Below are 72,089 nucleotides of genomic sequence, written 5' to 3'. Positions count from 1 at the left end.
GCTCCTAGTACAATCACCTTTATCCCTTCTTGTTTCGTTGCAACCTTGCTCGAAGACCCTTTCTCAACTGTCACAGCTGGCTCAACACTCTTTTTTCTCGGCTTGAGCACCAACTTCTCACCTGCTGATTGTTCATCTTTCTTGACTCCTCTAGACCGAATCATCATGATGGTCTGTGATTGCTTCTTGGGCTCTCCCTCCGCATGTACTATTTCGATCATATTTGCCTCCTGGTGGGCTGGCATTGGATTCCTGTTAATATTGGGTGCCTCAGGAGATTGAACTTCAATTCTATTGGTATCAATAAGCTCCTGTATCACACTTTTCAAGTTCCAGCACTTCTCTGTATCATGACCCGGAGTACCAGAATAATACTCACAGCTGACAATATAGTCAAGACTCTTTGGAGGAGGATTTGGCAGTTTGGACTATATCGGCCTTAGCATATCTAGCTGTTTTAGCTTGTGGAACAGACTAGTGTATGATTCTCCCAATGGAGTAAAGGTTTTCTTTTTCTGCAACCTTTCACCCTTGAATGCTTGACTAGGACAGAAACTTGGTCCGGGAGTATTTTGGTAGGCTCGTAGATGTGGATAAGTATTTTGTAGGACGGGAGCATGTCATTGAGTGTAGGCAGGAGGTTGGTTGTATGCTTGTGCATGGTGGACGGAAAAATGAGGTTCTGGTGGGGAATAGTAGTGTTGGGGTGGATTGTAGTGATAAGTTTGTTGGTGGGGTCGAGGTTGATTGTAGTGGTAAGGTGAACCTCTGGATTCAGACCAAGTTCCTAAATCAACCATTGCTGCTTCCTCTCTCTTCTTTTTCCCAATCCCTCCTATGCCGCCCTGAATAGCCTGAGTAGTCGCTTTGATAGCCGAATAGCTCATGATTTTATTCAACTTGAGGCCCTCTTCTACCATTCCCCCCATCTTTACCACTTCGTTGAATGACTTTCCCACAACTGAGACCAAATGGACATAGTAAGTAGGTTCCAAAGCCTGTAGGAAGTAATCTACCATCTCACTTTCCTTCATTGGGGGATCTACTCTTGCTGATTACTCCTTCCATTGGAAACCATATTCTCTGAAGCTTTCACTGTGCTTATTTTCCAGTTTAGTCAAGGACAGTCGATCTGGAATGATCTCAAGATTGTATTGGAAGTGACAAGCAAATGCTTGTGCCATATCATCCCATGTGTACCATCTTCCATGGTCTTGGCGGGTATACCATTCCAATGTTGATCCACTCAAACTCTGACTAAAGTAAGCCATTAACAATTCATCTTTTCCTCCCGCTCCCCTCATCTTGCTGCAAAAACCCCTCAATTGGGCTACTGGATTACCGTGCCCGTTGTATAGATTGAACTTGGGCATCTTGAAACCTTCCGGTAATTACACATTCGGGAACAGACATAGGTCCTTGTAGGCCACACTGACTTGCCCTCACAACCCCTGCATGTCTTGAATGATTGTTCTAAGCTTTTAACTTTCCTGAACATCTCCTCCTATTCGGTATTTTTGACTGGTTTATCAGCTTCTATCGGGAAATCAAAGTGAGGAGTATAGGAATGAGTTTCTGGAGCTTTGAAAGTGGGCTCTAAGGGGTAGTATTGGTTGTCCTGGGCCTGGAACATAGGCTCGCTAGGAGATTTATGGAGTGTAGCTGGTGGAGGTGCTATGAAAACAAGAGTTACTGATGGAGGAGGGTATAGAATTGGTTTAGGGGGTGGAGATAGTGGTGTATGAGAAGTGGTGCCCCAGTAGTGTTGGTAAATGGGAAAGCTCGGGGATAGATCGGTGGCAGGATGATCTTGAGTTTGAGCCAGTGGTGGAGTGAAGGTAGGGTTAGCCGAGTAAGTGGATGGCAGTTGTCCTTTAGCCCAGGCCTGATACATTTCGGCCATTTGGTGTTTCAATTTGTACATCTCTTCTTTCATGGCGTTAACGTCCAACTCTTCTCCTTCAATGACACTGGTGTCTACATCTGGGATAGACATGATTATTTCTCCTTTGGATCTAGTTTGGTATGGGTGGGTTGCCAGTATGCTTAGGTGAACTAACTGCTTGAATTTTGGAACAACAACCAAACTTGTTAGTGATTAGAGTTTTAACAAATAAGCAACCACACATAGGAATGCAATGCACCTAGGCAATTAGTCATTTCTATCATGTATTTGCTCGGTTGCTTGTGTCCTCCCGGCTTTTCCTGACCTTTCCCTTTTATTGTTACTCATGCCTATCTTTTATTCCCCTCCCTTGTTTTTTTTCGTTTTATTCTTTTCTTTTGGTTGTGGTCGAATTCTATGAAGATTGCCTACGTATCATGATCCCGCATGAATCAGACCGAGCGTAGTTCTGGGGTACAAGTAACAAAACCCTTCTTTTTTGGATGTTCGAATTTTCACGAAAAGCAACTATTTTGATTATAACGACTCAAACTAACGGACTTTGATGAAAGGAAAAACAAGACAACATATTACAACAGAAGAAAATACAGGTTTGAAAACAAACTGATAGACTCCAATAGAAAGAAAATACAAACTCAAGTGAAAATCACGAATACATCAGTGCCTCAACTATTCCTGGGGTCCGCGGGACATCATTTTGTCTCGCCTTGGGCCGACGTGCTAAATCCCCTTGGAGGTGGTAGAGACTTTCCATTATCCAGTGGACAAAGGTCATCACAGTGGCGAAAAACATAGATCTAGTCATATTCTCACAACTACTGCACTTCATTGTGATGTAGTCGGCGATCTTTCTGACTCTCTCTCTTATGACACCCTTTTCTTGCAACAAACGCCCAATCTGCCGTGCCCTGGCTTCCAGAGTTTGTTCGGCTGCTTGATTTTGTTCTTGAAGTTGTTGCAAATCTCTTTCCAAATGTTTTCTTTCAACCTTGAATTCTTTCGCCTGTTTGATCATTTTGTCCTCAATGGTGACAACCCTTTTCTTTAACCCCACAACCTCATTGTCGTATCTTTATTTTAATTATTTAACCAAGCGTGCTCGTTCTTTCACAATTTTAGCCAATTGCTTTCGAGACCTGGCTAGTTCACCTTCTGCTTTGTTCAGATCAAAACTATATTCACCCACTTTTTGCCTCAGGTTATATATGAGATTTTCATCTTTGGCACTTCTGACAGGATTTTCTGCCGCTATTTTCATTTTCTGAATCTGGGATCGAAGGGCCTTATTTTCTTTAGCTAGCCTTTTCTTTTCACCCTCTTCCACTGCTGCTTGTAAGCCATTCTCTAATTGAAGGTCTTTGACTTGCTTTTCCAGCTTTCCTATTGTGGCCCTGTACTCATTTTCTTTGGCCAACCAAGCCCACGGTTCTTGCGATGCCTCGACAAATCCCTGAATGTGCTGTTTTTTGGCCGGTCTTTCTAGTTCGGCCCTTGCAGTGTTCTTCTTTCTATACCAGGCAAGATAGGTAGGTGAGACCTCGCCTCTAGATAGGTCCCGCACTCGAGTGTTCGCCAAAATACTGGCACTCGTTCTAAATAGAACGAACTGTTTCTTCGTGAAATTGGCCGTTGGAGCTAATCTCAACCGTGTAAATACTGAGATCTTCATCTGGATGCATCACCTGACACCTTCCCAATTGTTTCATCACTCGGTAGGGAGCATAAGGTTGAATACCTCGAAGACCCATTAGGAGGAAGTAAGGACCAGTGGCGGGTATATACACAATTTCTTCAACAGGAAGCCAACCTAGTGTCCATTCTATTTGTCCCATAGTGATGGCGCGAAGGTAGGCTACCCATTCTCCAAACCCCTCCGGTAACTTGAACCCTGAAATCCTTGTGTCGAACTCTTCAATGCAACTTTTCTCTGCAGACCCATAACTCATATATTAAGGGTGGTGACACAGGTGTTCGATCATCCACATTTGTAGTAGCAAATTGCATCTCTCGAAGAAATTTGCCCCGGCTTTACAAGCTGTAAGAGCTCGGTATATCTCAGATATTATCATAGGGGCAAGGGTGCTCTTGGCATTGGTAATTAAGACTTTGACGACTCCATCCGCCCGCAGATCGATATTCCCATATTTTCGGGGAAACACCACAAGGCCTAAGAAAGCTACCATGAAAGCGAAACGCCTATGTTCATCCCATTTTGCTTGGTTCCCTTTGCTACAAACCCCGTTTTCCAGATCGTTGAACCCTCCTCTATGCCCGTATCTCCGGTATATAAATTGTAGAGTGGAAAAACCACCCTCCAACTCGGAATATGGTACTTCCTTGCTTATTTTTAACAAATCCATGAATTTGTGAGAGTTAACGGCTCTTGGAGCGATCAGATACTTATGCCTCAGCCCTTCAGTACTTCCCATGTAACCTGCTATCTCTTCCAAGGTAGGTGTGAGTTCAAAATCTGAGAAATGCAAGACGTTGTGAGCTGGGTCCCAAAATGTGACCAACGCCTTTATGATGTCTCCCCTAGGCCTTATCTTCATCAACCCGGTGAGATCTCCCAAATGCAGATTGACCCTATCTTGCTCTGACTTGCCCAGATCTTCCCACCACATACGCAACTCCAAAGAGATTTTGTTCATAACTGTTGCCGGCAAATTCTGACTCGTGCTCATTTTGCATGTTTATTAGGGTGCTTAGGCAAAATTAAGACTTATTTGACTCAAAAATAAAATTAACACACATTTTTTTCAAAATAAGATAAAAACCCGGTTTTCAAAATACAGCCTTTCAGCATTTCGAGAACGAAGATTTTAAGGTTGTGTCGGCTAACTAGCCAAAACATTAAAAAATGACCAAAGGTGGATGTTCTTACAAAAGCAACCTTCCGGCGCCCTTTTGGGGATATTCGGCTATTTTTGACAAGAATAAAATTACTTTAATTATTTTCAAATGAAAAATAAAATTTTTGTTCTTTTTGGGAAATTTTGCAAAAAGAGCAGTTGGACCCGATGGTGTTTGCCTATGTATCCCACATCCGGTGAGAATCATACTGACATAGTTCGGGCAATTTTGACAAAACAAAAACCAACTTTGTTTTTTTGAAAACAATAAAAATTCTCTTTTTGTTTTTTTTCTTTTCAAATTTTCGGGAGAGTTTCGGTATATTCTGGGATATAGGTTTTCAAAACAGGTAGTTACCTCCCTTATCCCTCGCACTGCTATTTTCTTTTCCAAACTCTTTCCTTTTATCAAAAACCGGTCAGCATGCAAATCCGAAGCAAATAAATGCACAAGTAGCAAGTAAGATGCATCAGGATGGTCTTTTTCATTTTTGGTACACCTGTCCTAGACAGACCCAGCTCCTGTGTTGAGTCTCCAAAGTCAAAATGCATGTGATGCAGACAAACGTTCCTACTAGGGATCTGGCATGAGGTCTTGTTATACTAGGTTCAAAACCTAGGTTTATTTGTTCTAGACCTAGCTTACCCGAGCGGACAACTCGAGCCGAGGGAGGGCTGCGTACCAGTAACCAAAAGATCATCCGGCTTTGCAACTTGTCCGAACCTCATTCTATTTGGAATAGGACACTAACAGAAAGAAGTCACGCCAACGTGCACTCCTCAAGAGAGAGAAGAGAGGGATTTCGTAGCAGCTTATATATACAGTTAAGATAATATCAAAGCGGTAAAAAGCAACATTTAACACATTAGGCCCTAAATATGTAACAAAATCAAATAAAGCCAAATATAACAATTTATCTAAGCTCGAATTCTGAACCCTGAACCAGAGATTCTGGGTTCGTTTCCCCAGTAGAGTCGCTAGAGCTGTCACACCTCTTTTTTACCACACCCCCGTAAGGGGTATAGGGGAGTATTTTTTTTTTCAATTTAAGTGACGATCGAAACAGGATTATTTATTTAAAAAAATTAGAGTCACCACTTGGGATATTTTATGGCGTCCCAAGTCACCGGTTCGAATCCCGAATCGAGGAAAAGATTGACTCTGTATTATAGTCCGCGAACACAGAAATCCGGGTAAGGAATTCTGTTAACCCGGGAGAAGGTGTTAGGCATTCCCGAGTTCCGTGGTTCTAGCACGGTCGCTCAACTGTTATATTCGGCTTAACTCTCTGATTTTAAAATATTTCGAACCTATGTGCAATTTTAACTTTATAACCGCTTTTATTTATTTTTTAAAGAAAATTGCAACGTTATTAAAACACATCTCGAATCATGTCACATAAATGCATCCGTGGTTTTTGACATATTTGAACATCATTGAGATTTGAATTTGGGTCACATAAATGTGCCCGAGTTTAGGAAAGTAGATTATTAAAACACGCGCTTAAAGCAACTACGCTTTTGCACTTTGCGAGGGCCATGGAATTTCGCTAAATGGCACGCCTCGATTTCTAAGGATAAACAAAATTAATTGAGTGAGGGTCGTGCATTTGAAATTTGTTTGGCTTGGCGCGCTCTAATTTATTTTAACTTAAAGGTTTCTAAAATAATTTGTGAGGGTCATTCATTATAAGTTATCTAATTATGGCTCACCTCCTAATCATTTGAAATGATCTAACTTAAATAAAGAAGAAGCCCAAAAGAACTCAAAAAAAAAGGTATGTTAAAACTGAAGCCTAACATGAAATAAATAAAAAATGGTATGTTTCCCTTTGAGTCTAAACCCCATGACGTACTACAATTACAGAAACTCACGAATTGAAATAATTTGGGCCAGACTCGATAACAGGCCCAGTTTGTACACACGGGGCGAAAAAGTGGAGATTCAGGATCAAGACTTAACACCTTATTCCCATACCAGACCAACTCCTTTGCGTTCAGGCTTAATAGGGCCCAAATTTAAACATGGTAGCATCGGCAAGAAATGAGACGCAAGTTCGAATCCATAGACTAAACAGGAGATTAACCTTTCGCATTTCACATTCCCAATCATCAAACAAATGGACAAAAATATGGATCATGACTGTTGAAGCACTAAATAAATATGCACTTTACTGTTTTATCTTTCAAAAAGGCAAACTCATTTCCCCAACTTGCTGAATAACCCCCTAGGGCTAGTTCAAACAGTTCGAGCAAAAAGCGTTTGGGATTAACTGGCCATTATAAAGCCATAGTCCCAAAGATGACTCTGTCGAGCCTTGACATTACGAGTAGACACTAAACACATGAAATGACCAAGTAAAACACCCCTTAATTGAATTTCACAAACTGTAGCTACCAATAATCATCCCTTAAACACACATTTTTTCAATAGCCTACATGTTTAACTTATCACAATCAACTTGAGATTAACCCTTTATTTGCAAAGATGAAATAATAAGATAGCAGATGCAGCGAAACTCATACCCAAAAACACAAAAAATGTATAACTGTTTGATTAACACAATCCAACTGAATGTCCTTCCCAGTCCAATTAAACTACTATAACGAACTCTCAATCCCGCAACTAATTAAGTAGTAATTGTTACATCTAACTTCCTGTTAGCAACCTATTAGTTACAACCATCATATTAACCAGTCACTATATTAAACAAATACAAAATTATGGGATATGGAAACAATAGCACTAAACTGTTTCATACATGGCTTTAAATTCAGAAATGTGTATCTCGAGAGCAAAAATAAGAGAAAAGATGGGGATCAACACAATAGAATAGTATCAGCAAATAACAGCAACACCAGCTAGAACACAACCCCAACCAAGGAAGTTAAACCCACAAAATCGATCCTAAGTCCAATAGAACAGTAATTTTAACCCAGCTTGGCCCAAAACTTTCCAGAAATCAACCTCAAACCATGTTAAATCTATGTGAATCAAAAAACCCGCTTTAGAAATTCCAGGAGACCTCAAAGTTCAAGTTAAAACTTAATGAAATAGTAAAATCAGCCGTTGGTATTTTCTGGAATTTTTTCCTTAAATCTCTCTATATATGTCTATTTCAGTATTTTCAGAATCTCTCCTCCTATTTTGAGTCTGTTTTTCAGTGTGTCCCCTAGTTTCTATAAATAATTGTTCAACTTAGTGCATTCACCACTATCAATTCAACTTTTCATTTATTAATTGTCCACTTAACCTAGTTAGTGTAATTCTAACCGTACCACTATTTGAGAAGCTTCTTAATTAGGCGAACAATTTAAACTTATACTAATAAATTCTTATCAACATAATTAAACTTGAAGTTAAACCAAATTATTGAACTTAATCCTAATTATTCTGACTAAGTGATTAAACGAGATACGATTTCAAAGTCTTAAAACAAACTGATATCCCAATTATACAAACGAATCCACAAAATCAATCTAAAGAAACAAACAGTGGACAGAAATAATTTATACTAGAGGACTGATTGAATTTCAATTGAAATTGACCAGAAAAAGAAAAAGAGACAATAAAGACGAACATCAAAATAATACTAAAAAATATAAACATAGAAGCAGGACAGAAAACTCACTAGTCAGTATTAATTGAAGAAAACCTTCGATTCTTCAATTTTTAAACCAACTTTTGACTTTAACTGTGTGTTCTTATCAAGAACACACAGATAAAGTCAAAATTAGCTTAAAGTATCAACGAATCTTGACTCTGCAGTTTTGGGTTTAAAACTTAGATTCATTATTCGACAAGTTCTGGTTTGATTCGAGGGCAACGGATCGTGGATTAGGGAAGAGGGGAGTGATGTGGCTTCAGGGTGTTAATTTGGGGGTGCTTGGGTAAGTTAGGGTTCGAGGTCGGATCTTCGATCTGAAATTCGAAGGATTCTAGGGATGTTCGAGGGAAACTAGTCTAGGATTTGGAAAGAGGAGACGGAGGGGATTGTATGGTGTAATTTTGGGGTTGTTTGGTGGTTGTCCGCCGCCGTGGACGATTTCCGGCGGGCGAAAAGCGGCGGAGTAAGGCGGTGATTTGTTGGTCTCTGAAGATGGACGAGAGAGAGAGGAGGGTAGGGGGGTTCTAAGGGAAGGGTCTAATGGGTTAGGGTATACTAAAGGGGTAATTAAATTAGGGCCGTTGGATGATAAGAATCCAACGGTGATGATTGATCTTTTAACAAAACGGGGTCGTTTGGTGTAGCAACTGGGACGGACCGGGTTGGGGACGACGGGTCTGGGCTTGGGTCATGGGCGAGGTTAGGGACTGTTCGATCAAGTGAGATTGACGGTCCTAATCAAACTATACCAAACGACGTCGTTCGATATGGCCTGGGGATGGACCGAATTTTGACACGGGTTTGGGCTGAATCGGGCAGGTTTGGCTGGGTAATGGTTTGGGCTTCTTAAATTAAATTGAATTTGCCCAATTCCGATTTCCTTCTCTTTAATTCTTTTTCTTTTCTTTTTTCCCCTTTTTTCGAAAAATTAAAACTAAAATCCTAAATTAAATTATAAAACTAAATCATCCTATCAAAAGTACTAATTAATTCTAAATAATAATTATCCCAAATATTATTTACCAAATCAAAAAAAAGAAAATCACGAAATTTCGACATTAAATACTAAAAATGCAAAATACGTTTTTTTTTGAATTTTTCATTTTCGTAAAACAACAATTTACTTAATTAATCTAAAAAATGTAAAATTAAATTCTGAATGCAGATACTATATTTTTGTATTTTTAATGCATTAAACATGTACACAAACATATGCAAACAATCAGGAAAATAGCATAATAATTCCTAAAAATAACACATAATTAAAGAAAAGACCTAATTTTGGGAATTCTTTTGGAGTAATTCGTATGAGGCAAAAATCACGTGCTCACAACGAGGACGTCGAAGGCATCATGCAACTACATAATTATGCACTGGTAATATTTGTATTTAATTAAATCTCGAGTCAAACATGTGTTGATTGGTCCTGGTAGCTCGGCAAACCTCATCAGATCGAGGCTTGTAGAGCTGTTGGGTTTACAAAACCAAATAGTTCTTACAGTCCGGGCTTTAAACGGATTCAATATGGCATCCAATACTACTAAAGGGGAGATAACCCTATCGGTGAACATCGCCGGGACCATTCAAGAAACGAGGTTCTATATGATCGAAGGGGATATGAGATATAATGCCCTATCCGGGAGGCCATGGATTCACAGCATGAGGGTGGTGCCCTCGATATTAAACCAGGCGCTGAAGTTCCCCAGACCGGTAGGAACTAAGATGGTTTACAGAGAGAAATCGTCGGCAAAAGAATTTTTGCGGTCGACGAGGTGATCTCGATATCTGCACTCTCGACATCAAGAACACGAAGCCGGTTAGGAAAGAAGAAACTAAATAGAAATCACCGATACCAGCCCCGACCGAATCGGAGAAGAATGAAATAGTCGAGGATGATGACTACGGAATACCTAGGTCGTTCATCACCCGTGATGATTCTGATGCCACAAAATCAACGGTAAAAAACTGGAGCAAGTCATATTGATCGAACGCCATCCCAATCGGAAGGTATACCTGGGCATGGGGTTAACTCCCGAGCTCTGGAAAAAACTCATTGAATTCCTTATAGCTAACATAGATTGTTTTGCTTGGTCCCATCTTGATATGACAGAAATCCCGCCAGAAATAACCACTCATAAGCTGAGCTTGGATCCGAAGTTCCACCCGGTTAAACAGAAGAGGAGGCCTTAGTCCGAAGTCAAACATGCATTCATCAAAGACGAGGTATCCAATCTCCTTAAAATAGGTTTCATTCAGGAAGTTAAGTATCTGGATTGGTTAGTTAGCGTAGTGGTTATGCCTAAAAAGAGGAATAAGTTAAGAATGTGCATCGATTACAAAGACTTGAACAAGGTGTGACCTAAGGACTCTTTTCCTTTGCCTAACATCAATCGCATGATCGATGTAATAGACGGGCATGAGATACTCAATTTTCTCGACGCCTACTTGGGGTACAACCAAATCCGGATAGACCCGGGTGATCAAGAAAAAACTTCCTTTATCACTAAATTCGGCACTTATTGTTATAACATAATGTCGTTTGGATTAAAAACGCCGGTGACACTTATCAATGTCTAGTAAACCAGATGTTCGAAGAACAAATAGGAAAATCAATGGAGGTTTATATTGACAGCAAGCTAGTTAAGTCCCTGGGAGCAGAAGACTATTTGTAACATTTGCAGGAAACCTTCGACATATTGAGAAGATACAATATGAAGATCAACCTGGAAAAATATGCATTTGGGGTCGGATCTGGAAAATTCCTTGGGTTCATGGTATCCAAATAAGGGGTCGAGATTAATCCTGATAAAATCAAAGTCATAGTATACATCACTATGATCGATAGTGTTAAGGCCGTTTAGAGGCTAACCGGGCATATAGCTGCACTAGGCCGGTTTATATTGAGGTCCTCGGACAAAAGCCACTGATTCTTCTCACTATTGAATAAGAAGAATAACTTCTCTTGGACCCCAGCGTGCCAACAAGCCTTGAGATAACTCAAACGGTACCTTTCGAATTCAACCCTACTCTATACTCCGAAGGCGGATGAACAATTGTACCTTTATTTGGCGGTATCCGAAGTGGCGGTAAGTGGAGACCTAGTCCGGGAAGAGAAGGTACGTAATTTCCTATTTATTATGTTAGTAGAACCCTATGTGAGGCCGAAATAAGGTATCCTCACCTAGAGAAACTGACGCTCGCTTTGCTAAGCGCCTCCAGAAAGTTGAAATTGTACTTTCAATGTCACCCCATATACGACGTAACTTCTTATCTATTAAGGAACATAATGCATAAACCTGAGCTCTCGGGCCGGCTACCAAAGGGGGCGTAGAAATTAGCGGGTAGGATATCAAAATCGACCCCAAACTACCAACAAATCACAAATCTTGGTAGACTTCATGGCCGACTTTTACGTCGGCCTTAACACCCGAAGTTTAAAAGGAGTTATTATTAACATCGGGGACTTCCTCAAGAATCTGAACCCTCTTTAAGGACGATGCCTCAAATGCAAAAGGGTCCAGACTCGGCATCGTGTTAAAGTTGCCTACGGGCAACGTAGTTAGGCAATCTATTCGAACTATAAAATTGACTAACAGTGAGGCCGAGTATGAGGCCATTATTGTAGTTCTAGAATTGGCTAAAAGCCTTGGGGCTGAGGTGGTCGAAGCTAAATGCAATTCCTTCATTGTGGTAAATCATGTTATTGGGACATTTGAAGTAAAAGAAGAATGAATGTGAAGGTATTTAGATAAATTGCAGGTGGCGCTGCATCAATTCAAAGAATGGACCCTCCAGCATGTACCTCGAGATTAAAATAGCGAGGCCGGTGATCTGGCTAACTTGGGGTTATCGGTTGACGATGATGACTTCAACACATGAACAATCGTGTAGCTCATGAAATCGGTAGTGGAAGAAAGCCACACCGAAATAAATTCAATAAATTTACCTTGGGGTTGGAGAAACAAGTACATAGACTACTTGAAGACCAGGAAGTTACCCTCGGACCCAAAGAATCAAGAGCTCTACGCACGAAGGCGTCCAAGTTCAGCATGTTCGATGGTACTTTGTACAAAAGAACATTCGATGGCCCACTCGCCATATGCTTGGGGCCGAGAGACACCGAATATTTGATATAAGTTCACGAGGTCACCTGCGGAAACCATTCGGTGGCAGAATCTTTGGTTCGCAAGATAATCAGGGGAGGCTACTACTGGATCAATATAGAGAAAGATGCAAAGGACTTTGTACGAAGGTGTGACGACTTTCAGAGATTCGCACCGATGATCCATCAACCTAGAGAGATACTGCATTTGGTCTTGTCCCCATGGCCTTTCATGAAGTAGGGAATGGACATCGTCGGCCTATGTCGTGGTAAGGCTAAATTCATATTATTTATGACTGACTATTTCTCTAAATGGGTCGATGCTCGAGTATTCGAGAAAGTCCGAGAAATATAAGTCATCGATTTTATTTGGGACCACATAATATACCGGTTCGGGATATCGACCGAGATCGTATGTGATAATGGGAAGCAGTTCATCGGCAGCAAGGTTAGAAAGTTTTTCAAAGACCACAAGATCAAAAAGATTCTATCCATCCTCTATCACCCTAGCGGGAGCGGACAAGCAAAGTCTACAAACAAGACCATACTCCAAAATTTGAAAAAAGGCTGACCAATGCCAAAGGAAAGTGGAAGGAAATTCTGCCCGAAGCCTTGTAGGCGTACCGTACAACTTCGAAAGCTAGCACCGAAGCCACCCTATTTTTGTTGATCTACGGTGCCAAAGCATTGATACTGGTCGAAGTGGGGGAACCAAGCCTCAGGTTGCGATATGCGATCGAAGAATCAAACGGTGAGGCCATGAGTATGAGCCTAGAACTGTTAGATGAAAGGCTATAGGCAGCCTTATGGCTGTCCAATGGAGCCCACTTCAACTTAAACGGGATGGGCCAATGTTAAACGGGACGCGGGATGGGATGGGACGGGACAGCCATTTCGTCCCGTTTGTCCCGTCCAGTTTCATCCTGTTTCGTCCCGTCCCGTCCCGCCTTGAATTATTTCTTTTTGAATTCTAGCCGTTGGGCAACGGCTTTAATTGCAAAAAAGTTGTTCCCAATAGCCAAAAATTGTCAAAAATGACCTCCACCTCCCATAACACCCCCTACCCCCCAAACATTTAATATAACTCCTAAGTTTATTAAATAACATTTTGGCCCTATTTTCTACTATAAATACCCCCATCCTTCTTCATTATTTCCCACAAAAATCAATCTTCCTCTCTCAAATCTCATCTATATTATTCTCTCAACTTTGTTACTATCAACTATCAAGTGATAACTTTCAAGTTTCAAGTATTTGGGCAAATTTTTGGAGCAAATTTCAAGCTTCAAATTAATTCGTCAAGTATTTGGAGCAATATTTTGGGCAATTTCTTCAAGTTTCAATATTTAATCACGGTGCACTCGTTCCATCTCCTAATTTTAATATATAATTTTTTGCATATCATTTTAGTGCTTAATTTTTGTGTTTACTTTACATGTTCTATTTTCGTATTTCATTTGTGTGTTTAATTTTTGTTTTAACTTTTTTAATTTAATTTCGTATTTAAATTATGGCACCTAAAAATATATTTGGCATGTTTAAAAAAAGTAGTAAAAAAATAGTAAAGGTGAAAGTAGTAGTAATCCTAATCCTAACCCTTCTCCTAGAATTAGAAAACGTATAGATGAAATGACTCATGTTGATGAAACTTCATTTTCCCAACCCCCACATGTTATAATGTTAATTTAGGATAACAACAAGATCATGAAACTTTACAAAGACAATTTGGCAATGATTTTTTTTTAGGATAAAGAAAATGAGGATGAAAAAAATGAGATGACACCCACTAGTCCCGCAACACAAGCTCCAACTCAGAGTTAATCTCGGTCTGGAGCTTTACCCCCTGTACCCACTGTAAGGGGTAAGCCTAAGGCTGAACGTCCCAAAACATCACTTGTATGAAAATTTTTTAAACATGACAAATGCAATCATCGTGCTATATGTGAAAAATGTAAGCAACAATTTGCACACACAAAAAGTTGTGGGACGGGGGGTTTAACTAAAAACTTACAAAAGGATCACAAATCTTTATGGATACAAGCTAACATAGAAGCCGAAAAAATTATAGATCCTACCAACGGTACTGGGACGTTTGTAGATCTGGTTCTAATTTTGTACAACAACTTGACCCTTCTTCTGGTACTGTTTTACGCTCCTATAACAAAGATAGAGATCGTGAGAACTTAGCAAAAATTATGGCTGTCATTGGCTTACCTTTTACTTTTTCTTCTCACCCTGCTTTGTATATTATATACAATAAATTTATAACCCTGCTTTTCAAGGTTTATCTAAGACCATGGTTAGAAATGATGTTTTTAAATTTCAAACCAACTATCTTTAGTATATTCATTATGTATTTTTTCACTTAGATTGTACAGTGTCTATCACATCTGATATAGGTCGTAGTTCTAATGGTTGTGATTATTTAACTGTTACATGTCATTGGGTTGATCATCACTGGAATATGCAAAAATGTATTATTGGTTATAAATTTGTTGATTCAAAACACACTGGAGCATATATTTCAACTACTGTTCTACAAATACTTGATTTTATGAACTCATTGATAAAGTTTTAATTATCACCTTAGATAATGCTTCTGCTAACACAACCACATCAAATAACTTAAAAACTAAACTTTGTCCAATTAATCTAGCAATTTTTCATATTAGATGTGCATGACATATTTTTAACTTGGTTGTAAAAGATGGTCTTAATTTATTTTCTAATGCTTGTAGTAAAATACAACATGCTTGCACCTATATTTTCCGTGCTAATAAAGCGAGTAGAATTCGTAAATTTGCTCAACAATGTGCTAGTGGTAACCTTCCATTTAGAAAAGTTTCAAAAGATATTTGTACTAAGTGGAATTCTACTTATGAAATGCTTAAAGTTGCTTATGATTATCGGGTGCCTATCCAAAAGGTATTTAATATGTATAATGGTATCCCCGCTGATCAAATTGTTGATTATGATTGGGATGAGATCAAAGAGCTTACTAAATTTTTAGAAAAATTTTATTATGCTATAAAACAATTTTTTGGTGTATATTATCCTACTGTTACACAAATATTATGGTATATTTGTGGAATTTCTGTTGTATTTGGTAAGTATAAAACAAATTCAACTTATGCACCGACTATTAGTGAAATGATTTCAAAATTTAAAAAGTATTTTTTCCCTATTCCCGAAATTTATTTAATTTCTACTCTACTTAACCCATCTTTAAAACTAAGAGGTGCAAAGAGACTTGTTCGTAAAATTTATGAGAATTTAGCAATTCAAAAAAATGAACAACTATCTCTCGAAGACTGCCACGCTAGCATATATTCTTATGCTAGATCAATGTTTGATAAATATAAATCTATGGAAACAACAGGTTGTGAAACTGCTCCTTCTACTTCTAAGTCTAGAGCAGAAGTTTTATGGAAAGATATGGATGATATAATAGGTTTTGATTCCTCTATTGATGATGAACTTGATTCTTATCTTAATCAAGAATTGGAAAGTATTAAAGACGAAGAAGGCAACGAACAACTTTTGGCATGGTGGAGGGAGCGTTGCAAGGCTTTTCCAATAATTTCAATAATGGCCCGAGATATCCTAGCTGTTCAAGCATCATCAGCAGCATAAAAGAGTGATTTTAGCGCGGCAAGATTTCAAATTGGAGATCATAGACATGCATTAGCGGAGGATGGTCTAGAGATTTCCGTATTATTCAGAGATTGGATTAATTCAGAAAGAAAAAATCATGGTTTTGAAAAATTAACCATTAGGGAAGAAGAAGAATACAATGAGATACTTAGCACTAGGAGCGATGACAACATGGAGCTCATGTAACATCAATCAACATTGCCAATTCCAGCACAATGTCCGAGAGATATTATTGATAAGTTACAAAGAAGCTATATAAGAGCTTACAAATATTAGTATGATAATTTATAATTGGCTACTAAGCAACCTAGTTCAAACAGAACCCTTCCTAGAAGGTGGCTGCGTAGATTAGATGCTCTTCAAAAGAATTATATTTGTATTTGAGATTTGAAAGTTCTATTAATAAAATAAAAGGCTCTAAGCGTTGAATTTTATTTATGAATTGTCTTAGTTACTTAATAGTTAATACTTTGAAATTATATTAAATAAATTATAACTCTATTATAAATTTATAATTACTAGAATATTTCATTACAAGTCTTTTGTTTTAATATTTTATAATTCTTTACTTAGTTTTTTAATTTCCATTTTAACATTTAAGTTTATTAAATAAGTAAAAAAACTAGTCGTTGCATACTTTAAAAACTTAGTCATTTTCAAAAAACTAGACGTTTTTTTAAATTAAAAAAAACTACACTAAGGCCCACAAACCAGTCCCGTTCCGTTCCGTCCCATCTCGTCCCATCAACAGTGGGATGGGATGGGCCGATCGTTTCGTCCCGTTTGTACCGTCCCGTTTCATCCCGTCCTGCTACTGTCCCGCTTAAATGTCGTCCCGTTAATTTTGTCCCGTCCCGTCCTGTCCCGTTGGACAACCATAAGCTGCCCTAGTCCGGTTGGTCGTCCAAAAGCAGCGGATAGAAAGATATCACAACCGAAGAGACAACCTACGACACTTCAAAATCGGGGGCTTGTTGCTAAGGAAAGTAACGTTGCATACCCGGAACCCGAATGAGGGAAAGATGGGGCCGAATTGGGAAGAACCATATCAAATCATCAAAATTACCGACAAGGGCTCGTACAAACTTGAATCAGGAAACGGTGCACAACTACCAAACAACTAGAACGTGACGTACTTAAGGCGATACTATTGCTAAGGTACGTTTTCACTTACATTTTTGTATTATTATGAATCAGACTAACGCTTGCAGGAAATGGCCAAGGGAAAGTATGACTATTAGGTCTAAAAGCACGTGTTGCACTCTTTTTTCCTTGAATCGGTTTTGTCCCAAGTGGGTTTTTCGACAAGGTTTTTAATGAGGCAACAGTGGATCATGCTAACTTAGATTCAAAGACTGGTTTTTAATCGGATTCAATGGTCACATCAACAGTATCCGAGCCCTATCAAAGATCGACATCGAATATTGGGGGCCATCACCCACGGATTAGACTTCTTAGCAAAGAAATAAGGGAACTTTGTACTTGAAAAGGTTAGGTTCAGTGGTTAGGAATTATTGTAAGGGCCAAACGGTCAAATGAATCATGCCCGCATAGGCCACCGTAGCCATAATACAAGCTTTTACTCACCTTCGATCATATACCTTATCCTAGAGGCACAAAACCTATCAGGTAGTGCCTAAACCCAAAAGGTTGCGGCCATGGTAAAAAATAGCTCAGAGACGTCTGAAGCCCGTAATAAAACATATGGAATTCAATAAAAATTCAAAACCTACAAAAGGTTACCCTCGACAAAAGCATCATCCAAGAACACTTAAGCATTTTTGGAAAACTTTTGGTCACTTAGAGCTTTCAAAGCTTCGAGAACATCAAAGATTGTACCAAGGTCAGGTTCTATTTGGACGTTCGAAAAACAAATGACTTATTACAATATTAGATTCTATGCTAAGGTATTAGAAATAATTGCAAGAATAGAAATCGTGAATAGATGTTAAAATAGTTGAAATTGCCAAAGGGAGAAATTTTATATATTCTGGAATATCTTTACATAGGCCAAACAAAAATGGCCACAAATTGAACAAAAATATGTACAAAAAAACTCAAAATCCTAAGGCATTCATGTCTGATCTTCACCGGAGCGCGATTTGTCACCAGAACCATTGGGGCCTTTGGAGTCTTCAGAACCCTCGGAGCCCTCTTCACCTTCAGAGTCGGCTAGTTTCTTGGCCTTAAACTTAACTCTTTTTGCCTCCTTGGCCTCAGTAGACAAGTCAAAGCCTCGAGCATGAATCTCTTCGAGGGTATCCCTTAGGACTGATGCTTCCTTCTGAGCCCTATCCAGATCGGCCTAAAGGTCCCTAATGACCCCTTCTTGTTGCTCGCTTAGGAGCTTGTACGTATACGTTTTTTGGGCTAGCTCAATGACCTCGAGTTTGAGATGATTGACCTTGACCCAGTACTGAAAGAAGCTCTCACGATAAAGTACCGAGACTTGTAAAAAGGTGAAACACGTGAGAAATATCAAAACCTAAGTAAAGTTCAAAGGGACGCAATGATATCTTACCTGGCTCAGCACCTATTGCGCCTCATTGAAAAGGCACGACATGTTTACCTCATTTATTTTTACCTGGTTCTCCTCGGTCACCAGGCATTGGAGGTAGCTTGCTACTCCCATGGGAGAAGACAGAACTCGGGAATCCTCCGTGACAGTAAGGATAATCGATCTCTTGTGATCGAGGGTCCTCACTCGGAGTAGAATCGATTGATCAATTTCGAGCTTGAACTCGGCCTGCTAGCCTCCGAGGATGTGTCCTTCTTCGAAACTTCCAGGTCACCTAGCCCGAAAAAATCTTCTGAAGCGGATGAGTCCAACCGTCAAAAAAGGAATGAAGGGGATCGTCCACGCCATGGACCCCTTCATTGGACATCTCCCTTCCTTCTTAGGCCTCATCGAGCATGGACTTGATGTATGAGGGCATCCTTGAAATCTCTATTATACAGGGTGCTTCCTTTGGAGCGGAACTGGCATCTTGGGGGTCTCAGCACTCGTCTACACATCAATATCCCAAATCTGAGGGAGATCGGCCTCACAAATTTCCACCTCGGCTGCTGCCTGCTCCTCGAGAGGGGTAGATCCGTGGGACACAAAAACAACGTCTTCTTCAAACTCATCCCTGAGCCAAAGAAGCGAGTCCAAGTCAGGTGCTCAGAAGCCAGAGCTTTTCTTTGGCTTACGATCCAACCTTTTCTTTGGCTTCTTCACCTCGGAGCTCGGGGAGCCTGATGCCTTCCTTTTCTTCTTCTTCTTCTTCTTTTCCCCCGCTGCAACTCCGAGCTATCCCGAAACAGAGGGATCAATGGACAAGGACACGTCCTCGTGCCCTTCTAAAGGCCTAAGTTCAGTTGTTTTTGGCAAACCTACAAAAAGAAAAGAGAGGGAAGAAGAGTCAGTAGAATGTAAATTAGAAAGCCTGATATTACCTATTCGGGGAAAGGCCATACCATGGGAACGGGCCTCCCATCAGCCCTTTGAGAGCTTGCGCCATGCGCTCTCGGAATATGCCATCCATGTACAAATACTCTCGATCCACTCCTTGAACCGAGGGATAGCATTTGGAACCCAAGCAACGGCTGCATTACCACAATGCAAATGAGAAGAAAGGAAATAAATAAAAAATTGACGCTTAAAGAAAGACTGTACTCACGAGATGCATTCCTCTTCTCAGGGAATGGCATGAACTCGAGGGGAATCAAGTCTTTTCTCTTCACTGTTTGAAGAGTCCCTACCAGCCTCGGTCTTGGTCTTCATCAATGCTCAAAAATAGGGCCTTGATGGCCCGACGTATAAGCTTTATTAGTCCTCATCGGAAGATTCGGGGACTGTATGAATGGAGTAGATGATCGATGGTTAACTAATGAGATTCGATCTTGTTCACGAAGTAACGAAGGAGGATCACGATCCTCCAAAAAGACGGATGGATTTGCCCGAGGCACACCTTGTACCTCTTACAAAAATTCAGGATAACCGGGTCCACGGGGCCCAGTGTGAAGGGGTAAGTGTAAATACTTAGGTACCCCTTCACATGGGTAGTAATGGCGTCCTCGGGCGCGGGGACTAATACATCCTTGCCTTACCAGTAGTTGCAGTATTTCTCGACCACAAGAAGGACTTCTTCGGTCACAGAGCAAATGTACCTTGATGCTCCTTCACCCCGGTCCTATTTGCATGAGGGCTTCTAGACCTTAAAGTTGTTTGTAATTGAGAAACACCCGAGAATAAACATTTTCAAGGGAGCTCGGGGGTGGGTTTTTTAGCATCCACCTCGGGAGAAGCCATTTTGAGGGCAACTACTTCAGGAGAAACCTCCTCATTACACAACGGTCGGTTGAGAATTTGAAGCAGAAACGTGTTAAGGAAGATTTAGATATTTTAACCATTGTTATTTGGAGAAATTTGAAAACTCAAGAGAAGATTTTGAAAGATAAAGAGTTGAGTATAATGATTCAGAGAAAATCTGGGTGAAAAGCTAGAAATCAATATGAAATCTTGAAGAATAAGGGAGAAGAAATGAAAGTCTGAAGAAGGCTAATGATAGCTTGAAACTTTGAGGGCAGAAGCTTGGTCGAAAAGTGAAAAAGAACAAGGGGTAAAACCTTATATATAAAAAAGTTTGAGACGCTTCACTTTAAAAGGTAATCAACCGATGGTTAACACGTGCTAGAAGTCAGAGTGACACGACTGACGGGACGTGCCGGCTTCTTCATCGTTTTCTATTATAACATACGAAAGGAGGAACCGAGAAACATCTATTGTTTCTCATTGTTTCATCAAATCTACCTTCTTAGAAATGAGGGGACTATATGTATACGGGTAAGACAGGAGGTAATGAGTACCCCGATTTTCTGGTGGGGCAAACGAAGAGAGGACATAGCTACGTATAGTTGAACAAAACACCTACCCTCGGAGCCATCGAGATCATGCCTCCGGACCTGATTCGAATAACGAGACCACGAAAGGCATTGCCAAACGACCACACACGATTAACAAAGAGTCGTGCTATCCGTGCCCAACCGGATATCACGACGTGAATCTCTGCCCCTATCAGCGGTAGATCAATAATTAGCGAGAAGAAAGATTTTTACCTTTTTAGAAATGTACTTAGGGTAAAACTCACCTATTATATAAAGGGAAGCTGATTATTCATCACACACATTATAACACGCATACCAAGGCAATATACATCTATTTTTCTCTGTTTCTAAAGGTTATTGAAAGTTCTTGTTTTGGTTCATAAGTTCTTCAAAAGTGCCAAGCCCGGAACCGAAGACAAGTTTCTTATTAAGCTTTTAATAGAGCCCGGACTCAGTCCTACTATTGGTTTGGATATTTACTGATTATAGGCTATATAGTTGTTATTTACACCATAATTGCCCATGCTTTATTGTTGTTTTATAATGTAAGTTGCCAATAAAATGCTTTAATTAATGCTATTTGGTTTCGCAGGGAATATAAGATGTGAGGAAGCAACATGAAGTGTTTAGAGGCAATAACGTGAAGAAAACACCCACTCAAGAAGTACCCAAACACAAAAGAGCAAAAAGAGAAGGAACGCGGAGACAAAAAGGCCCAGCATACTCACCGCGGTCCGCGCCGCGGATGGAGTCAGTGTTCTCTGCGGTCAGTGTCGCGGTTGACGCCGCGGCGGCATATTCACAGTCCAGAAATTTAAGGGACCAAAGTGTCAATTGGGAAAAGCTTTTGTAAAACCCTTATAAGATGTAGGAAACTCGCCCAAGAAAGGGGGGCTTATTTTGAGATTACTTTTGCAAGAAGAACAAGTGTGAGAGATCACCCAAAACATCATAGTTCTTATTCTCTTCTATTTTTCTGGCAATTTTCCATTATGAATATTTTCGTAGTTTATTCTTACGTTGTCATGAGTAGCTAAATACTTTAATCTATGGTTTTGGTGAAACCCGTTGGGGATGACTTGGTTGTTATATTAATATAGTTTGAATTGGTTGTTAATCTCTATTTGTTCATCTACGTTTTGATTATGGTTAGTTGAAAGGGCCCTCAATTATCCGTTCCTATTTATTATGTATCTTTTTGAGAGAGAGTGCATATTTAGGTAGTTGTTTGAACAACATCACTCCCGGAGTATAGACAAGAGTCATAACCGAGGGTTTAGAGATTGGATTAGAGATAACGATACCTCGGGTGCAATCTAAAAGAGCGGTAATGTGAATCTAGCTAGCGTAGCTTGAGAGAGTGCGTCTAGTAAATTATCATAATTGCTTGAGAGAGATTTATGATAGCCGGAGAGTTCTTGATTGATAGAGACAACTAAGGCATCGCTATAAGAAACGTACAACCAAGGAAATCACCAACGGGGGAAACCATTACCTTAGACCTTATTCCAACTGTTTACACATCAAGCATAGTTAATTTTTAGCTGTTGATTATTTTCAGACTTTAGTTGTTAGAAATATCATCAATTGTGAATTACAAGTTTGGGGAAATTGATTCTGTAAGTTTAGTAAATTCGTCAAAAGTAATTGATAGGTTAATTCTCTGTGGTTCGACTATGGGCACAATTACTCAGATTATATTTGCTACGTCTGTGTGTATCTTTGTATAAGGCATAGTTTGACATTATCAAATTTTGGCGCCGTTGCCGAGGAATTAACGGTGTTATCAATTACAATTGAGAGAAGTACAAAAATTCTAAGTGTAGTCAGTTTTCTCTATACCCAATCTTTTCATTGAAATTCTAACGTTTGAACTCTTGTGGAAAGCAGGTGTATGCCTAGAAGTTCTTCGAGGACTAGAGAACTTCTAGAAGGACTCTCAAACCTCGAGAAAACATTCAAGGCATTGAATCGTGCCAACAAAAGACTTCAACAATCTCAACAATCACACCAACTCAAATTTGACATGGGTGACGTAGATAACGTCAACAGAAACATCAGGAATGAGCCAGCTGACTTAAATGTCAGAAGGGTGGCACCTCTTGTGCCTGAAGCTGCACTTTATGATTGGGCACAACCCACAACTGATAATCTGGCCACTGCCATAGTTGTGCCCGCAATTCAAGCGGAGACATTCCAGATCACCGACAACATGTTGCATCTACTGCAGAATAAAGGACTGTTCTTTGGGTCACAGAAGACCCGCAACAACACTTGAAGAATTTTTTGCCAATTTGTATGACCCAAAGGCAGCCAAATGCAACTCCTGAAGCTATCAAGCTGCTACTGTTTTCATTCTCGATAAACGGGGAAGCTCAGACTTGGCTAAATTTGCTCCCTATCAACTCTATTACCACCTGGGAGGAATTAGTCAAGCAGTTCCTGAACAAGTTCTATCCGCGTAACAAGACTGCAAAACATATTGATGACATATTGCAGTATAGGCAGCAGCCCTCTGAGTCCTTACAAGAAACTTGGGAAAGATTTAAAGGGATGTTAGTGAAGTGTCCTCACCATGGCATTCCAGACCAGATGCTCGACCAGAGATTCTACATGGGGTTAGCTGACAATTTAAAAGCAAATGTGGATGCATCAGCTGGAGGTGCATTTTTAAGTAAAACATTCACTGAGTGCAAAATCCTTCTCGATAAGATGTCACAAAATTCGGGGTGGATGACTGGAGGTACAACACTGGAACCCATAGTGCATTCAGTTCCTCTTGACCCAAATAATTTGCATGCAGAGAACATGGCCACACTTATGACCCAGATGAGCATATTGACAAAGAAGATTGATGAGATAGGTACAAAACAGGTGCACATTGTTGATACAACCAATGGGGGACTGTGTACACCTTGTATTAATCAGTCTTATGTGTGTTCATGGAGCAGAGAAGGTGAAAATCAAGGGGAAAGGGAAGATATGAATTATGTCAACAACTATGGGGGTCAGAGGCAAGGAGCACAACAGTGGAGACCGTAGCAAAATCAGCAGTACAGGCCTAATATGCAGCAGCCTGGGGGGTATACACCCTCAAAACCAATTGGTGCCAGTACCATATCAGAAACCACAGGGCTATCCACAGCAAAATTAGCAACAATTGACATACCAACCACCCCCTCAGCAACAAGATAACAACATGGTGGAAATCAGGGGTATGCTTCAGCTACTCATTGAGACAAATAATAAAGTGCATGAAAAATTGGCAGTGCATGATTCAACCATAAAGAATATTGAAACGCAACTGGGTCAGCTGTCCATGGCTTTAAACAACCATCCTCAGGGATCTTTGCCTGCAGACACAAACAGAAACCCCAAGGACCAAAACCCGAATCAGCTGATGGTAGTAAGTCTCTGGAATGGGAGAGATTTAGATAGAGAGCAGGAAATTGCACAAGCCAACAAGGACACTACACCAACCACTCCAGTTCAATTAGAGGTAGAGAAACCAACAGAACTTACTGAAGTGGTGGTTGAGCAGAGTCAGGAGGAAAAAGGCAAAGAAAAGATGAATGAGCAAGTTGCAGAACAAGTGACACCTCTTGTGCCAGAAAATTCTAACAGAAAGAAGCCAACAAGCAATGCACAAAGGGTGATACCTTCACCCTTCCCTCAGAGACTGGTCAAACAAAAAAAGGCAAACCAATATAAGAAGTTCATGGAGATGCTACGTCAAATTCAGTTGAATATTCCTTTGATGGATGCCTTGAGGGAGATGCCCGGTTATGCTAAGATGATGAAAGATCTAATGTCACGGAAGTTTGATTTTTAGGATCTATCCACTGTAACTTTGACACAGACCTGCAGCGCAATGGTGGAAAAACTGATGGCTCAAAAGATGTCGGACCCAGGTAGCTTCACTATTCCATGCACAGTTGGAAGTTATGCCTTTGCAAAGGCGTTGTGTGATTTGGGAGCCAACATAAATTTGATGTCGCTGGCTGTGTACATCAAACTGGACATTGGTAGAGTTAGGCCAACTTCGATGCTGCTACAGCTTGCTGACCGCACAGTGAAGAGGCCCACTGGTATTCTTGATGATGTGTTGGTACAAGTGGGGAAATTCGTGTTCCCTGTAGACTTTGTTATCTTGGATTGTCATGTGGATGAGGAGATACCCCTTATTTTAGGGAGACCATTTTTAGCCACCGGGAGAGCACTGATCGACTGTGAAACTGGGGAATTAAAAATGAGATTGAACGATGAAGAAGTCATATTCAATGTTAAGCAATCTATGAGGAGACTCAGTGAATATGTTAATTGCTCTGTAGTGGAAGCAGTGGATGTAATCCTGCAAGAAGATGATATGACCCTAACTGTAAAAGATCCATTGGAGGCATGTCTGACGAATTTAGAAGAAATGGATGGTGAAGGGTTAGCTGAATTGGTCATGGCACTGGAAGGCCGACGATTTTGGTCAAGGGAACCTCAGTTCGAGTCCCTTGAGCTAGAAAAAAGGGTCACTCCTCCAGCAAAGCCATCAATAGAGGAACCATCCAAGTTGGAACTGAAGCCACTCCCAGATCACCTCAGGTATGTGTTCTTAGGCCCTGATTCGACCTTGCCTATTATCATATCATCCGGTTTGTTAGATGTGCAGGTAGAATGGCTCGTACAGGTACTGTAGGAAAACAAGACTGCCATTGGTTGGACCATGGCAGACATAAAGGGTATCAGCCCAGCCTTCTGTATGCATAAGATTCTCCTGGAAGAGGGCCACAGACCTTCCAGGGAGCACCAGCGAAGACTGAACCCAAACATGAAAGAGGTTGTAAAGAAAGAAGTAATCAAATGGTTAGATGCGGGAATCATCTTCCCTATCTCTGATAGTAATTGGGTTAGCCCTGTCCAATGTGTGCCGAAAAGGGGGGAATGACTGTTGCAAAAAATGAGAACAATGAGTTGATTTCAACTCGTACAGTCACAGGGTGGCGTATCTACATGGATTACAGGAAATTGAACACAGCCACCCGGAAGGACTATTTCCCCTTGCCTTTCATTGACCAAATGTTGGACAGGCTGGTTGGGCAATCACACTTCTGTTTCTTGGATGGATATTCGGGGTACAATCAGATATCAATAGCCCCCGAAGATAGAGAGAAAACGTCATCCACCTGTCCATATGGCATCTTTGCCTTTCGGAGAATGCCTTTTGGACTTTGCAATGCACCTGCGACTTTTCAACGGTGCATGTTAGCCATCTTCACATACATGGTGGAGGATATTATGGAGGGCTTTATGGATGATTTCTCCTTGGTGGGAGATTCATTCAAAGACTGTCTTCACAACTTAAGGAGAGTGCTTAAAAGATGTGTGGAGACAAACTTAGTGCTAAACTGGGAGAAGTGCCATTTTATGGTATAAGAAGGTATAGTCCTGGGGCATCGAGTGTCCAGTAAAGAAATTGAGGTCGACCATGCTAAGGTTGACGTGATTGAGAAGTTACCAACGCCCACTTCAGTCAAGGGGGTGAGAAGTTTTCTTGGACACGCTGGGTTCTACCAGTGTTTCATAAAAGATTTTTCCAAAATTGCTAACCCATTATGCAAACTCCTTGAAAAGGATCAGCCCTTTGTGTTTTTTAATAATTGCAGGTTGGCATTTGAGGAACTGAAGAAGAGATTGATCACTGCACCCATCATTGTTGCACCCAACTGGGAGCAACCATTTGAGCTCATGTGTGATGCCAGCGACTATGCTATAGGAGCAGTCTTGGGGCAGCGAAAAGATAAGATGATGCACCCGATTTACTATACAAGCAGAACGCTAAGCGGTGCACAACTCAATTACACAGTGACGGAAAAGGAGATGTTGGCGGTGGTATTTGCGTTTGACAAGTTCCAATCATATCTGATTGGTTCCAAGGTAATTGTATACACTGGCCATGCGGCACTCAAGTACCTAATTGAGAAAAAGGAGTCTAAGTCGCGCCTAATTCGTTGGGTGCTACTGTTGCAAGAATTATACCTCGAAATTCGTGACCGTAAGGGCACAGAAAATCAAGTCGCTGATCATCTATCGCAACTTGAAGGAGCTGAAAAATCAGTCGAGGTCGAAGAGATCCTGGAAATCTTTCCAGACGAGCAGCTGCTCGCAGCCAGTCTTGAGGATGCGCCATGGTTTGCAGATTTTGCAAACTACCTGGCCTGCGGTATTGTTCCCTATGATCTTTCATCTATCCAAAAGAAAAGGTTTTATCGTGATTGCCGCATGTATATTGGGACGATCCTTATTTTTTTAGAATCTGTGTTGATAATATAATCCGGGGGTGTGTCCCCGAGATAGAGCAATCTTCTGTTTTGCAGGCTTGTCACGCATCAGCATATGGAGGACATTTTGGAGGAGCCAGGACAGCTGCAAAAGTGCTAGAGGCCGGGTTCTTTTGGCCAACAGTGTTTAGAGATGCACACCTATGGGTGAAGGGCTGCGACGAATGTCAGCAAACCGGGAACATTTCTCGTCGCCATGAGATGCCCATGAACCCGATTCAAGAGGTAGATGTATTTTATGTTTGGGGGATTGACTTCATGGGCCCCTTCGTCAACTCATTTGGCAATAATACATACTTGTTGCTGTGGATTACGTGTCTAAATGGGTGAAAGCTGCAGCGTTGCCCACTAATGATGCAAGAGTGGTGATAGGTTTTGTGAAAAAGAAAATATTCACCCGATTTGGGATACCAAGAGCGATCATCAATGATGGAGGCACTCACTTATGTAATAGAGCCTTCGAGAAATTGCTTGTAAAGTATGATGTACGCCACAAGGTGTCTACCCCTTACCATCCGCAAACCAGTGGGCAGGTTGAAGTGTCCAACAAGGAGATAAAAAGTGTACTAACCAAGACGGTGAATGCCATACGAACTGATTGGGAAAATAAGCTTGATGACGCACTCTGGGCCTATAGGACTGCGTTCTCACCGTACAAGTTGGTATTTGGGAAACCCTGTCACCTGCCTGTGGAGCTAGAACATCGAGGTTGGTGGGCACTGAAACAATTGAACATGGATCCCGAAGCAGCTGGACAAAATCGACTGACAGAGTTGCATCAGCTGGAAGAATTTAGATATCAAGCCTTTGCAAGCATAAGGCTCTACAAGGAAAGAATGAAGAAGATGCATGATAAGCACATTGCGGACAGAAATTTCAAACCCGGTGACAAGGTATTATTGTATAATTCAAGGTTGAGATTGTTTCCGGGTAAGTTAAAGTCCCGATGGTCAGGACCATTTAGAGTGGTGCAAATGTTCACAAGTGGAGTTGTTGAAATTGAGTCAGAAGATGGGACAAACAAGTTCTCAGTAAATGGGCAAAGGTTGAAACATTACCTTGGAAGAGCTGAAGAAAAAGGGAATACAGTGGTGATCAATTTGAAAGAACCTCAGTACGCGAATGAGGAGTGAAGGCTCAACCACTTGCGTCGTGTCGCGACGTTAAATCAGGCGCTGTGTGGAAGGCAAGACACGAATGTGTTGTAAGTGTAGTATGTAACTTTGTGTTTAGAAAAAAAAAAACAAAAACAAAAAGTTGCCAGCCGCGACCGCGGCCATGACCGCGGGAGACACTACCTGGCGACGTAAAGTCGTCGCTGCCGCGACGTCGACCGCGGTGCTGACCGCGAAAATCACTGAAGCATTGCAGTTCCTCTGCGACCGCGGCGCAGACCGCGGACACGATCGCGGTCGGGTACCAGACGGTATATATTTTTTTTTCTTTTCGTTTTTCTTCAATATTTTTTTCTTCTTCTTACCTTCAAATTGAAAATAAAATCACACCCCCACCCCTCTTTCCCTAAATCAAACATAATCCCCTCCCCCTAAAATCCTCACTTCCCTCTCTCTCTCTCTCTCTAAACCATAACCCTCCCCTCCATACTCTCTTCTTCTTCTTCCTCCTTCACAATCACTCCCATCTTTTTCCTCTAAGGTATGATTCCGACCCCCTTCTCTTTTCTTTCTATTTTTTCTTTGTTTTTGTTGCATTATGCTAGTTAATGTTGTTCTAATGTAGTGTTAGTGATAGGATTTTGTTTTGTTTAGTTCTTCTTCTTTTTAGTGTAATTTCGTTTTAGCATATGTTTGGTGAAGGGGCTGTGTTTTGAATGTTTGGAATGGTGTTGTTGGTGGGTGATGGTTAACAAAAAGTGTGGAATGTATGGGTGTAGTAGATAGTTGAATTGGGGAAGTTTTCTTGATTCCCTTGGGGCCATGAACATGAAGAAAATGCCTTGCCCACAATATGTTTGAGAAATTGCCTCAATAGTGATATAAGGAGATGTTGTGACATGGTTGTGGTGAAGTCTGAGTAACCACCCATAGTCACACATTTTAGGCTCATCCTAATACGTGTTTCTCTATTTTGACAAGTATTATGAGTTCAGCCCATAAGAGAAGAAACACCGGGTCCTCTGCTAGTGGCCTAGTAGGCTCCTCACGAGCTAGGGGCCAAACCAGTGCACCACGGTTTGATAGAACTCGGTTCGTCTCTACAGAAGCAGAGGCACGGTACAATCAGAAACTTGCCAAGAAGTTACTCCATGAGGTCCATATCGACAGAAAGGCTTTGGTGAAGGAATGCCCCAATATGTTTGATGAGCTACGGAGGTGTCAGCTGGACATCTTCTTTGAGGCTCCCGAGGAAGCCAATATTCAGCTAGTAAGGGAGTTCTATGCAAACCTGCCAGAACACGAGGACAAGGTTGTGACTGTGCGCAACACCCCGGTTAATACTGCTATAGAGGTCATCCGCAGGGTGTATCGCCTCCCCGCATTCACGAGTGATGATCATTACATCATGGCTAGTCGCCCGATGGTTGACTGGGATAGAATTCTGGAGGTCATCTGTATACCTGGCAGACATCCCAAATGGGTAGCACAACCGACGACTCTGCATTCCAAGTCTCTTACTTGGGAGGCCAAATGTTGGCTCACTGTCATCACCACTCGGTTGCTACCATCCAGCAATACCACCGATGTAAATGGGCCACAAGCCGCTATGATCTACTGCTTCATGACTCACCAAGGGTTTGATGTCGCCCGAGTCCTCTCTAAAGAAATGTTCATCCGATCGCCCGAACTAAGCAAAGGCCACTACTTCCCTTCGCTTGTCACCCGTATATGCTGCCTTGCTAATGTTCGTGAGAACTCCCGAGTTGATGGGAAATTACCTATAAAAACCCCTTTCCGGGCGAGAAAAATTGGGCAAGAGGGACGAGAGTCAATACAACGCAATGATGACTCGTCTGATGAGAGTCTGAGGATGATTCTGATATTGCTGAAGCTACTGAGATCACAGCCCCTCCTAGAGGGGATGAGGCAGGATCGTCACAGCCACGCCGGAGCACTCGGATGGATGCTTTGGAGCGGGAAATGACTGGACTGCGGACCTCCATTACCGACTTGGGGTCCCGCATGGATGTTGTGGCTGACGGACAGGTGAAGTCGGAAAAGAAATTCATGGGTTGGTTGAGAGCACTGGGTTGCGCCTGCAACGTGAACCCAGACACAGTTTCAGATCAAGAGTGACCCTTCAGGGAAGTTTCTTTACCTCACTGCTTTTTATATTGTCAAGCCATGGGGACATGTCTTAATTTTAAGTGTGGGGTGGGGGACTTCGTTGTATGTTATACTTGTGAATATTATCTATTTGTTGTTCTTGGTTTTGTTTTGTGTTAGTGACTTTAGAAATAGAGTAATAGCTTTTTTAGGAAGTGAAAATAGAAACGACTTGTCCCGACGATGGATCTCTTTCGGTGGGGTTCTTGAGGGACTAAGTCGAGAATTTTTTTTTGAAATATAAAGACTATTCCTAATGACAGATACTTTAGACAATTTTCTTGAGGGAAACTAGTCTACAGAAAACACCAAAAAGATTTTTTTTTATTTCTTAGGTAGTGTAGTAACTCCCCCTTAGTTTTTCTTTGGGCCACGGTTCTTTTCCAAGGGTTTAGCTTGAACCAGGTATAGGTAGATTTTTTTTGTTTTAGGTTAGGATTAATGGGTGACGAGCTTAAAATTGAAGAAGAAAAACCCTTAGCGTTCTTACACCCGAACACGATAGACGCTAGAGTGTAGCGCTTAGCTTCAAGGGTTGAATCTTGTTTAAGTGCCTTAAAAATTGTATGTTTGTACCTAACTTGAAACACTCAAAAGAGAATGTTTTGATAAACTAATCCGGAGTGAGTCATGTGCCATGTGGGTGTGAGTATCATTGTATTCCATGTTGTACATTTGATGCCTAGAACTTGCCATGTGTGTTTGCAAAGCGAAATAGTAGCTTTATTCAGTTTTAGAAGTGATATAAGCATTTCTTTGTTGAGCCAGACATATAAAGTGAACCCACCTGAATGCATTACATCTTAGTTAACCCTGTTGAGCCTATAAGCCTGTTTCTTGGGCAACCACAATGTGAAGCTTAACCACTTGTTTGAATAGCCTGCTGTTTGAACCAATTTTCCTCCCTCTCACTAAGCACTAGATTGGTATTGAGATTATGTAAAAACAAAAGTGTGGGGTGGTGGTTTGGTTTTTGAAGTGGAACCACGAAAATAGAGAAAAGGTGCAGAATGTGAAGCGTAAAAAGAAAAGCACCACGAAAAAAAAAGTTCATATATTTTGTAGTGATTAATAAGTGGTAGCTTGTACAAATTGCACCTAATATATGGGGATGTTTAAATAAATATGGTGGAGTGTTGGCTTACAAAATGATGATTTTTAAATTCAACGTAATTGTATTAAAAGTGCTTAGGGAGGTTAGTCACTATATCCAAATGTATCCTACCCGTCCCTTAGCCTACATTACAACCAAATAAAGTCCTATTTATCTTAGACTGAGTGGGGCTCGATTAGTCGAGTACTACACTAGGGGCAAGCCTATGGTGCATCTTTGTGGCATGTGAATGTTCTTTTGGAGAGTGAGCGAATTCTGTCTATTTGAGTTCCTAATTGTTATCACTATCATTATATATATGGAACTACTCTCTTGTGTGATGTGAGGGCATGTGATCCACAAAGGAAAGGTGCATCTATTGTGTAGAGTGGTTTGAGTAAGTACAAATGTTACAGGGTACGAAAAACTTGATTCTTGAGGTAAAAGTTGTTCACTACTAGGTGTAACTCTTGTGAAATGTTCATGGCGTGAGTCGTTGAGGGAAAAGCATATGGAATGAATTTTTATGGAGTGTGGTGAATTGCTCGAGGACTAGCAATAATTTAAGTGTGGGGTGTTGATAATAGGCTATATAGTTGTTATTTACACCATAATTGCCCATGCTTTGTTGTTGTTTTATAATGTAAGTTGCCAATAAAATGCTTCAATTAATGCTATTTGGTTTCGCAGGGAATATAAGATGTGAGGAAGCAACATGAAGTGTTTAGAGACAATAACGTGAAGAAAACACTCACTCAAGAAGTACCCAAACACAAAAGAGCAAAAAGAGAAGGAACACGGAGACAAAAAGGCCCAGCATACTCACCGCGGTCCGCGCCGCGGTTGGAGTCAGTGTTCTCCGCGGTCAGTGTCGCGGTCGACGCCGCGGCGGCATATTCACAGTCCAGAAATTTAAGGGACCAAAGTGTCAATTGGGAAAAGTTTTTGTAAAACCCTTATAAGATGTAGGAAACTCGCCCAAGAAAGGAGGGCTTATTTTGAGATTACTTTTGCAAGAAGAACAAGTGTGAGAGATCACCCAAAACATCATAGTTCTTATTCTCTTCTATTTTTCTGGAAATTTTCCATTATGAATATTTTCGTAGTTTATTCTTACGTTGTCATGAGTAGCTAAATACTTTAATCTAAGTTTTTGGTGAAACCCGTTGGGGATGACTTGGTTGTTATATTAATATAATTTGAATTGGTTGTTAATCTCTATTTGTTCATCTACGTTTTGATTGTGGTTAGTTGAAAGGGCCCTCAATTATCCGTTCCTATTTATTATGTATCTTCTTGAGAGAGAGTGCATATTTAGGTAGTTGTTCAACACTCCCGGAGTATAGACGAGAGTCATAACCGAGGGTTTAGAGATTGGATTAGAGATAACGATACCTCGGGTGCAATCTAAAAGAACGGTAATGTGAATCTAGCTAGCGTAGCTTGAGAGAGTGCGTCTAGTAAATTATCATAATTGCTTGAGAGAGATTTATGATAGCCGGAGAGTTCTTGATTGATAGAGACAACTAAGGCATCGCTATAAGAAACGTACAACCAAGGAAATCACCAACGGGGGAAACCATTACCTTAGACCTTATTCCAACTGTTTACACATCAAGCATAGTTAATTTTCATCTGTTAATTATTTTCAGACTTTAGTTGTTAAAAATATCATCAATTGTGAATTACAAGTTTGGGGAAATTGATTCTATGAATTTAGTAAATCCGTCAAAAGTAATTGATAGGTTAATTCTCTGCGGTTCGACTCTGGGCAGAATTACTCAGATTATATTTGCTATGTCCGTGTGTGTCTTTGTATAAGGCATAGTTTGGCGTTATCATTTACTCTATCTTTTATTTGCTTATCTAACGTCATTAATCACCCGTATTGAATTAAATCATGTATCCTTAAAATCGCGTGCAAATTCAATTGTTATCCATATTTAAGGGTAAACAGAGCACACAAGGCAATTCAGTGCACGAAACATCTCACAGTGACGCAGGGTTCGAGGAAGGATTGCACTTTAAGGGTTGTGATATAGATGGCATACCCTAATATATGAAAACATTAGTGGTTGCTTCCACATCTCGAACTTTGACCTATAGGTTGAAAATAGAAAGTATCTTGAAAAGGAGTGTTATTCCGTTCATTAGTCTTAAGCTATGTGAATCTGGATTAGTTAGAACTCCAAATACGAATACAAACATCGAATGAGAAGGCAAAAAATTGCATTAGCTTTTTACGTTTTGATACATGATAAAAGCCTTCTGTAACCACAGTATTCTTTTACCAGCCTAGAGTACAAGAAGAAGTTTGGTCAGTTATTATTACAAGATAAGAAAAGGATGTTACAAGAAGATAATCAGTTGATTCTTCCAAGATTATGCATATGTGGTAAACCAAAGCCAATGAATAACTCCAAAATAGTACTAACATTATAAGCTTTTGGATTTGCAGCATTAAATTACTAGGGGTTAAAAAAAAAAGCACTAAAAATAGACTCAGGATGACAGTTACAAAAATGAAGAGTAGTTGGTCATAGAATTACAGAGTTTGATCTTGGTATGAACCAATAAATTTTCATCATCACTGCATACAGTACTTCTTCATGATAAATAGTACTACTAGGTATCAACTGTGTATAAATATAATTCGTTTGGTCTTAATATTAGTCGTTGGAATTTATTTTGAAATATTTTATGTATGTGAAAAATAAGATGTTATTTATTATTTTTTTCTCCAAATTTATGCTTACAGTTTCAATTAGCGGAGTGTTTATTAAAATACATGTTTTACGGGAGATAAAATAGTTTGGAGAAATACTCTTATGCTTAAGATTATCTTAAAAGCGAAATAATACAAATATAAGGAGCAGGGTAGAGGCGTAGGGCTAAGTGGAGGAAAGGAATTCAATCTCCTTAGTAAAAAATTATACTGCGCAATAACACAAAGACGGTTTTTTTTTATTATATATAAATTATTGAATCTCCATGAAATAAGGAAAAAGTCAAGTGAAATGAGAAAGGGACTTCAAAATTACTTTAAGTCGTATGATTCAAATTCCAAGCGTGACATTTTTTTATGAAGTTGCTTGTACAAATTCTTGCCTTCGCCATTGATTAAAATGGTATAACTCAAAATAAATCTGTTTGTAGCCGTTGCTATATATATCCTTACCTAAAGCTAAGTATAACGAGAAGTACAACTTGAGAATACGAAATCTGGTGCTAAGTCAAGAAAGGATGTCTTTATGTAGGGAATATGTACCTCTAAATTTGTCCAAGCATTCACGAGAGTGTCAGAAACCCTCTGATGAGTGCTCTTCACACAAACAAAAGTATCTTTCTTACAATTACTTTTGACAGTGCTCTAAGCCTAAGGTTACTAATCATTTATACATTATTAAGTATTTCGGTCTTGGAGTAACAATAAAATTATCTTTGTATGACCCATAAGTCATGGATTTGAATCGTGGAAGAAGCCACTAATCCTTACATTACACTCCTAGGGGTGCGACCCTTTCCCGAACCCTACATGAATACGAAATACTTTGTCCATCGGGGCATAAGTTGACCCAAACACTACTGTCCCAATAACTTAATTAGTCCAAATCTTGTATTGATCTTAAATATTTATTAAATATATATAAATTATTAATTTAGATCTCAATAATTTAAAAAGTGCATAATCTAAACTCATAAACTTCAAATCCTTTTGCGGATGACATAGTCCTGATTGATGAGACGCGAGGTGGCGTTAACCAAAGGCTGGAGGTCTGGAGACATACTCTAGAGTCTAAGAGTTTCAAGTTGTGCAGGACCAAGACAGAATACTTGGAGTGCAAGTTCAGTGGCATTACCCAGGAGGCGAGCGGGGATGTGAGACTCGATACACAAGTCATTCCCAAGAGAGAGAGTTTCAAATATCTAGGATCTATAATTCAGATGAATGGGGAGATAAATGAGGATGTTACTCACCGTATCGGAGTAGGATGGACGAAGTGGAGGCTCGCTTCTGGTGTCTTGTGTGATAAGAATGTGCCGCTGAAACTTAAGGGTAAGTTCTACAAGGTAGTGGTCAGACCGACTATGTTGTATGAGGCAGAGTGTTGGCCAGTCAAAAAGTCACATATCCAGCATATGAAAGTAGCAGAAATGAGGATGTTGAGATGGATGTATGGGCATACTAGATTGGATAGAATTAGGAATGAAGTTATTCGGGACAAGGTGGGAGTGGCCTCTGTGGAGGCAAAGATGCATGAGGCAAGGTTGAGATGGTTTGGGCATGTTAAGAGGAGAATCACAGATGCCCCAGTCAGGAGATGTGAGAGGTTGGCCTTGGGAGGTGAGAGGAGGGATAGAGATAGACCTAAGAAGTCTTGGGGTGAAGTGATCAGGCAGGACACAGCGCAACTTGAGCTGACCGAGGATATGACCCTAGATAGAAGGGTGTGGAGGTAGAAAATTAGGATGGAAGATTAGTAGGTAGTTGGGCGGTTCCCTTTGTCTTCCCTATTTCGATAGTATTAGTACTAGTATGATACCCTTTTTTCCTTAGTTTGCTATAGTCGCGTGTCTTGTTCTGTTACTACTTACCTTCAGTAATTCCGTAGTTTGCTAGCAGGACTTCATCATACACTTGCTATCAGGGCTTCCTTCACCTTCTTTAGCCGAGGGGCATTCAGAAACAGTCTCCCTACATCATACCCTCCCTAGACCCCACTTGGTGGGATTATATTGGATAGTTGTTGTTGGTGTTGTATAAACTTCAAATCCCTAACTTAGTTTTACTCCCGTGCGAGTACTAGCTCACCCACCTCACTCACTCTACCCCACCCTACAATTATTTGTTTAATTAAGACACTGTGCTCTATAAAGTAATTTCCTTCTCTTTTTCATCTTTAGTATTCCTTTATCTTTCTTGAGTTTCTGATTGTAGAAAGTTGAAAGTTACAAGCGTTTCAGTTTTCTATATAGAATCTAATTCTCTTTATTGAATCCTAATGAAGGTCTAAGTGGGAGCGCATTTCCTCGAGCTTTGACTGTTTATCTAATAATAATTCACTCTTTTCCCCCCTTTTCCTTTGCTTTTTGCAATTATTTTCGTTTTTTTAGGCACAGGCAATTTCTCATTTGCTTCCTTTAAAATTGTTTAATTAGGTTTAGCTTACAGCCTATTCTACCAAGCTGCTTTTATTTTTAATTATTTGGTGAATCTTAACTAGTGTTTTAAAAGGCGGGTGTGTGAGACGGGACATTTTATTTAACGCAGGACGTGGCGTAAGCCCATCGATCTTTAAATCTTTAATTAATAAAATAACATAATAACCGTAAAAAAATATTTAAAGTACATGAAAATTTAAAAAATTTAATAACTGACAAAAATAAATATCTAGTATTTTTTGTATAAATAAAAAACTTAATCATTCATTTATTAAAGAATTCTAAGAGTCAACAGTGCTAATTAGAAAATTTAATACATGATTTGCGTTAGAAATTATTAAGCGAGCCACGAACAGTGAGTCTTAGCAGTATATGGGACGCATAGTTGGGCTGCTTGAGACATACTCTCACAGAACTAAACCACACGAACCTTGGCAGGTGGCCGCCGCCTCGGAGCGAGTCCCGATACAGTCCCAAGAAAGTCTTTAAAACACTGATCTTGACAACTATTACAAATCTACCTATATTGCCATTTGCCTTGTTGGCTTGAGAAACAAAATTCAAAAAAAAAAAAAAAAAAAAGAAAAAAAGATGCAAGTTAAAGAGGGAATTGATTCTTTTCGTTTTTTTGGGGGCAGGCAATTAATTTCTCATTTGCTCTCTTTAAGTTAGCGTTTGGACATAGATTTGGTTGAAATTTGAAAAAATAATTTTTGAAAGTTAAAATTACGTTTGGACATGCATTAAATTTGAAAAAAAATTGAAGTTTTGTGCGTGGGGGAAAAAATTTCATCCAAAACTACCCTAAACTAGATTTTGGAAACTTGAAAAATAATTTCAGAAATTTTTCAAAAACAGATCACTAAACTATGAACAACAATAAACCAGTTAAAAAATAAGTAAAATCCTTTTTCAACAAGTAAGCAGATAATTGACAGGCAATTAAGGAAAAATAAACACGTAAAGGTTCGCCCCTCGGGCACTGTATCAACAAAACCGCCCCTCGGGCAACATCTCAGAACAATACCAGCCCCTTTTTTTCAAAAAAAAAAAATTGAAAAAAAGTTGACAAAATGTATGGCCAAACGGAAGCTAAAATTCTTTAGGTTTAGCTCACAGCCTATTCTACTAAGCTGCTTTTATTTTATTTCCAAATATATATATATTGATGGATTCTACCCAAATCTTTGAATTTGAATATCAACTTTAAGTGATAAGGTAAGTACCTACTTCTTTGGCTGTAAACGATAAACGTAGCTGAATTTGGATTCCAAACGATCTTTTCCATCCTTAGAAGGAGTCTTACTTATCATTGTCATTTCATTTAAGTGGTATTTTATAAAAAGATATTCAAAAAATTAGGTCAATTGAAAATTATTGCACGTATTCCTACATAAAAACACTAATTGATAATAACATAAAATACAGTAATTTGTTATAACAAGATAAATTACATCGATCTATATCTACACAGACCTTTACACAAAATTACATTAATTTTTCGTGGTCAACCAATAAATTGAAGTAAGAGTACATTATGTTCCGGACCCTGTAAAATACTATCGTAATCGTACCGGATCATTCGAAAATGCACTAATTTTGAAGGATTCTACATACACCCGACGATATTTTCGGAGAGTCCGAACAACATGGAAAGTAAATGTATATTAATTAATTATCATAGTTAAGTGTATAAATAAACTTATCCTATACCCATTTCAACATACATATAATGTGTATTACTAAATACTTAAGCCCCCGTTTGGCCATAAATTTTGTTAATTTTTTTTGGCAAATACTTGTTTGTTTATAAATTTTATTCATATTTTGACAAATTTCCAAATCTCAAAACCAGCTCAAGAGCTATTTTTGGCCCAAAATATTAACAATTTAATTTTTTTTTTTAAAAAATCAAAAACTGCACCAACCTTATGTATCTTTTAAAAAAAGCCCAATTTCTGTTATTATGACCCAATTAATCCATATCTACCCATTTTTTTCTCAGTAAACTCGTGTGGCTTTGCTCTTCTCTATAAACATAAGAAAACCTTCGCCAAAGTTGTTGTGGCAATATGTGGCAATCCACCGCAAAGACAAAATTTGAAGGTAATTTGCTAATGTTTGTAGAAATTTCTTCAGATTTGTTTCGCTTGTTTTGTATAAATTTTTTCAGAGTTGTTGGATAATTTTGTTAACTTTTAAAACTTACGAGAATAAGTCACATTTTATATTTTTTCAAAAAAAAAAAGAAATATATTTTGAAAAATTATGTCAAATTTTTTTATCTTCAAATCAAGCTTCACCCAAATCAAATTTTGTAAAATAGATTTGGTAATCTATGGCCAAAAACTAGCTTATAGACATTGAAATATGTGAATAGGTTTGAACTTCATTTTCATACTACTACCTTTTTTCTTCCTTTTGCAGTTCTTTATATGACAACTTTTCAACCATATGGCAAAATCCTGGATTTTCTCTCCCTCTCATTTTCACTCTTTTAAAAGCCTTTCCGTTATATCTTTTTCCCTTAGTTAATTTCCATTGTCTTCTCCCTCCTTCCTTCCTTCACCCCCACCCCCCTTCTCACCCCACCTCCACCCCCACCTCACCCACAAAACACAAACTCTTCAAAATATGGGCAAAGCAATAAGGTGGTTGAAGGGGTTGTTTGGGATAAGAAAATTAGAGAATAACCACAAAGAAACTGAAGAAAAGGACAGAATTAGTACTACATGTTTTGGCCATTCAGGTAGAGACACCACCACCGCCACCGTCACCGCCACTGCCACCGCTGTCTCCGCCGCTGCAGGAGGATTGTGTCACAACCCCACCACTATACCACCAAATATTACACCTGCTGAAGCTGCGTGGTTAAGTTCTTTTTATGGTCAAGATTCTGATAAGGAACAAAGCAAACATGCAATTGCAGTGGCAGCAGCCACCGCTGCTGCAGCTGATGCTGCTGTCGCCGCCGCGCAAGCGGCGGTGGCAGTGGTTAGATTAACTAGTCAAAGCAGAAACACTGCCGTGTTTGGCCGTGAAAAGTGGGCTGCTACTAAGATTCAAACCGTCTTCCGTGGATTCTTGGTACTTACAAAATCTCATAATAATTGCTTAATCATATGTTCATACTATAGTACTACCTCTTTATTTAATGTAACTCATTAATATGGTAGCCTTGTATTTTTAATTAAAGTACTTAGGGGTCGTTTGGTTTTCAAGTATTATAATCCTGGAATTATAATTCGGAGATTAGAATTTCACATTGTATATAACATAGCTATTATCAAGATTTTGATATAAAATTTATCCCGATATTAGCTAATGTGCACAACTAAATATGAAATAAATATAATTTTAAATTTTATACTAAAACATGGTATCCTTATCCCGTTTACAAAACGACCTCTTATAGTGGTGTTATCCGTCTTAATTCTTTTTATTGGTCAAATACCTAAAAATATTTTTTACTTTTCGGGTATTTAGAATCTTTATCTGTTGTAATATCATATTGAATTTTACTCTACTAAAAACAGAAATTAGCGACAGATAAATTTAATAGCTAAACAACGAAATCTAGCACTATTAGCGATAAATTATCAAAAAAATTTATTAGCTACGAGCAATATAGCGACAAATCATTGGCGACGAACTTCATACCTAATTTCAATTTTTTTAGTAGTGTTATGACCATCCTATTTAAAAGTTTTAGTCGTTAGAGACATAATAATTTTTATTACTTAATTATATTATGTCTGTCTGATTTTCTGATAATTTTTTTTTAATGAATTTTTGTTGTTTAAATGTGAAACAGGCAAGAAAGGCATTGAGAGCATTAAAAGGATTAGTGAAACTACAAGCATTGGTTAGGGGTTATTTGGTAAGAAAGCAAGCCACTGCTACACTTCATAGTATGCAAGCTTTAATGAGAGCACAAGCTAGTGTTCGTGCCCAAAAATCTCGAGGAGGTTTCTTCATAAATAATCAAAATTCTCATCCCCAATTTCAAGCCAGAAAATCAATTGTAAGTCCCTTAATTTAACTTTTTAAAAATTTAATCTTGTTAACATACGGGTAAACTGGTAAAGTTGTTGTCTAATGACCAAAAAGTCACGGGTTCGAGCTATGAAAACAACCTCTTGCAGAAATGCAGGGTGAGGTTGCGTACAATAGACTCGTGTAGTCCGGCACTTTCCCGAACCCGCGCATAGCGGAAGCTTAGTGCATCGTGCTGCCCTTTAATATTGTTAACATACAACGAATTCAGAATCTAGAATTAGTGAGTTCTGAATGATTATAAAATCTTATTATATGTTTGTATACTTTACAATAAATTCTTTTTTGTGTATGTATATATCGTTAAACGTGGAATCAGCCAGCAATACTTGTATCAGGATAGGTTGCCTACATCACACCCTTTTGGGGTGTAGCTCTTCCCGGATTCTTGCGTGAATACGGAAAGCTTAACTTTGTGCCCCAAACTGTCCTTTTTATATATTGTTGAACGTGCAGAACACGTCCTAGATCTGCCTCTAACTTCCGACTTAATTTGTAGGAACGTTTTGAGGAATCAAGAAGTGGCCATACAATGCAAAGTCATAGCAGAAGGCTATCTGCATCATTTGAGGCTAATAACATAAATGCAAGTGAAGAAAGTGCAAAAATTGTGGAAATGGACACTGGAAGACCAAAATCAAAATCCAGAAGAACAAACACTTGGGTTTCTTCTGATTCTTGTGATGATTCTTTCAAACCAATGCCAGAATTTGCAGATTTAGCCATAACAGCCCAAAGTACACCAAGGTTTGCAAATTCTTGTGGTTCTAACACGCCAATTACACCAGCCAAAAGTGTGTGTGGGGAAAGCTATTATTTTAGGAATAATAATTATTATTATGACAATAATAATAATTATTATTATCCTAATTACATGGCTAAAACACAATCATTTAAGGCTAAATTAAGGTCCCAAAGTGCTCCAAAACAAAGGCTAGAGCATGTAATTGGTCCTAAGATGAAAAAAGTGTCATTAAATGAAATGATGGAATCAAGGGCTTCTTTAAGTGGTGTAAAAATGCAAAGGTCATGTTCACAAGCTCAAGACAAAATCAATTTCAAGAATACTATTATGGGTAAACTTGGAAATTCAACAGAGTTCACAAGATTGCAAGAAAGTGAAAGAGACTATTCAAAATGATGAAAGTTTCAAGACAAAAAAATATTCCAAATATAGCACTTTTTTAAAGGCTATATTTTGTGGTTAACCTAGAAAGAGAATAGTTGATAGAGATAGAACAAAAGGGAATGTATGTAAAGTTATAGGCATGATGTGATTTAAGATTGCATTGAACAAGTTTTCGAGGTTGATTTTTAGTATTAGTAATAATTGTAATTATTAATCTAAAGCTTGTTTTATTTAACGACTAATCATGTGAACAATCATTTCCTTTGATTAATAATAGCTATTGTTACTAGATTTTGACTGGCCAAGCCACTATACTCTCGTATTGAGGAATATTAGTGCAATTTGATGTATCAAATCCTCATATGACACATGGATTTAAGTTATATAAACCAAACAATAACAACAATATACCCAGTGTAATTCCACAAATAGAATTTGAGAAGAATGTTGTGTACGAAAACATAACCTCTATCTTATAAAGACAGAGAAGCTATTTTCGATAGAGGCTCAAGAAAAGTGTAATCACAACATTTTTTAAAAAGAAATACGGTACTGAAGAAGCCATGAAAAGAGAAATAGTAATCACAACCATAAAAATAAGATAATCAAAATAAAAAAAAATGAAAAAACCAACAAATAGTAATATTTTTTTAAAAAAATTCCCTCCCAATTTAGAAGAATTTATAGTATTTTCACACTTCTCCTCCAGCGTAACTCGAGTCTAGAACTTAGCGCTTGTAAGTGAAAGTGCTTTACCAACTAAAAATATGAAATATGAAACAACACTCTTACTATAAGTATGAAATAGCAATACAATAATTCAACTTGTGACAGGACGGGGTCAGTTTTGTGGCACATTACAGTTTTTTTAAAATGTCAAATCTTTCTAAGGATTTTTATTTTTGTATGTAGAGATTTGAATAGATTTCAAAAAAATTCTAAAATAAACAAATATAAGTTGACTAGAAACTATAATTAAAAAAAAGTTAATTCAAAAGTAAAATGCTTTGTTTCTAAATGAAGTCAATATAAGTATTTTAGAACACAAATGCCAATGCCACTTCTTGTCTTTTACGTGAAAGAATCAAATGTTTGTTAATAAGATGCATAAATAATTCCTCAAATTATGGGTAAAGTCAGTTTCATATATTTTTGAAAATAGGACAAGTTTGTTTGTCACTACGCCAAAATTCATGGTAGTTGGTTTCAAAATTCAAAATGTTAATGATTGGATAGAAGTTTATTATTTTTTGCTGAGAATAAGATAACTTTCAACATCATATGGCAAACATATTTGTTTGAATTTATTTGTCAACTTCTGGTATCACTTGTGACTTGTGGGAAAATAAACACTTCTAGTATGTGCGATGGGAGACGAAGTTTGAATTTTGAGTTTATGGATTCATAATTTTAGTAAAAAATAATTTGATGAGTTCTAAATAAATTGTCTATATATTTTAAGTAAATTTTTGACACGATACAGTGTTTGGGCCAAAATTATTGGGTTCTGACAAAATTCCTGTCTTGTTCGGTTTAATTATTAGTGTATTTTATTTTTTGTGATATTGTTAATTTAAATTCTTCTGTTCTTTTTTGGGTCAAAGCATCAAGGAAATGTAGGTTATGTCTGGTTGTAGATTTCACCTGCAAATAAAAATGTTTCAGTTTACAGGTTTGACGTCTGCTCGTGAAATTGAGAACAAATTTTGAAGGAAAAAAAGAATTTTAAGTCCAAGTTGTGGTTCTAAGGGTGTATTTCATGTAAAATTTTCAAGATTTCACTTGCAATTAGAAAGGTTTCGACTGCAAGATGATTTTCGTTAAAAAAAATTAGAAAAAAATATTTAAAATATATTTTAAAAAAAATATAAGTTGTAATGTAAAGGTGCATTTCATGTGAAAAATTTAAGTCTCGACTCAAGCCCATGGTACGTATTGTCCCTTTGGGCCTAGACTCGTACGGAATTTTTCTTTCGGGCTACACCACAACGAATTCTAAAAGCGCGCATACCGTGTGAACTTTGTCATGTCCTATAAAGCTCTTTACTTTTGTAACGACCCGACCGATCGTTTCGAGAGTTATAGCCCCGTTCCCCCATTCCCTACTTCTTTTGTGTTCTACAGTTGTATTATGATATATCGGATTAGTTGGTTCGGGTCCGATTTTGGAGTGAATTGAGACACTTAGTCTCTTATGTGAAAGCTTAAGTTGGAAAAGTTGACTGGATGTCGACTTATTTGTAAACGGCCTCAGAGTTGAATTTTGATGGTCCCATTAGCTCCGTTAGGTGATTTTGGACTTGGGAACGCGTCCGGAATGTGATTTGGAGACCCGTGGTAGAATTAGGCTTGAATTGACGAAAGTTAGAATTTTGGTGATTTTGATCGGCAGTGAAAATTTTGATATCAGGGTCGGAATGGAATTTCGGAAGTTGAAGTAGATTCGTGGTGTCATTTTTGACTTTTGTGCAAACTTTGTGGCCATTCGGACGGGGTTTAGTGGGTTTCGGCATCGTTTGTGGAATTTGAAAGTTTAGAAGTTCTTAGGCTTGAATCCGAGTGTAATTTAGTGTTTTGGTGTTGTTTTGAGTGATTCGAAGATTCAACTAAGTTCGAACAATGTTATGAGACGTGTCAGCTGAAGATGCTGGTTATGGTATTTTCGCACCTGCGGCCCTGCAGAAACGAAGAGGAGCTCGCAAATGCGGGCAAGGCTGAGGTGGACTGGAAGCGCAGGTGCGAGATTAGGAATGCATATGCGGAATCGCAGATGCGGAAAAGGGCCTGGGAAGAAAGGATCGCAGAAGCGAGAAGGGGCGCAAATGCAGATTTTGGGAGAGTAAGTGGGATCCGCACCTGCGATGGAATTCCCGCAAATGCGGTTTTACTGGGCAGAAGGTATAAATAGAACTCTTCGGTATTTTCCCCCATTTTCACATCTTTGAGCTCGGATTTTAGGGGTTTTTAAGAGGAATTTCAAAGCAATTACTGAGGTGAGTTCCTTATGCTTGTCTATGTTCAATAATGGTGTTTCCCCACTGATTTTACACCTAGTTGGTGAATTTTTGAGGTGGAATCTAGGAGGTTAGAGCTTGAGAATTGGAGAGTGAGTTTTTGGGATTTGGAGGGGCAAATGATGTTGGATTTTGATGAAATTAGTATGGTTAGACTCGTGAGTGAATGAGCTTTCGGGTTTTGTGACTTTTGTTGGATTTCGAGACGTGGGCCCGGAGGCCGGGTTTGAGTCGATTTTGGATTTTGGTTATAATTTGGCATTTTTCTTGTGAAATTAGTTCCTTTAGACTATATTAATCATATTGTGTTGCTTGTGGCAAGATTCGGGATGCTCAGAGGTCGATTCGAGAGGCAAAGGCATTGCGGAGTAGGATTTTCCTCGGATTGAGGTAAGTAACAGTTGTAAATCTAGTAATGAGGGTATGAAACTCCAGATTTGATATTATATGATTATTTTGGGAGGTGACACACATGCTAGGTGATGGGTGTGTGGGTGTGCACCGAGAGGATTGTGACTTGATCCGTCCCGTAGAAACTATAAAGTTGAACAACATGTTGTTAGTTATATGCCCTCTATGTGTTATGGAAAATTAATTGTAAATCATGTTATAACCATGTTTGTATTATATGTTGGCACTGTTGGGCCCCATAGGGGCTGCGTTACATGTTGAATTGCCTTTTAAATGCTAATTGTACTTAGTCATAGTTTTTACTCGCATATCATATCTCAGTCTCTGTAATTCTATTCGATGCCTCATGTTATTGTTGTTTGGGTTGATATTTTTCTGATATCTGAGAGCCCGAGAGACTGGATAGATTGATGACTGAGTGAGGTCGAGGACCTGATTGTGAAGATATTTATGGGATCGGTTTGCACGCCGCAACAGATTTTATTGATTTATGCCATAATTGGCTTGTTATAGCGCTTGAGCTGAAGGAGCCCCTCTGGAGTCTGCACACCCCCAGTGAGCACAGGTACCTACTAAGTGCGGGTGCCGAGTGCTGAGCGATTGTGAGGAATGAGTGACTGTGAGGTTGGAGTGATTGAGAGGACTGAGTGATGATTGCCCGAGGCGCAGTATATGATTTCATCATTATTGCACATAGTTGCCTTATAATCTTGCTTTGAAAACTGTTGAAAGATAATTTATCTGACTCTACTTGAAGTTGATTTAAATCAACTGATTTGACTTAAACTCTGAACTGAAAGCGTGCCTACACTTTACCGAATTTTTATGAAAATAAACTGTATTTGCATAGCTCGTCACTACTTCTCAGTTCCCTATTTTTTCTGTTACTTACTGAGTTGGTGTACTCACGTTAATCCCTACGCCTCGTGTGCAGATCCAGGAGTAGTTGATCGGAGAGGTTGTTGATAGTCCTCGCAGCAGTTTAGAGATAGCGAGGTAGCTGTCCGGTGTTCGCAGCCTTGCTTTTCTTCTTCCCTATCTTTCTTGAGTTGTATTTTAGATTTCAGACTATGTTAAATCTGGTTATTGTCGGACCAGTTCTATTAGATGCTCATGACTTAGTGACACCCCGATGTTTGGGGCTTCCGTTCAGTATTTCTATATTGAGTTTAACTCGTACTTATTTTATGAAAATCCTGTTATAAAAAGGTTTTTGGCTTATCATTTAATGAATTATTGAAGTATTGTGATAGTCGGCTAGCCTAGTACCATCGATAGGCGCCATCATGACAGGATTGAATTTAGGGTCGTGACAACTTTTCACCCATTCTGATGTGGGATTTGCCTAAGGTGACATGTGCACCCCTTCTTCAAAAGCTTGTCAGCCTAGAAGTTTGTCAGTCATGCTTCACCCGCCCTTATCAACTCGCCCTCCATCATGGGCCAGAGATTAATTTATTCTGTATTTGGTCGAATATTCGAATCCGAATTAGCAATTCCAGAATTTAATACTACAATTATAATATTATTCTATCGCACATTGAGGATATGATAATAATCCCCGGATTACTAAACATGGGATAAATACTAAAATGACGGAGATGCCTTCTCCATGGCTCTTCTCCCAAATCTTTTAAATGATCTAAAGTTAAAATTGAAGGACCCCTAATGAGCTTAAATATACAGGAGAAATTTAAAAATAGCCAGATTTTTAAATGGTCACAAAAATAGCCACAATTTAAAAAGTAATCGAAATTTAGCCACTTTTCATGTAAAGATAAATCTGAACAAAAATACTGTTCAAAATCCAAAAAATACTTCAGCATAATATACTGAAGTTCCAGCATAAGTATACTGGAACTCCAGCATATTATAATGGAGTTCCAGCATAAGTATACTGGAACTCCAGCATAATTTACTGGAGTTCCAGTATAATATACCGGTCCAGCATAATATGCTGGAAGTTTATACATAGGCGCTCCAATCTCCAATATATTATGCTGGAACTTTCCGCGTGTTGGAGTTTCAGCATAATATGTTGGAAGTTCATACATAGATGCACCGATCTCCAGTATCTGGACCGGTCCCTGTTATAGCAAAATAATGACTATTGCTCAATGACTTTGCAAACGATGGCTATTTTTGAACGACCAATCCGAAAACTGGCTAGCCCGTGGTATTTTTACTAAATATACTTTTCCTTCGCACTTTTATCAAGGCCCATATCTAAATCATGGGTTCTTAGATTGCTAATTACTAATGAGTAATGCTAAACCATCATGAGATATAATCTACACGGTATATCGAGTGGAAATGCTAGTTAACTCCATATATCTTTGAAATATTTATTTTATCTTGTATACCTACTTTATAAAAGTTTATTACTTTTAAAATTTTTAATATCATTATATGCTATTAGATAAATCTCACCTTTTAAGGAACTAAATTATCTCTCACTCCAACTTAATAAATCCCTTAAAACACTCCATCATCCCATGTTTTAAGGAATTGAGATTATACTTGTTCACCAAAAAGTCCAAACCCCAGTAATTTCTCTATGAAGTCTTTCATAATCTTTTTCTTTTCTTTCACTATGTAATCAAAAGAAAAAACAAAATAAGGTGAAAAAATATTCTAATTAGGGATATAATATCTAAACTAAAATAAAATACTAGAATATTCTATTCAAACCAATACACCACAATATGTTAATGAAAAATACAATATTCAACTCAAACAATTGTAATATTCAAAGAAAAGAAATGGAGTTGTGGTTTGATTTTTATAACCTTCGTAAGTTTCAAGTTTGAACCCCACGAATTAATATTTGATTAAGTCAAATATTGGAAAATTTGATACTATACTTTTTGGTTTGAAAAAAATATAACAAGAAAGCTTTTTGTGTCCTTTTGTAATACAAGAAAATCAGAATATATTGGTTGGAATTTTTTATAGTCAAAGAAAGTAACCTTTTCTATTATGAGGCTTCTTCCTTGAAAAATCAAAATGTACAGTTTTCTCGTTTAACTTTTTTTGGGGTTTTCCAATCTTGAATTTTACTTCTAACTTAAAAGTCAACTACTATAGTTTAAGGGCATTGTAGTCAGAGGCGGAACCAGAATTTTAAGACTATGGGTTCGGGATCCTAATCCGTTTAAGTTTTTGGGTTCTAAATTAATAATTTGTACATATTTAATGAAAATTTTAAAATAAATATATGATTTGAACCAAAGCTACTGGTTCAGCCGAATTCGTAGCTGACATTGTGGCTCTGCCTATAATTTTGGTATGATCTGCATCCGTTCATCTTTAACCGGAGGTTATAGTTGAGGGCTATGGGTATGATCTGCATTCCCTTATCTTTAACTAAACGTTTCGAGTTCGAACTCCTGAAATAGAGAAACTTTAGTGAATTTACCTAATGTAAATTTGAATTATATTCTACAATATTCAAATCGAACAAAACACAATATTCTAACTTGCAGTACAATATTCAAATCAAACATACGATAATATTTTAGTTTTGAATATAATATTCAAATCAAATACACTTCAATATTCTAATTTGGAATACAATATTCAAACCAGATTTTTAAATTAGAAAATTATAGAATATTTGGTTTGTATATTATATTCTAAATTAAAATATTATTTGAATATTGTATTCCAAATTAGAATATTATAGTATGTTCGGTTTGATTATTGTATTCTAAATTAGAATATTATAGCATATTTAGTTTGAATGTGGTATTTCAAATTAGAATATTATAGTATTTGAATAATGTATTATAAATTAAAATATTATTGTATATTTAATTTGAATAATATATTCTAAATTAGAATACTGTGATAGGCTTGATTTAGATATTATATTTGTCATTAGAATATTGTGATATATTTGATTTGAATTGTATTGCAAATTAGAATATGTGGTATGTTCAGAATATATGGGAAGATTTGAAGGTATATAGTATATAATATCATAGATGAAGTTCTTGTTGAAAATAGGAATATTGTTTAATTTGGAGAGATGTGAATCTCAAAATTCACTAAGTACATGTTTCATTAATTAAGGCCACATTTAAGGGATATTATCCCCTTACTAATAGTGGATGTTACACGCATAAAATTCTCTAAAGGTATGCCACGTAATTTCTTTATGAGTATACAATAAACTTTCATAATCAAGGCATAACGAGTAAAGAGATCTATAGAGGGATATACGACGTTAAAAGCCCATAGAGTAATGCAATAGCTCTATGTGGGCTTTGTTGGAAAGAAGGACGCAGCACTATATGAAGCAAGAATTGGATTTCAGATCTTCATTTTGGCCCACTTGTAGAAAATAGAATATTAATGGGCCTCAATTTTTAACAAGCCCAATAATGATACAGCCCGACTACAGATAGGGTAGAAAATTCTAGAGGTATTATCACTTTTAACCTACGCTAGAAATTATTTATATTTAGTAATTAAAAAAGTATATAAAATTTGTATAATTTTTGTATATAACATACAGAATGTATATATATACAAAAATATATAAATTTTATACATTGTTTTGGCTATTATTTCTACAGCGACTATACAGTGTTATTTTTTTAAAATTCTATCTTGGCCTACTCTCCAAAATGGTGCAGTATCCGTATCTGATTCTTCAAGTATATATTATTTTTGGTAGATCCAACATGCACCTGACGATATTTTTAAAAGTCCGAGTAACATAGGAAGACATTGCCTAATTTGGAATATTGGATAGTGATTTCAGCAATCATAATAAAGTTTTATATGCTCGTTGGTTTTCTTTATCAAGGATGTGCAGTACTAACTCAGTTAACATGCAAAAGCTTTTTCTTTTCCCTTTTTATAATGAGATATTGTTGGGCCCACTAGTTCATATCTCGATTATTTTATGGAATTTTTACTTCATATAGCAAAAGTTGATACCTAATTTATAAATAAATATCCTTTTAAAAAATTATATTCCATAGATACCTTTTGATTTTTATAGCCAAATATCTATTTATGGTTGTAGACATGTGATTTTTGACCCTCCCCAATTTTTTTTATATATTAGCGTAAAATATTTAATTTAGGCATAATATAGATATTTCAAGTAATTTTGGCTCTTTTACTTTATTTTAGTACAAGAAAGCAAAACTTACAAAAATAGGTTCATTAATGTTTTGTAGTCATTTTTAATCTAAAAAATAATACAAAAAGTAGTATCGTATTTGAAAATACAAAAAAAAAATAGATTTGTTTTAATGGTTAGTTTTATTTTAATAATTATTTGAATAGTAGGATTAATTAATAAATGAGATCGTATTTTTAATCTCGTTTGCAGGGAAAGAATAGAACTTGGGCTCGAGCAATCCATTTTTAGGCCTAATTTTGGACCTAGCCCATAATTTTCAAGCCCGTAATTCCTAGGCCCATACCCCTCAACCTGAAAAACCCTACAACCTACAATATAAAAGGAAGGGACCTAAAAAATCTAAGGGGGAGGGGCACAAAAAAAAAGGAAAGGGGATGAGGGATCTGGACAAAAAAAGAAGAACGAAAAGAACGGAGCCTAAAGAAAAAGGCTGAAGAAACAAAAAAAAGGGCTGAAAAAGCTGAAGGCTGTGCAGCTTTGACAGAATACAACCCCACCCCCCGATTCCATCGTCTCCGACGACCCCTGCGCGCAAAAACGACACCCCCGTGCTTCATCTTCTCAAAAAGACCAAATAAACGAGCCCTTCTACTAAAAACCTAAGAAGCAGCGATGCCACCCAGCTTCGCCGGAAATCCGGTGACCTCACTCACCTCACCCCTCTCGTTCCGCTACTGCCTCACCGGCGAGTGGCCAGAAATTCAGCAAGCACCAAAATAGCCATCCACAGCATATATACACCTACACAAGAACGCGCACCACCTGAAACACGTCGGACACGACGACCAGGCGTGATAAATGGCCACAGAAGCAGTTCGTCTGCTCATAACTCTTACAACCCAGTAGATTTTCAGTCCTTTTGATGCACACACATCCGTCAAACAGTAGCATCACTGAATCCAAAACAACTGTTCGTACCCATGTTCTGTGTTCACTCGACGTCCATAAACCATAGATTCTTTGTGTGTGAGTAAAAATTTAGCTCGAGCTCTCCGTCGAGGTTGACGACGAGGTTTTTCGGCTAAGTTCTGGCTTTATTTCCTATTCACGCATTGTTACTGTAATCGGAAAGGCCATCATTTTCAGGTCCGTCTCTTACTTTGTTCTTAAGTTTTCTGTTTGTGTTTTATCTCTGATGACAAAGAATGTTGTTCAAACACTTCGTGCGCATACTCTTTGTTGTTGAGTTTACTATATGAATTTGTGAGATTGTTTAGCAAGAGGTTTCTAGGTTTGCTATGGTTTTGAGAATGAAGCAATGGAGCTTCTTGATCTGGTTTTGGTTTTGCGTTTCTCATCAAAGTTTGAGCAGAGAGCAGTAGTGGTTGGAAATGTGAGACATAGCGTTGTGTGAATTGATTTATTCATAAATTTACACATGGGTCACATGAATTTCGGATACTTGTGAAAATATGTAAGGTTGTGCACGTTGTGTGAATTGATTTGTTCATATACCTTAGTCTAATATCTACGATTCATGTGAAATTTTTCTTTTCTTTTTTGGGACTACTGTTCATTTTATTCTAGCTTAATGATTAATTTTTTGCTTGGCGATATGATTTCATTATTTGTGTAGTTGTTCTCCGCGATTGTGAATTTATTCACCTAGATGTAACAAATAATCAATTATCGTAGTTTGCTTTAGGCACATTTAATATATTATTGTGGTCGTGTACACGTTCGCGTGACATGATTATGATCTTAAAAACAAAACTGGAGTATGCGTTCGCGCAACTTTGGCCAAATTTTCTTAATAACGATAAAGCGTTGTTAATTGTGGACACGTACGCGTGACATGATTTTTGACGCGCCAAAACAAATGGGTACACGTACGCGTAACTCGTTTTCAAGATAATTTTCTTAATTAAAAAGCGGTAAAGAGGTAAAAGCACATAGGTTCTAAAACGAGTAATTAAACAATTTTAATAAGCCAAGTATGATCAAAGCGACCGTGCTAGAACCACGGAACTCGGGAATGCCTAACACCTTCTCCCAGGTTAACAGAATTCCTTACCTGGATTTCTGTGTTCGCAGACCGTAAATAGAGTCAATTTCCTCGGTTCGGGATTTTAAACCGGTGACTTGGGACACCATAAATTATCCCAAGTGGCGACTCTGATCTTAAAATAAACAAATCCCGTCTCGATTGTCCTTTAATTGGAAAAACTCTCTTATATTTATACCCTTTACGGGGTGTAGTAAAAAAAGAGGTGTGACAGCTCTGGCAACTCTGTTGGGGAACGAACCCAGAATCTCTGTTTCAGGGTTCAAGAATTCGATCTTGTTAATATGATTTTGTTTGGCTTTATTGTTAATATTACTGTATTATGTGAATCTTTTGTGCTAAATGCTATCTGTTTACCGCTTTAATATTATTTGAATTGTATATAATTGTCTTCTTACGCCACCCATATGAGTCTTCTGGAAATGGTGCATACGTTCGCGTAGCCCGCTTTTTATGTAGAAATTATACCAAATAGAACGAGGCTGGGCAAGCGACAAGGCCAGGTAGACTTCAGTGCTCCCGGTACGTCACCCCCTCCTCGGCCCCAGTTGTCCGCTTGGGTACCCCAAGTCCAGACCAAAACCCCAGGATTTAAACCTAGAAAAACACAGCCTCATGCCGGATTCCTAGTAGGAACGTTTGTTTGCATCATGTGCATTTGACTTAGGGGACTCAACACAAGGGTTGAGTCCGTCTAGGATAGGTGTACCCAAAATAACAGACCATCTTGATGCATCCTATGTGCTACATGTTGCATTTTTCAAGGGTAAAAGGGTCGTTTGGCGGACCAATGATAACTGAGGGTAAATGAAGAAGTGAAAAAAAGAAAAAAAAAGAAGAAAAAAAAAGAGAAAGGGAAGTGTGAAAATAATGCAAGTAGGGTCTAGTTATGTTTTTTGTTACATTTTTAAGAAAAAAGACAAAAAAAAACATGAAAAATTCAAAAAATGATTTTGCACTTTTTCATCATTTTTCAAAAATCAAAAATAAAAAAAAAAGAAAAAGAAAATCCAAAAAGATTTTGCATGTTTCGTCATTTTTCAAGAAAAAACAAGAAAAAATGTGATTTCTATGAATTAGTGTTTTTTTATTATTCTCTCCCGTATCCAATTTGCCCGAACTACGCGAACCTGATTCTCGTCTCTCGGGGCGGGTTACGTAGGCAACCCACATAGAGTCTGGTCTTCCTAGTAAATCTTAAGTTCTTGACTTTGCGGGGTCTTAGCCAAATTTTGCACTTCTAGCCACCTTTTGGCCAAATAAGTCATTTTGCAAAAATAGTCCCAATTATGTCTTGCATGTGTCTAATAGGGAGTGTTATTATCTCACATAGTGTTGGTTAAAGTTTTCTCATACAGGTGTGGATTTATTTACCGAAGTTTGAGCATGGCAGACACCCCGTGACCATCCGGTCAGGATCGCTCAGTCAGGAGTTGCTTAAGGAGATTTGTTTTATTTTTATGTTTTGAGTTTGTTCCTCATTTTATGTCGTCTTTTACTTTCTAATTTTGTACAGTAATGTCAAGTCTTTTTATTATTGTTATTTTCTGTTTTATATTTGAAAAAATGTGTTATAACTCAAAAATCCAAAAAAAGAGATGTTGCATTTTATATTTCGTTATAAATTTTCTTTAGAATGCTAATTATAGAAATGAGAAAATTTTGAGGTTGTTTTTCCTTTAGGCAATTAATATCTAGGACTTAAAATGAATTGTTTTTAAGTTTCCTTTAGTATATTAGGACAAATTCAAAAAAAAAAGAGAATTTTCTTTTAGTACTTCTTTAAAAGCTTTCTTTAGGGTGTTAATTCCAAAATCCAAAAAAGATTTTTTTTTGAAGTGTCTTTTTGGGAAATTAATGAAAAATGAGAAACAATATTCTTTTATTTTCATTAGAACTTTAGGATATTGTACATACAAAAAATACTTTATCTTTTGTTTATCATTAGAATTTTTTTTAGTTAATCAAAATTGAAATCCAAAAGCATTTTGTTTTATCTTTTTCATTGCTCGTTTTTAAATATCGCGTTAGGATATCAAATGAAAAATTCAAAATATGTTTCTAAGGTTTATTGTTTAGATTTCCTCCTTAAAAAAAATGAATCAAAAAATATTTGTTTTCTCTTCTAAGGGTTGTCACACCTCATTTTTTCGCCCCCGCGGGGGGCGTAGGAGTTTTTCCAATTAAAGGACAATCGAAAGGGGATTTATTTATTTATTTCAGAGTCGCCACTTGGGAGATTTAGGGTGTCCCAAGTCACCAATTTTAATCCCGAATCGAGGAAAAGAATGACTCCATATTACAGTCTGCGCACCAGAAATCCGGATAAGGAATTCTGTTAACCCGGGAGAAGGTGTTAGGCATTCCCGAGTTCCGTGGTTCTAGCACGGTCGCTCAACTGTTATATTCGGCTTGATTATCTGATTTTATACAAATATGAACTTATGTGCAAATTTTATCTTTTTACCGCTTTCATAATTGTTATTATTATTTTTACAAGAATGTGAACATCGTTTAAAAATATGTCTTTGGATTGCGTCACATAAAATGCACCCGCGATCCGGAACGTATTTTTATTCAATGTTTTAGGATTTGGATTTGGGTCGCATAAATGCGCACCCGTGTTTAAGAATGTATTATTATTAAATCGTGCCTAAAGCGATTAGCGTATTATTATTTATGGGTAAGACTGTGGAATTCACTAAACAGTCCATCCCGAATTCTAAATACTCAATTAAATATTTATTGAGGGCCCCGCAATTAGTGCATTTTATTGGGCGAGGCTCATCTCATTTTATTTTTAAAAGGACAGTCCTAAAATGCCTACATTTTTTATTGAAATTTGTCTCTACAAAATAAAGGAGAAATATCTTAATTTATTTACATGTTATTACCTAGTTACATTATACTAGGCATGTTCTCAGTTTGTCAAATTAAAAAAAACATAGCAATTCTAATTTTAATCCTAGACCATTTATATGCTGAAATTAACCAATATTATTTAACTAAATAAATTTCTACCAACTTCCTACTAGATGGCCTATTCGTTTGATTTTTTATTCAACGGAATTACTACACCATTTATTTATTTTTAGGCAATAGATGTAGATAGTTCATTTGTTAAGCTATCGTCGAATGTTCCACTATATGTATTAAATATCTACATGATTCTGATTTTTTGCAAACTACATAATTTATACATACAAATAAAATTCAGAAATGTCCCATTACACAGTTTGGAGGTCAAACTTTACATGTCAGGTATACAGAATGTTCTAAACTACAAACAGTAAAAGGATAAAATCACTACACTAAATTCAGACTGCAATTCTTCTTATACTCTTATTCATGCTCCAAGTTCATCATTACACCAGTGAAATTAGAATGTGTACCTGGATGCTGGACAATAAAAACGAGAAAAAGAAGAATGATATCAGCAACAATCAGACAGCAGTAATACAGCAGTAACACAGCAGCAACAAACAGCAACAGTATAACTACTAGTTCACGAGCAACCAACAGCAGTTGCAACAACGATAAACCCACAGGTGGTCGAGCACCAATCAACAATCCCAGAACATAGTAGTAAACCAACAGAAAAACCCAGGATATTTGATGCAATAGTAACATCAGTTCAATAAGCACAACAACTCGACCAATAACCAACAACAACTTCAATAGCAATAAAACCAGACTCAATCAGCAGCATACAGAAGCCCAGAATACAGTAATAATCCCACTGAGAAATCAGATTACCCTAATGAAATAGTCACAGCCCAAACCCTTTAGAACTAACAGTTTTATTTCTCTCTGAACACTTAGTAATTTTCCAGCCTATACTCTCAATACTCACTGACTTCTCCCAGTCCCCCTTCTAATTCAGAACTGTTTTCTTCCCCCCCCTTTTTTTAGCTTGTGTCCTCCTCTATTTATCCTAGCATCAGCCCATTCAAAATAGCCTGTTAGACCATTCAAACTCCCTCCCATGTTCTCCTGCTGTTTTTCCACTCAAAGATAAAATAAAACCCTTCCCATGAGATTCCCCTGACGAAAACTATTTTCATTATTAAAATGCCTTATCATTTTATTAAACTAAACCAAACATGGGCAGCAGGAATGTATCCTGACAGCACATGCTGTCCAATTGACCCTAATTCATTAAAGAACTACAAATTGCCATGCTTTTCTGATTTCCAGCCATTAAAGGCACTCAATATGTCATTAATTCCACTATTGGTCAATTAATTCCATTAGTTGAATCAATGTTTTAGTACCTTATTGTCAGCTCAACTTGCCTTTAAGCATTTCAGAATTTTATAACCCCAAACCAAACCTTTTAAAACCCTTGACCATTACTGTTTTATCCCAACTTCAACAAAAAATGAAATTCTGAACTTATGGGAGTTCAAATTCAACAACTATCCTAACTGAATACCAACTATTGTATTATAGCTAACAAACCATTCACAGATAGTTTTCAAACAACCAGCTAATCGACAATGGTTCGATCAAATCATATGAAGTTATCAGGAATCAGGACATTTGAACATTCAGTCCTATAAAACTAATCGATTACGTTTATCTAATCGACTATATTAATTATAACGTAGAACAATTAGTCGATTATACAGATAATACAAATAGGGAATGAACTGTTCTTGACAATTTTGCACGATACAGGGAAAAACCAGGCATTATTGATTCGATGATGTTAATCATATTGAAATATGTATACTACTATACGGATTCAACATAACAGAATAAACAATCGACCAAATAACAGGTCTTATGGAGATGGAGATCAACTGACAATAGAAATCCCAAAATAAACAAACAAACTAAATAAACATGCCGATAAACTAATCTAGACTAAATAGATAACAAAAGGGAACAGTGAACAAACCAGAAAAGCTTAAACACAGATGACCCAGGCCCGAGCTTGATTTGCCCGTTTGAAGTCGAACAAATCCTAACCGAGGTGTTCTCGACCGAGAACACTTCGATTAGGGTCTACTAGACCCCAAACTTCCGTTTAAATCCAAACAGACTCCACAAATTCTTGTGTTCTAGGGTTCGAATCTTCAGATTTGGGGTTTTGGGATTTGTGGGTTGATTCGGACCAAACCAAGCTTGGTTTGGTCACGAGGAAGGTCAAGGGGATACCTGGTATGAATTTGGGGTAGGTCGGTGTAGATCCAGGTCCGGCTCGAATCTTCAAATGAAGATTCGAGATGGTGGGGGAAGATTCGAGACCCACGGCTAGTGGATCTGTGTTCAGGGGGTCGAGGAAGTCCTAGGGTGTTAAGATGGTGGTCACCGACATCCTTGCCGCCGGGTTTATGGCGAGGGGAAAGGGGGGCGGCGCTAGGGCTCTAAGGGGTTTGGGTCTGGTGAAGACGACCTAAGGGCAGGGGGGGTTTGGATTGGGGGCGTGGGGTAAGAGGGATGGGATTATATACGGGGTAGGTGAATGGATCCAAGCCGTTGGATCTGATGAGATCAACGGTTTGGATTACTTTAACTATATGAAACAGGGTCGTTTGGTCTTATGCTGGAACGGATCAAACCGGGTTTCATTGGGTCGGGTTAAGTAATAGGTAAGGGAGATGGGACGAGGGCCGTCAGATCGACCTAGTTTGAACGGCGGAGATGGATTTTCCTTGAAACGACGTAGTTTTGGTGTCAAACTACGTCGTTTTGGTGGCCTGGGAGATGGGTTGCTTGGACCGGCTGCCTTGGGCTGCTTTTGGGCCTCAAATTTTAAAAAGAAAACAGGCCCAATCCGATTTTTAAACCAATTTGCACTCTTTTCTTTTTTTTTTCTAATTTTAAAACACAAAACCTAATTAAAAATGAAATTAAACACCCATTAATTAACACTTAACACAATTATCACACACATATTAAAATATTTAAATAGGTAAAATCACACCATGGCGACAAATAGAATAAAAGATGCATATTTTTTGTGATTTTCCTTTTAATAACCGAATTATGGTTTAATTACACACGACATATATATTTTTGTATTTTTTGTTTGATAAGACTAAATAAGAATGGACAGAACCACAAATAACTACCAAAAAATGTCACGTAAATTCCAAAAATTGTACAGCGAGACCATTTATTATTATTTTGATTTCTTTTGGAGTTATTGTCCGTGAAGCAAAAATCACATGCTCACAGCTGCCCCTCTTTGTCCGAAAACACAGAGAGTTTTCGTGCAAAGATAAAGTGAGCGGATACGAGCAATTTTTTGCCCTGTTTGAGTACCCTGTGTGAAGTATTTTTTTGAAAAAGATTTAACCGAACCTTTGCTTCAAAGGTCTCCTACATATCCCTGGCTAAAAGGGAATCAGGTTAATGTAGTTCGGGAAGTTTCGGTAGCCGGGACTACCGTGTGACTGTAATGTTCGCTGCTCTTGTATGATGTTACTACTGTTGTATGCTGTTATTGCTGCTCTAACGGCCTCCTTATTACATCGTGCTAAAAAGAAAACAAGAAGCTAGGCTAGACTGCAACTTGTTCTTGTTGCCTTACTTTCTTGTCGGCTTGTGTTTCCTCAGGTGCTTTTATTCCGTGAATTTGGGGATGACACTGGCCTTTCGCTTTTCTGAATACCAATTTTCATCATTTTGTTCGGTCCGCTGGGGACATGGCTTTCTTCATCAAGCTTTTCGGCGGTTCCTCCAGGGATACGACTTTCTTCATCAGATTTGTTATGCTGGGCATAATTTAATGTTCACAAGCCCTCTCGTTATACAGGTGGGCGCCTATTTAAACTAAGACATGAAAATATTCCTCTCGTTATACAGGTGGGCGCCTATTTAAACTAAGACATGAAAATATTCCTCTCGTTATACAGGTGGGCGCCTATTTAAACTAAGACATGAAAATATTCCTCTCGTTATACAGGTGGGCGCCTATTTAAACTAAGACATGAAAATATTCCTCTCGTTATACAGGTGGGCGCCTATTTAAACTAAGACATGAAAATATTCCTCTCGTTATACAGGTGGGCGCCTATTTAAACTAAGACATGAAAATATTCCTCTCGTTATACAGGTGGGCGCCTATTTAAACTAAGACATGAAAATATTCCTCTCGTTATACAGGTGGGCGCCTATTTAAACTAAGACATGAAAATATTCCTCTCGTTATACAGGTGGGCGCCTATTTAAACTAAGACATGAAAATATTCCTCTCGTTATACAGGTGGGCGCCTATTTAAACTAAGACATGAAAATATTCCTCTCGTTATACAGGTGGGCGCCTATTTAAACTAAGACATGAAAATATTCCTCTCGTTATACAGGTGGGCGCCTATTTAAACTAAGACATGAAAATATTCCTCTCGTTATACAGGTGGGCGCCTATTTAAACTAAGACATGAAAATATTCCTCTCGTTATACAGGTGGGCGCCTATTTAAACTAAGACATGAAAATATTCCTCTCGTTATACAGGTGGGCGCCTATTTAAACTAAGACATGAAAATATTCCTCTCGTTATACAGGTGGGCGCCTATTTAAACTAAGACATGAAAATATTCCTCTCGTTATACAGGTGGGCGCCTATTTAAACTAAGACATGAAAATATTCCTCTCGTTATACAGGTGGACGCCTATTTAAACTAAGACATGAAAATATTCCTCTCGTTATACAGGTGGGCACCTATTTAAACTAAGACATGAAAATATTCCTCTGTTTCCTCGTTCCTCCAAGAAAAACGGCAGAACAATTTCTGCCCCAGTTTTGGGGACCTTTCTTGCGTCGCGTCCCTCTGCTATCATCAACCTTTATTTTCCTGCAGCGTAAGAAAAAGGATTTTGTTAGTTTTAATCATGGTGAGCGGCCGTGTCTTTCCTGTTGGGGGATGATTTTTCCTTTTCCCCTTTTGTGCTCTCAAAACTGGTTGGGGATAAAGCCGCTTGCTGGGGATGGTATGTCTGCTGGGGATGGCTTTTCATTTATCCCTTCCCTGCTTTCTCTTTTCAGAACAAACTGTGGGAGTCCTCTTCAATCCTAAAACCCTTCTCTTAGAAGTTTATTTCCTCCCAGAACCGCAAGGCATAGAATGTTATCACCTGGGGATAATCTTTAGGACTGTCAGGGTTATCTTGCAGCGGATTAATTTTCCTTTCCTGTGGTGTCTGACCACCTCGGACCTGGGTCCGTGATTTATCGACATTCTGCGGGGTAACCTTCTTGGAGCTTGGTCCACGAGTCCCTCACCCGTCGTTTTCCGCTTTCTTCACGTCACCCTTAACTTTCTAAGCAATTCGTCCTTTGGTTTTGCAACAAACGCCTTTTGTTGCCTCAGCTTTTTGCCTGTCCCATTCGTACTTTGCTTTTGTACCACTTTGGCCTCTGGTAGTAAACTCTGAAAAATCCTTTTCAAAACGAATTTCTAGAAAGAAATGAAAATGATAGAAAAGGAGAAAAAATCTTTCTGAACAAATACTGGTGGGAAAGAAGAAAAGAAAAGAACTTATCTGGATGATATGACTGGTCCTTATGGTCATGTCGTGCACCATGGATTTCCGACCCAGTCTATTTGTATCAATCAACCTGCCTGATGGCCTTACTTGCTGGGGATAAATGGGTGTCCATTTCTTCGCAAATGCGGATCCTTTTTCCAATCTGTCTTGTCGCCCTATAGTGCCCTTCTAGGGGTTTTCACTAATAAGACTCTCTCTTTTCTCTCAGCTCCCGGCGCCTTACGATGCCTGTGAAGGTTTTTACCAATAAGACTCTCTCGTTTTATATCTCTCATCTTTTCATCGCCTTATGGTGCCTGCGAAGGTTTTCAACGATAAGACTATCTTATTTCGCCCTTCTACGGGGAATTGGGGTGTTGCCGACATGACTCTCTCTTTCCGAGATTCTTTCTGGCTATCAGTTCATTTCTCATTTATGATCCCCTTCTCTGCTGGAGATCAGCGTATTATCCTCGGCTTCCATTGTCCTAACTTGGCACTTCTCAGACATTGATCGGGAGGTCTTTTTGGGCATCGATGTTGGTTTTGTGTGTCAAATATTTAACTTAACTCCGATGGGTGAAGTGTTACAACTCTTGGAATCAAACCCGTTTTGGATATTCAAAACATAATTCCTGCCCCAGTTTTCTTGTTTGGGGAATTTTATATTTACACTACGCTGAGCTATGCGCATTATGCACACTACGACCGAGCCGTGAGGCGCCTACGTATCCTTTTTGAGGAATCAGGTCAAACGTAGTTCCCACGGTTTTGTTTTTCTTGTGATCTTTATCTTTTTTTTTTCATTTTCCTTTTAATTTCTTTTTTTTTCATCTTCTTTTTCATATCTTTTCCCATTAGTGATTCCAAAAGAGGGGTATGAAAGAATAACTTAAGGCTTAAAAAAAGGGGGAGCAAGGGTTAAAAGTGTTTGGATAGAAGAAAGAATTGCCTCCATCATTTCATTATCCAATAAGTACCAAATACAAACAAATGAACCAATAACTATCATAATCGAAGAAATTACGCATAATATCTTTTGACCGCATCAGAATTGATAGCCATTTCGACACATCTTCCCTCGATATCTGTTAGGCACAAAGCACCGTTGGACAACACTCTGGTCACGATATAAGGCCCTTTCCAATTTGGGGTGAACTTGCCTTTTGCTTCGGCCAGATGCGGGAGGATCCGTTTCAATACCTGCTGCCCTACTTCAAATTTTCTGGGGCGTACCCTTTTATTATACGCTCTTGCCATTCTTTTCTGATACAACTGGCCATGACACACTGCTGCCAATCTTTTTTCATCTATTAAGCTCAGCTGCTCTAACCGAGCTTTGACCCATTCATCATCATCAATCTCGGCTTCAGCGACAATCCGGAGGGACGGAATTTCGACCTCCGCTGGTATTACTGCCTCAGTTCCGTATACCAACAAATAAGGAGTTGCACCTATGGAAGTCCGGACTATGGTGCGATAACCCAACAAGGCAAAAGGTAATTTCTCATGCCATTGTCTGGATCCTTCCACCATCTTCCGCAGTATCTTCTTGATGTTCTTATTGGCTGCTTCGACCGCTCCATTCGCCTTGGGACGATATGGGGTGGAATTGCGGTGTGTAATCTTGAATTGTTGGCATACCTCTCTCATCAGGCTGCTGTTAAGGTTTGCACCATTATTCGTGATGATCACTTTTGGGATCCCAAATCTGCAGATGATATGGGAGTGAACAAAATCAACCACTGCCTTTTTAGTTACCGACTTGAAGGTTTTAGCCTCAACCCATTTGGTGAAGTAGTCGATGGTCACTAGAATGAACCTATGGCCGTTGGACGCTGCTGGCTCGATAGGCCCAATGACATCCATGCCCCATGTGACAAATGGCCAGGGCGCTGACATCGTATGTAACTCTGTTGGCGGAGAATGAATCAGATCTCCATGTATCTGACACTGATGACATTTCCTCACGAAAGTGATACAGTTATGTTCCATAGTGAGCCAATAGTACCCTGCCCGAAGAATCTTCTTTGCCAATACATATCCACTCATATGTGGCCCGCAAACTCCAGCATGCACCTCTGCCATAACCGTCGTGGCTTGACCGGCGTCTATACATCTTAACAATCCCAAGTCCGGGGTTCTTCTGTACAACACCCCTCCGCTGAGGAAGAAATCATTCGACAAACGCCGAAGGGCTCTTTTTTGGTCTCCAGTGGCCTGTTCCGGATATGTCCCCATTTTGAGGTACTCCTTTATATCATGAAACCAAGGCTCGCCATCTACTTCCTCTTCTACCACATTGCAATAAGCATGCTGATCACATACCTGAATGTGCAACGGGTCAACATACATTTTGTCGGGGTGGTGTAACATTGATGCTAAGGTGGCCAATGCATCGACAACCTCGTTATGGACTCTTGGGATATGTTTAAACTCCACTGATCGAAATCGCTTGCTCAGATCGTGCAAACACTGTCAATAGGGTATGAGTTTCAAATCCCGTATTTCCCACTCACCCTGAATCTGATGTACCAAGAGGTCCGAGTCTCCCAAGACCAGAACGTCTTGGACATCCATGTCCGCAGCTAATCGCAGACCCAAAATGCAGGCTTCGTACTCGGCCATATTATTGGTGCAATAGAAACGTAGTTGAGCTGTAACAGGATAGTGACGTCCTGTTTTAGAAATGAGTACTGCTCCTATTCCAACCCCTTTCGCGTTCGCGGCTCCATCGAAGAAAAGCTTCCAACCCGGTTCCTCGGGTAATTCCAGCTCTCCTGTATGCATTACTTCTTCGTCGGGAAAATACGTTCTTAAAGGCTCGTATTGTTCATCAACGGGATTCTCTGCCAAATGGTCGGCCAGCGCTTGAGCTTTCATGGCCGTCCTTGTCACATAGACGATATCAAACTCTGTGAGCAAAATTTGCCATTTTGCTAACCTCCCTGTAGGCATAGGTTTCTGAAAAATGTACTTCAATGGGTCCAAACGAGATATGAGATAAGTAGTATACGAGGACAGGTAGTGCTTCAACTTCTGAGCCACCCAAGTTAGGGCGCAACATGTTTTCTCGAGTTGAGTGTACTTGACCTCGTACACTGTGAACGTCTTGCTAAGATAATAAATGGCCTGCTCCTTCCTTCCTGTGGCATCGTGTTGCCTCATTATACAACCAAATGAATTCTCCAGGACCGTCAGATAAAGAATTAATGGCCTCCCTGGCTCAGGTGGAACCAACACAGGTGGATTGGACATATACCCTTTGATTTGGTCGAAAGCCTCTTGACACTCTGCTGTCCAGTCTACCGCAACATCTTTTTTCAGCAGTCGAAATATGGGTTCACAAGTCGCCATAAGTTGGGCGATGAACCTGCTGATATAATTTAGCCTCCCCAATAGACTCATTACCTCCGTTTTGTTCTTTGGCGGCGGCAAATCTCGGATGGATTTGATCTTGGATGGGTCTAACTCAATACCCCGTCGACTGACGATGAATCCTAACAGCTTTCCTGATGGAACCCCGAAGGCGCATTTGGCCGGGTTGAGCTTGATATCATACCTTCGGAGTCTTTGAAAAAATCTCCTTAGGTCTTCTACATGGTCTCCCTGTCGCCGAGACTTTATGATCACATCATCTACGTACACCTCAATTTCTTTGTGTATCATGTCGTGAAACACAGTAGTCATTGCTCGCATGTATGTTGCCCCAACATTCTTCAGTCCGAATGGCATGACCCGGTAGCAGTAAGTTCCCATGGTGTAATGAAAGCCGTCTTTTCCGCATCTTCTTCATCCATTAAGATCTGATGATATCCTGCATAGCAGTCCACAAAAGATCCGATCTCGCGCCCAGTGCAATTATCGATCAGGATATGGATGTTGGGCAACGGAAAGTTATCCTTGGGACTTGATTTGTTGAGATTGCGGTAGTCGACGCACACCCTGATTTTACCATCCTTCTTCGGAACTGGTACCACATTGGCCAACCACTCGGGATATCGAGTGACCCGAATGACCTTCGCCTGCAGCTGCTTAATCACCTCTTTTTTGATCTTTACACTCATTTCTGTTTTAAATTTCCTTAGCTTTTGCTTGACCGGAGGGTATGGCGGGTCAGTGGGCAATTTGTGAACCACTAGATTGGTGCTCAATCCCGACATATCATCATATGACCATGCAAAAACATCTTTGAATTCCACGAGGGTTTTGATCAATTCTTCCCTGACGTTTGGCTCAATGTGGATGCTAATTTTGGTTTCTCTAACGTTATCCGCGTCTCCTAGATTCACAGCCTCAGTGTCATTTAGGTTAGGCTTGGGTTTCTCTTCAAATTGGCACAGTTCTCGGTTTATCTCTTCGAAGGCTTCATCCTCGTCATATTCAGACTCATTGTCACAAATGACCTCTTGTATCATTAAGTCGGAGTTGGATTGATTTATTAGACTAGGTCGAAGATCCGATGTGCATGCCATGTCATTAGAACCAGTAAAAAGAGAACTGTTCAGAAAGAAAAAGAACAAAACAAAATTAAAATGAGACAAAAGAAGAGAACTTTATTAAACTTGCGGGATAACAGGGTTCACACTTTTACAAAACAAAAAATAAAATTTGGATTAAACCCTGGAATAATCCGAACAAGAAAAGCAAAAATCAAAGCCTACTACCCGGACTCCCCCCGGATAGGAAGAGGAGTAACCGTCCAATTGTTGGTTTTGGCCTCAGGACCCACAAACTGTACGCCCGCTCCGCTGGAACCTTCTCCAACTTCTACCATATTGACATCAGCGAATAGCTTCTCGAAACTCTGATTCAGGTCCCCGTCCATCCCAATCAATGGTCCGAGAATTTTTGGGACCGGTGACCCCTTGGCACTTGCTCTAACAAAAGATCTTGAGAGACGTGGCCCAGGTTTGGGAAGAAACTAGACTTTCTTCTTCATTTTCCGCGCTCGCTTTACATCTGCCGCAGTCGGTTTGAACCCCAACCCAAAGGTTTCCAAATTCTTGGGCGGGGAGACAGGTTGGACAATCCCCTGAAGCTCAACCCCTAGGCCTTTTCCCGGCACAAACCCATTACCCAGCATCTCTGAGACCATCATGATCGTTGCAGAAGCTACCCTAGGGTGCTGAATGATCTCACCCTCAGAAATCTTGCTTGCCGACATCGCATCGAAAATCTGGTAGACCCAGGGACCCTTGTCATCATTGGTCTCTATGAAGGGCACAATGGTGCCACCCATGGTGCACGCAGTGTCCTCGCCGTGCAGTACGACCTCTTGTCTATCCCACTCGAACTTGACCATTTGATGCAGGGTGGAAGACACTACTTTAGCTGCGTGGATCCACGGTCGTCCCAACAGAAGGTTATAAGATACCGCGACATCTAATACCTGGAACTCCATGGTGAACTGGACTGGACCGATGGTTAATTCGAGTACAATATCCCCCACGGTGGCTGTTCCATTTCCGTCAAATCCTCGGACGCAAATGCTATTCTTGTGGATTCTTCCGTGGTCGATCTTTAACTGGTTCAGGGTGGATAATGGACAAATATTGGCACTTGAGCCGTTATCCACCAATGCCCGAGTAACTGCCGAGTCTTCACATTTGACAGTTAGGTAGAGAGCTTTATTATGCTCCGTGCCTTCCACTGGCAGATCATCATCTGAGAATGTTACCCTGTTCACCTCGAAAATTTTGTTGGCAATCATTTCCAAGTGATTTACAGAAATCTCGTTGGGCATATGGGCTTCATTTAGTATCTTCATCAGGGCCCGACGATGTTCATCAGAATGGATTAGTAATGATAGCAGCGAGATCTGGGCCGGTGTTTTCTTCAACTGTTCGACCACGGAATAATCATGCACTTTCATCTTCCTCAAGAATTTCTCAGCTTCTTCTTCGGACACAGGTTTCTTGTTTGCAGCTGGGTTGGGTCTTCTCAACTCCGCTGGAGCAAAACACCGTCCTGATCGAGTCAGCCCTTGCGCTTCACAACTATCTTCCTCCACTTGTTTTCCTTTGTACATCACCACTGCCTTCTCATATTTCCAAGGCACGACCTTGCTATCAATCATCGACAGCTGGACTACAGGCTTTATGGTGATCATTTCCCTGTATACCCCTTTCAACACAACTGCGGGTGTGGGTGGAGTTCCTGATATTACCAACTTGGCTGGCTCGGGTTTCTTTGTTACGGTGGGCAGACTCTTTCCCAATATCACTACTGGCTTGACGCCTTCCCCCTGCGACTGTACCCTTGGTCTTCCACCGGTCGATCCCTCTGTCGAAGTGGCTTGGATTGTCATCACTGTCTGTGATGGTCTCATTGGCTCTCCTCCCTCGTATACCAACTCGATCATGTGAGTTTCACGGTGTACTGGCAATGGGTTCTGGTTGATGTTGGGCGCCTCCAGCGCCTGGACCTCGATTTTGTTGGCATCAATAAGATCTTGTATTGCCTGCCTCAGCCTCCAACATTTTTCAGTATCATGCCCCAACATTCCTGAGCAGTACTCACAGCTTATTGATCTGTCCAAATTTTGGGGTGGGGGGTTTTGCTCTCTAGGTTTGACAGGACTCACCAAACCCAACCGTCTCAATTTGTGGAATACGACGGTATAGGTCTCTCCCAACTCAGTAAAGGCTCTATGTTTCTGCAGCCTATCATTTCTAGCAGCTTGACTCCCTCGAAAGCCTTCCCCCGGAGGATTCCTGTATGTTCTTAGTGGAGGATAGGCATTTTGTGGTGGTGCATGTGTGTTCTGGGGAGCCGGCGCGCGCCATTGTGGGCGAACCGGAGGCTGAGTGTATGTTTGGGCTTGGTGTACGGAGAAGTGTGGTTCTTGAGGTGGATAGTAGTGCTGTGGTGGGCTGTATGGGTAGTTTGGCCTGTGGGGTCTGGGTTGGTTGTAGTATGGTTTGTCGGACCTGTCCCAACTACTTGCCTCAATCGTGGCAATTTCTTCTTTCTTCCTCCTTCCCAGCGCACCTCCGGTGCCGCTCTGAATAGCATGGGTCGTTGCCTTGAGTGCCGAGTAATTCAGGATCTTGTCAGACCTCAGACCCTCTTCTATCATGACCCCTATCTTCACTACTTCATTGAAGGATTTTCCAACCGTCGTCACCAAGTGACCAAAGTAAGTTGGATCCAGTGTTTGCAAGAAGTAGTCCACCATTTCTCCCTCTCTCATGGGAGGATCAACTCTGGCTACTTGTTCTCTCCAGCGGAAACCAAACTCACGAAAACTTTCCCCAGGCTTCTTTCCAGTCCTCAGCAACGTGAGACGGTCAGGGACTATCTCGAGGTTGTATTGAAAGTGACCTGCGAAAGCCTGCGCCAGATCATCCCAAGTGTACCATCTGCTAGAATCCTGCCTGGTATACCATTCTAGTGCCGATCCACTCAAGCTTTGGCCGAAATAAGCTATCAGTAGCTCGTCTTTGCCGCCTGCCCCCTCATTTTGCTACAAAAGCCCCGTAAATGGGCCATGGGATCACCGTGCCCTTCATACAAATCAAACTTAGGCATCTTGAACCCAACCGGGAGTTGGACGTCCGGGAAAGGGCATAGATCCTTGTAGGCCACACTGACCTGGTTGCCCAATCCGTGCAGGTTCCTGAAGGATTGTTCCATGCTTTTGAACTTCCTCATTACCTCATCTTGTTCTGGGACCCTAACCGGCTTCTCAATCTCTGCCGGTACCTCCAAGTGCGGATTGTAGGTATGGGGTTCTGGTGCATTGAATGTGGGTTCAGGGGGATAGTATTGCGTATCGTGAGCCTGAAACAACGGCTCGCTAGTTGATCTTTGCAGGGTGGCTGCGGTGGGTCCCATAAAAGTGGGAACATTTGGTGTTGGGAGAGGTTGATGGGGTGGTGGAGCTTGGGAATTATGGGGGCTTCTCTCCTGATGATAACGGTGATTTGTGAGGCTTGTTGAAGGGCCGGAGTGGGGGTATTCCGGCATGTGCCCTAGTGGCTCAGGGCTCTTTTGTGCTTTGGCTAAAGCTAACTGAATTGCATTCATCTCTATTCCCATCCTTTCTATCTTTTCCATCGCTTCTTTTAACAACTGGCTCAACGGCCTTTCTTCCTCGGTACTATTTTCTGAAGTAGTCATGCTTGTTGTCACCGGTCCTTTGGATCTGGTCTGGTAAGGGTGTGTTGCCAGAATGCTTTAACAACTAACTGTATGGATATTCGTGGAAAACAACAAACTTGTTAGCGTTAGAGTTCAATAGATTTGATAACAACACATTGGGGATGCAATGCTCCTAGGCAGTTAACCGTTTCTAACATGCTTTGCTTCAAACAACATGCGTCATCCCGACTTGCTTATTTGTCCCTTTAAAGTACTTTGGGAACCCCTGTATTTTATTCTATTTTTGTATTTTCTTCTTCTTTCTTTTTTCTTCATTAATGGCGGTCGAATCTTATGTGGATTGCCTACGTATCACGTTCCCGCGCGAATCAGACCGGGTGTAGTTCTGCCACAAAGTAAAGACATACACCAATTCTTTTGGAATCAATTAATTCGTCACCAAAATTTTACTATTACAAATTACTTCAAACAAGGAACATCAGTAGTACAGATTCCAAAGTTCTTAAACCGACTTGATTAAAAGAGAAAGACAACAGCATATGGGAAGACAAACAAGACAACTAAACAAAACTTGAAAAAGATTAAATTTCCAACTTAGGGGCCCGCGAGGCATCATTCGGCCTTTCCGCGGCTCTTGGTGTAAGGTCTCTCTGCAAGCTCTTCAACTCATTCATGATCCGGTGGACGCAACTCATGATGGAAACAAGGAGGGTTTTCCGAGGTATTTGCTCATATGCTAGGCATCTCATGTAGATGTAGTGCCCAATCTCGTCAATCCTTCCTCGAATGTTGTCCCTTTCAACAAACAATTGCTTTATTTGCCGGTTCTTCAATCCCAGTGCTTGAGCATTGTCGGCAAGTTGATCCTGGAACATCTCCATTTGTCTTTCCATTCTGGTCATTGCATCGTAACAGCGCCTTCTGTCGGCTTGGGCATCTCGTGCTTGTTTGAAGATCCGTTCCTGAAGAGTGGAGTTCGTTTTCCTTAATATCCCGATGCTCATTTCATAATCCCTTATGACTTGTTGTAGACGCTGCCTCCGGGCCATTGTACCTTTTGCCCATCTGACTTTCATTCTTGCTATGCAAGCTTCCGATCTCTCCAATTCTTCCCGGCTTTCGCTGACTTGATCCCTCAACTCGGCTATCAACCTTTCGTTGGAGCGATGTTTCTGTCAGTCGCTGTTACTCTTACTGACTTGGCGAATGCGGTCTTTTAGTGTCTGGTTTTCTTTGGATAATTTGTTCTTTTCACCCCGCTCGGAGGCGATTTGCACGTTGTTCTCAAATATAAGCCTTTCAACTTGTTGCTTTAGCTTCCCGATTTCAGCCCGGTAGCCTTCCTCCCTTTTTAACCAGCCCCACTGTGCATGTGATGATTCCGCAAAGTCTTGGACGTGAGCTCTCTTAGTTGGTTTCTGATGCTCAAGCTCTCTTCTGTACCACATGAGGTATTTTGGCGATACTTCTCCCTTGGCCCGATCTTGTACACAAGTATCTACTTTCAGGGTTTGACATTCATTCCAGATTCTCCGAATGACTGCTTCAGGGAATTGCCCACCAGGCCCGATTTCGACTACCTGGCCGCTGAGATCCTCTTCCTTTGGGACTATTTGGTATCGCCCTAACTGTCTCAACACTCTTCATGGTGCGTAGGGCTGGATACTTTGGAGACCCATCAACAACAAATGAGATTCGGTGGCTGACATGTGTATGATTTCATCTATGGGTAGCCACCCAAATGCCCATTCTATCTGGTTTGCTGAAACAGAGCACAGTAGCGTGACCCATTCGGCGACCCCTTCTGGCAAGCTGAACCCATCGATCCTGGTGGGAAACTCTTCTATACAAGTCTTTTGTGATGACCCATATTTCAGAAACTGAGGGCGATGACATAGATGCTCTATCATCCACATTTGTAGTAGTATATTACATCCCTCAAAGAAACCTCCTCCGGTTTTGCAAACAGTGAGTGCGCGGAAAATGTCTGCTATTATCATCGGCGCTAGAGTGGTGTTGTCTTGCTTGAGCAAAATGCTGACGACCCCAGCGATCTGTATGTTAATTTTCCCATCCTTTCTAGGGAATACCAAAAAACCCAGAAAGGCTATCATAAAAGCAATACACCTATGCCTCTCCCACTTCAACCGGCTTTCCCCACTGTAGATCTTACTCTCGGGATTGTTGAACCCTCCAAGACGACCGTACCTGTCGTACAAAAATGCCAGACTACAAAACCCTTTTGATAACTCTGGGTTGTGTACCGTTCTGCGGATCTTTACGATATCTAGGAACTTGTGTATGGTCACGGTCCTTGGTGCAATGAGATACTGTTCTTTCATAGGGATTTTAGGACATCCAATGTACCCTGCCAACTCCTCCAGCATCGGGGTGAGTTCAAAGTCCGAGAAGTGAAATACATTGTGTGCCGAGTCCCAAAATGAAATTAAAGCCCTGATAATGTCCCCTCGTGGATCGATGTCCAGCAATCCAACCAAATTTCCCAAGTATATTTTGACTGTATCTCGCCCTGATTCTTCTAAGTCGCTCCACCACATGCGTAAGCCCAAAGGAACTTTGTTTATAATGGCCTCAGATGAACTCTTACTCGTGCTCATTCTGCACATTTATTAAGGTGTTTTTAGATGAAAGCAAAAAATCTTTATTTTGACTCCAAAATATTTTTCCGTTTTTTTTTCCTTAATAGCAAAAAATCTTTATTTTGACTCCAAAACATTTTTCCGTTTTTCCCTTAATTTGGAGAAAGTAAAACTGACTTTCCGGACACGGCCTTTCAGCTCTTCAGGGGTGAAGATTTTGAGGTTGTGGGACTTTAACCGGCCAGAAGGTAAGAAAAATGGCGAAAAGCG

The 72,089-nt window shown here is 39.4% G+C and overlaps 2 protein-coding genes across 2 annotated transcripts; both read left to right on the top strand.

Annotated features, from left to right (window-relative positions):
* Positions 1-35,642: 35,642 nt before the first annotated feature.
* LOC138870251 (uncharacterized) lies at positions 35,643-36,158 on the top strand. The gene has a single exon (XM_070148045.1). The coding sequence runs from the start codon at positions 35,643-35,645 to the stop codon at positions 36,156-36,158; it is 516 nt and encodes a 171-aa protein (XP_070004146.1).
* A 3,165-nt stretch (positions 36,159-39,323) lies between these two features.
* Positions 39,324-42,336, top strand: LOC104230803 (protein IQ-domain 26-like). The gene is made up of 3 exons (XM_009783687.2): positions 39,324-39,947; positions 40,675-40,884; positions 41,416-42,336. Exons 1-3 carry the CDS (start codon positions 39,495-39,497, stop codon positions 42,055-42,057), a joined length of 1,305 nt encoding a protein of 434 aa, XP_009781989.1. The 5' UTR covers positions 39,324-39,494; the 3' UTR covers positions 42,058-42,336.
* The last annotated feature ends 29,753 nt before the right edge of the window (positions 42,337-72,089 follow it).

This window comes from Nicotiana sylvestris, chromosome 6 (assembly GCF_000393655.2).
Source record: "Nicotiana sylvestris chromosome 6, ASM39365v2, whole genome shotgun sequence".
Classification (NCBI taxonomy): Eukaryota; Viridiplantae; Streptophyta; class Magnoliopsida; order Solanales; family Solanaceae; genus Nicotiana; species Nicotiana sylvestris.
This window is presented reverse-complemented; position numbering and strand designations above follow the sequence as displayed.

Bases quoted from the DNA above. Each gene is read 5' to 3' on its own strand.
- LOC138870251 (XM_070148045.1), top strand. From the start codon at position 35,643: ATGAATGGGGAGATAAATGAGGATGTTACTCACCGTATCGGAGTAGGA.
- LOC104230803 (XM_009783687.2), top strand. From the start codon at position 39,495: ATGGGCAAAGCAATAAGGTGGTTGAAGGGGTTGTTTGGGATAAGAAAA. The intron at 39,948-40,674 runs GTACTTACAAAA...AATGTGAAACAG, and splicing joins CCGTCTTCCGTGGATTCTTG to GCAAGAAAGGCATTGAGAGC. The intron at 40,885-41,415 runs GTAAGTCCCTTA...CTTAATTTGTAG, and splicing joins TTCAAGCCAGAAAATCAATT to GAACGTTTTGAGGAATCAAG.